General features: G+C 37.6%; 5 protein-coding genes and 1 non-coding gene across 8 annotated transcripts in view; 3 read left to right on the top strand and 3 right to left on the bottom strand.

Annotated features, from left to right (window-relative positions):
* The first annotated feature begins 994 nt into the window (after positions 1–994).
* Positions 995–4,211, top strand: sostdc1b (sclerostin domain containing 1b). The gene is made up of 2 exons (XM_037795432.1): positions 995–1,688; positions 3,231–4,211. The coding sequence occupies exons 1-2, from the start codon at positions 1,487–1,489 to the stop codon at positions 3,656–3,658; spliced, it is 630 nt and encodes a 209-aa protein (XP_037651360.1). The 5' UTR covers positions 995–1,486; the 3' UTR covers positions 3,659–4,211.
* A 10,040-nt stretch (positions 4,212–14,251) lies between these two features.
* Positions 14,252–22,328, bottom strand: LOC119503425 (ankyrin repeat and MYND domain-containing protein 2-like). Its single transcript, XM_037795224.1, has 10 exons — positions 21,809–22,328; positions 21,342–21,406; positions 18,995–19,133; positions 18,193–18,291; positions 17,952–18,112; positions 17,381–17,595; positions 16,182–16,317; positions 15,788–15,916; positions 15,141–15,264; positions 14,252–14,909 (listed from the first exon to the last, which is right to left on the bottom strand). The coding sequence occupies exons 1-10, from the start codon at positions 21,873–21,875 to the stop codon at positions 14,752–14,754; spliced, it is 1,293 nt and encodes a 430-aa protein (XP_037651152.1). The 5' UTR covers positions 21,876–22,328; the 3' UTR covers positions 14,252–14,751.
* A 261-nt stretch (positions 22,329–22,589) lies between these two features.
* On the top strand, positions 22,590–22,671 carry trnas-aga. Its single transcript has one exon. It is a non-coding gene; the product is annotated as a tRNA-Ser (tRNA).
* Positions 22,672–23,961: 1,290 nt separating this feature from the next.
* wdr73 (WD repeat domain 73) lies at positions 23,962–32,469 on the top strand. Its single transcript, XM_037794707.1, has 8 exons — positions 23,962–24,130; positions 24,898–24,965; positions 26,208–26,293; positions 26,533–26,621; positions 27,513–27,580; positions 28,799–28,954; positions 30,548–30,907; positions 31,391–32,469. The coding sequence occupies exons 1-8, from the start codon at positions 24,072–24,074 to the stop codon at positions 31,618–31,620; spliced, it is 1,116 nt and encodes a 371-aa protein (XP_037650635.1). The 5' UTR covers positions 23,962–24,071; the 3' UTR covers positions 31,621–32,469.
* Positions 32,470–34,391: 1,922 nt separating this feature from the next.
* On the bottom strand, positions 34,392–67,039 carry LOC119503118 (zinc finger protein 239-like). 3 transcript variants are annotated; one of them, XM_037794711.1, is made up of 4 exons: positions 66,603–67,039; positions 38,166–38,295; positions 35,718–35,898; positions 34,392–35,381 (listed from the first exon to the last, which is right to left on the bottom strand). In XM_037794711.1, exons 1-4 carry the CDS (start codon positions 66,905–66,907, stop codon positions 35,254–35,256), a joined length of 744 nt encoding a protein of 247 aa, XP_037650639.1. In that variant the 5' UTR covers positions 66,908–67,039; the 3' UTR covers positions 34,392–35,253. The 3 variants fall into 3 exon arrangements, with proteins under 3 accessions (XP_037650639.1, XP_037650637.1, XP_037650638.1); XM_037794710.1 differs by having other exon boundaries at positions 35,218–35,706; positions 35,791–35,898; XM_037794709.1 differs by having other exon boundaries at positions 34,395–35,898.
* Positions 67,040–71,373: 4,334 nt separating this feature from the next.
* LOC119503079 (protein NLRC3-like) overlaps positions 71,374–71,610 on the bottom strand; it is a 15,470-nt gene continuing 15,233 nt past the window's right edge. Inside the window, exon 7 of the mRNA XM_037794610.1 lies at positions 71,374–71,516. Within this exon, the coding sequence (XP_037650538.1) occupies positions 71,495–71,516 (22 nt within the window). The 3' untranslated portion in view covers positions 71,374–71,494. The remainder of the gene's footprint in view (positions 71,517–71,610) is intronic.

Here is a 71,610-nt window from a genome sequence, read left to right as displayed (position 1 = left end):
ATTATCGCGCAGTTCCACATTCACAAGTGTAAGTTTACTAAAAAAAAGACCCAATTTAAAAAAGCTAATTTCTTCCTCCAAAAGCAATGAAAACAAAGAATGCAATATCTTTAATGTTTTAAGTGGAATTATTGTCATACTCTCGCGTGGTCTTTTTTTATTATCATCTACTTATTTATTTATTTTATTGTGTTTTTTTTATTATTTTAAGTTTGTTTTGTTTCATTTCTGTTGTCCTTGTATGTTTGTCACAGCTCTTTGTTTATGTTTTCGCTACGCTTCTTTTGCATGTAAATGTTTTTGATGTTTTCTGCTGTTACTATGGATACTGACATTTTGAAATAAAAAAAATAAAAAATAAAAAATGTCTCCTCTTCCTCCTTTTTTTATTTTTATTTGTTTTTATTTAATGTCTAGTATCACCAACATTACTTCACACATCAATGATCTCTTCCTGAATATACCTATTTTTTAAGTGTACATATACAATAATCTACAGTAGCAGAGAAGGTAAGAAAAAAAATCAAAAAATCAAAAATCAGTCAAATCAGGATCGCATTTAGCTGCACACAATGTCTAAATAATGAGGTAAAAAATAAAATAAATAAATAAGTTATGAATTTACATACATACCTGCATATACACACAAATATATATATATATAAATATATATATATATATATATATATATACACATATACACATACATACTGTACATATCCATACAAACACATGTGTACATACATAATCATAACATATTCCCCTAAGAAGAACCCTATATATATATATATATATATATATATATATATTAGTGGTGCCATGTGGAGCACCATGTCAGATTGACAGCAAGCTAATATTGATAAATATTGAAATAGTGAGAGTAATTCTATTAGATAAACAAATACACATGTACATATAATTAAGACATTTATTGAATATTTTTCCCATAAAAATTCAAAAGAACTATGCAAAATCATATTCAGCTTTTTTTTAATGTATTTCTAAGAAACATGTTTTGATGAAACCCTGCTGTTCTGTGATGGGAGTGTGAAACTAGTGGAGACATGTCTGTGAACAGGCTGTATCTCATTATATTAAATACAAAATAAAAGATAGATATTTACATCGTAATCCTGTTATTGGAGAGGATCTGTTATATATATGGAGCTGTCTGCAGTGATGCAGCAGAGATGAAGCATCCTAAAGAACAGTTCTACTGAGATTCACTCAGAATGAAACACAATCACACTTATTGATCCTAAATGTGGAGCAGCAGATCTCTGAAGTCTCTGAAGCCCAGCAGCAGCAGCAGGTTCAGGTTCAGGTTCAGGTGGGTGTGCCTCTTCATCCTGCAGCGTCACCACGGTGGAGCATATATAAACCAGAGCTCAGGTGAGTCTCTCATCCATCAGGTGTAGCACCGTCACAGACAGCAGCTCTCAGGTGTAACCAGGTGTAACGGTCTCAGGTGTAACCAGGTGCAGTCATGCATCCTTCCAGCGGACTCCAGCTCCTCTTTGCTCTCCTGTTGCTGCTGAACCGGAGCAGCTCATCTGTTCATAACGACGCCACCGAGTCAGACCCCATCCAGCCGGTTCCGGTCCAAGAGACCCAGGAGGAGCCGGTCGAGGAGGACTCGAACCAGGCGAGGAGCGGCGGGAGGCGGCCGGCTGAGGCTGCGAGGAACGGTGAGTCCAGTTCCAGTTCCAGTTCCATGGTTCTAACGTTCCTGTTGGTCTGGTTCAGTCAGACTGAGTGAACAGATGATGATGAGGATTTATTTATCTGGTTGTTTTAATTAATAAAAGTTTACTAAATTTCAATTTTTTTAAATAACCACATGTCAGACAGATGATTAGTAAACATTCAGCATCTCTGCTCCTGTAAGGTGACCTACAGGTGACCTACAGGTGACCTACAGGTGACCTACAGCATCGCAGGTATCATCTGAGAGACAGAGAGAGGGAGAGAGCTGTGAGTAGTAATGTATGGCTTCCTAGGCTGCATATTGATGAAGAAGGAAAGAAAGAAAAGAGAGGATCTCTTGGGATGTGTTGGCTTTGAGAGACAGACAGGATAGTTAATAAACACTGAGACACAATCTTCCAACAGCTCATAGGAGCTACAGTATATTGTTCAGAATCACAGCGCTGCAGCAGAGGGATCATCAGGTGAACACACACAGGTGTAAAGCTCCATTGTCCATTCAGACAGTTCTGTGGCCTTCAGGATATATTGATCTTTGGCCAGCAAGCGAACAAAGAGTTCACAGCTCCTCCCAGGTGCATGCTGGTCCTACCTGCCTATATAACACCTGACATGACCGGGGCATCACAATAATCAAGTCATCAAGTCTGCAGCTAATAAAGGCGTGAGCTGCCTTCTCCGGATCCTGCTGACTGAGTAAAGAGCTTTACTTCAGTCAGAAGACGAAGCTGGAAAAAGCTTGTTTGAACAACGGAGTTAATCTGTTGTTCAATTGATCAAACAGCTGTCAGATGTCACCCCCCCTCCCCAGATGTTTTACAATTGGTTTGAAATAAGAAGCTTGAGACTGCAGCATTAGTCATGCACGAAGTACCAAACACAATGCACCTTGATAGTTTATATCATTAGACCCCCGGCTCCTCCGGTCAACAGGTCAACATGTCAACATGTCAACGTGTCCTTGATCAAGACACTGAACCCCAAACTGCTCCTGAAGGCTGAGCCGTCGCTGTGTGAACGAGTGAAGGTTGACATGTAGTGTGAAGAGCTCTGAGTGGTCAGAAGACTAGAAAGGTGCTACTGTATAGAAATGCAGGTCCATTTACCATTCTACCCAGTTTTAACATGCTTTTTACTAAAAATGTGAAATCTCCAGCCGGCGCTGAGACACAGGCGGAGCTGAGACACAGGTGAAGCTGAGACACAGGCGGAGCTGAGACACAGGCGGAGCTGAGACACAGGTGAAGCTGAGACACAGGCGGAGCTGAGACACAGGTGAAGCTGAGACACAGGTGAAGCTGAGACACAGGTGAAGCTGAGACACAGGTGAAGCTGAGACACAGGTGAAGCTGAGACACAGGCGGAGCAGTTTGATTTCATGTAAATTTAGATCAGAGTTAAAGAAAGGAGAGAAGTCAAGCTGTGACATTTCCTAGGAGGTAAACCTGAACAGTGACAGTGTGAGCAGATAGTGGAGCACACAGTCCTGTATATCTATCTCTAACTCAGTGTTCATGTCTCAGGCCCAGACCAGAGCCAGGTGGGCTGCAGGGAGCTGAGGTCCACCAAGTACATCTCCGACGGCCAATGCACCAGCGTCAACCCCATCAAGGAGCTGGTGTGTGCCGGAGAGTGTCTGCCCATCCACCTGCTGCCCAACTGGATCGGCGGCGGGAGTTACACCGGGAGGCACTGGAGCCGCCGCGACGCCCAGGAGTGGCGCTGCGTCATCGACCGGACCAGGACCCAGCGGATCCGGCTGCAGTGCCAGGACGGCAGCTCCAGGACCTACAAGATCACCGTGGTGACCTCCTGCAAGTGCAAGCGCTACTCCAGACAGCAGAACGACTCGGGACACAAGGACACGTCCGTCCACGGCGGGAAACAGAGGAAGACTCAGAAGAAGGCCGGAACGCCTGAGGACAGAGCCGAGATGCAGTCTGACAACTAACCAGCCACGCCTGTCTTCATCAGGAAGATATGGAGGAGTTAGACGTGTCAAATCATAGCCAAATGTCTCAGAGCCAGGTAGAGGTAGAAGGGTAGCGTAGATTGGTCTCAGAACGTAGATTAGAGTGAAACTGTTTATAGATTACACAGTTCAATAAGAGGAATAGTCTCATGTCTGTGTGTTAAGCACTGATCTGGAGTCAGGACATGGTTAGCCTAGCTTAGCACAAAGGCTGGAAGCAGGGGGAAACTGTTAGCCTCTAAAGCTCACTGATCAACACGGATCATGTTTGTTTCATATGTACACAAACACACATGTAAGAATGTCATAGAAGGAGTTACAGGCTGGAACTATTCCTTGATGAGTAACGCTTTATCCATCCGCCCAGCACACCTGCAGCATGATTGTTGCCAGATACAGTGACGATGCACAATCGCACCATTCATTGTCTATGTGAGCAGCCGTGCAATGCATTCTGGTAGCGTGGCGGCGCGATTCGAGAGACGGAGCGTCACGACGGCCGCTCCTCATTTGCATAAAGTTGAGGTCTAGTCTACTTTATGCAAATCACGGGCGTCCGACGCGACTCGCCGTCTCTCCAAACTCTCTAGAATCTTTTAAAATAAACGTTGTTGATCTAAAATAAAGACAGATTCAGCTGCAGGATTATTTCTCTCAGATGTTTTCAGAAACACATCTCAGTGAATTATTTTCATGAAATAAGAGAAGAAAGTTTCTAAACGAGTCTCCGTGTTGTTTCTGGTTTGAAAGCTGGGAGCAGCAGCCAACGGAGGGAAAGAGTTCGTCCAATCAGGAGCCCAGTGTGTTGTGTCCAGTGGCAGCCCACCAAGCGTCCAACGCTGAGAAGCGACGCGTCTCCTTGCGATAAAAAACGCCCCGGTGGACACGAACCATCAATCATCACTACGCCCCTCTAGCAGTGTGTGGAGGTGTCAGTATCTGCAGAGAACCTGCAGCGCTCCATAAAGTTCTGCCCAAATACAGTTCGTAACGTCAGCGGAGGTTCTGGTGGCGATAAAGGAGATGTAGGAATATGCAACAGTTTGGTTTGTGTCGGGTTTATTGTGTCACATGTGGCCGGTAGTTTTGCTGTAGAGCATCTTCATGTACAAAATAATAGAAAACAATAACCTATTATATAATTAAAGGCTCATCAGACTTTGGATGTAAAACATAATGTTCCATAAAAGTTTAAATGTGAAGTTAGATGTATAGGATAGAGTGATGCGTAGATGTGTAATATGTGGGTAAAGCTTTCTGGGTTTTTGAGTGAATAGGATGTAATTTATTTTTGTACCAGAACAGTTGAAGTTCTTTTTTTTAAATATATTTTTTTGTGTTATTGTCTGAACTAAATAATAATAATAATAACTGATTGTTTACGAGTCGTCATGTTTCTATCAGAGCGCTGCAGGCCTGCCAGACGGCTCACTGCAAACAGGAACTCCTGAACAACAGAGGCATTAGTCGCTGATGAAACTCTCTTTTCAACCTACTTTGTTTTATTGTGTAGGGCAGATCTTCCCCTGCAGGCTTGTGGGCTTCCAGCTGCCGCGGCGGCACGTTAAGACGCTTTATTGTTTCATGTATCCGTTGATGTTTTTCACTCTGAAAGCTGTGGGCTGTGAGGTGGGCTCTGAATAGAATCACCTGCACTGGAGGACAACAGGATGTTGAACTGGTCTAAAGAACTGATGTCAATAATATCCTGTTGGTACAGAACAAGGGAAAGAAGAGGAATGTTGATTAGCAGGTGGGGGGGGGGGTATAGTTCAACAGGATGTGTCGGGTTGTTAAAGGTGAAAATAAATACATTTACCCAAATACTCTGGACTCCATGCTTTCATTCTGCCAACATTAAAATGGAAATATTGCAAATAAAACCCACAACATGACATTTAACTACAGGCTAACAGAAGCTGACCCCTCTGACATCACTTTATAAAGTTCTTATTGTTTTCACACATTTACACAAACCAGCAACGTTAGCATTTATCTGAAGTGGTGTTTGTTGAAGTCCAGCTCCTGATCTGATCTGATCTGACGTGATCTGATCTGATCTGACCTGACCTGATGTGATGTGATCTGATCTGATCTGATCTGACCTAATCTGATCTGACCTGATCTGATCTGATCTGATCTGATCTGATCTGATCTGATCTGACCTAATCTGATCTGACCTGATCTGATCTGATCTGATCTGATCTGATCTGATCTGATGTGATCTGATCTGATGTGATGTGATCTGATCTGATCTGATCTGATGTGATGTGATCTGATCTGATCTGATCTGATCTGATCTGATCTGATCTGATCTGATGTGATGTGATCTGATCTGATCTGATCTGACCTGACCTGATGTGATGTGATCTGATCTGATCTGATCTGACCTAATCTGATCTGACCTGATCTGATCTGATCTGATCTGATCTGATCTGATCTGATGTGATGTGATCTGATCTGATCTGATCTGACCTAATCTGATCTGATCTGATCTGACCTAATCTGATCTGACCTGATCTGATCTGATCTGATCTGATGTGATGTGATCTGATCTGATCTGATGTGATCTGATCTGATCTGATCTGATCTGATCTGATCTGATGTGATGTGATCTGATCTGATCTGATCTGATGTGATGTGATGTGATCTGATCTGATCTGATCTGATGTGATCTGATCTGACCTAACGTGACCTGATCTGATCTGATCTGATCTGATCTGACCTGACGTGACCTGATCTGATCTGATCTGACCTGACCTGACCTGACCTGACCTGACCTGATCTGATGTGATCTGATCTGATCTGATCTGACGTGATGTGATCTGATCTGATGTGATCTGATCTGATGTGATCTGATCTGACCTGACCTGACCTGACCTGATCTGATGTGATCTGATCTGATCTGATCTGATCTGATGTGATCTGATGTGATGTGATCTGATCTGATCTGATGTGATCTGATGTGATCTGATCTGACGTGTGTCTGCTGTTTGGGGCTGGACGTAGTGAACGGTGGGATATAAAGAGATTACAGACACTAAAACTAAAACGCTCCATAAAGCTGAAGGAGAGTGGTTCTCTGTCACATTACAGTCATTTCATCAAATGATAATATAAAAACATTGATTTGTGCTGCTTAAATAAATCAAAGTGAAAGGAAACATTAAAGATTTATATCTGTATACTATATAGGATCTGAATACTGTTTCCACCTCCGTCTGTTGGAAATAAGAATCACTGTTCACCTGCAGACTTCAGGGATAGATCTCCCGTCATGTTCATTCATTCATTTTTATAATGGTTCATTTTTTAATACAAGTTTTTATACAACTGTGGCGAGCTAAGGTTTCCTCTCAGAACCAGTTGGAGTTCAACAGGAAGGTGTGTCACCAAACCAACTCACAGTCTGACCAGATCTACTCGGCGTCACTGATGTAACCGAACCTGAAAGCAGGCGGGTGCAGCATCGTCCTGTCGGGGATTCTTCACAACAATGAGCGGCTTGCTGTACATTATCTCTTACATATTAAGAATCAATAAGCAGAGACTGATGTCTATAAACCTGCTTGGAGGCTTTCCCCAAAGGAACATAAACACATCTTAGAAGAGAGGTCAGCTACAACTAAAGCTATCAGCTGCTCCACCGATCATTAAACCTGATCATGCAATCAGCTACTAAACGCAAAACCTGCCACTCTTTATGTGGACGTCCGATCAGATCAGTGTTGATGGTAAATGTTGTCGATTGAAGAAGTAACTTTCTCCTCAGTGCTGCTCTATCGACCCAGAGAGCCCAGTTCTCCTGCTGCACAATCTGTTGTTCTTCCAGCGTTCGGCGCCAACATTTGACCCGACAGTGACGTAGTTGGATGTGAGGAAGAACTACAGGATGTTTCAGCTTGGACTTCTAGTCTCCACCTCTGGGTCTACTTTTCCAACAGCTAAGACGGCATCCCAAACTCTGAGTGCAGAGGATGTCATGGACGAGGAGGATACATCTGACTGGGATATATAACGGAGCCAGAGTGAAGACAGCGGAGAGAGGCCGAGGCTGCATTGAGGATAAGGCCGCTGGGGACGCTCCAGGCACAATGCATCATGGTACATGTAGGCACTGCCGGCACGGCTCCGCAAGGAGAACTCAACTCTCTCTGTCAATATAGCACGTACAGAAGCTTTCAGATTCTGGGTCAGTTTGGGGTCAATTCTGCAACTACTGCACAGAGAGCAGTGTTTCCTATTTCCTTCACAAAGGATCACTACTGCTCTACATATATATATGTATATGTATACATATATATATATATTTATACAAAAGCCTTTCCTTAGTGAAAATGAAATGATGATTGGGCGACTACTTTTTCTTTTTGTCCTGCAACACTGACCCCACACCTGAACCTGGTCTCAGTCAGTCAGTCTGCTTCTCTGCTGATCGAGCGGATCGGTCAGCAGCACACTGAAACTAGTTCACTAGCTAGCCGGCTAGCAGGTATGCTACGGACTAAAGCTAGTGACTTAGTGTGCTATGATTCAACGAAGCGTGCTAACGCCAGATAGCTCAATGAATGAAGCCTGCACGCTCAGATACTGACGGTCGACTAGAAGTCACCATGACTCCCCGCTGGCGTTGCATCAGATATTACACCACACACCAGGCTGGTGCCACACCCAATTTGCAAATATGATTTCAAATGGCTCTTATAATATACTCAATATTTATGTTTAACTTCCGTTTAAACGTCAGTGAAATGAGTTGTTAGGAACATCCTACCATGTAGATCTAGACCGATCTAGACCGATCTAGACCGGAACAAGCGGCCATAAGTAGATAATATTGTGTGACTGCTGGTTACAGCCACTCTATATCTCATAAAGCTCCTCTGCCTTAAGTATTAATCTTCCTCTTCCCTATAGTATGAATGCATTTCTGTATTGTATACATCAAAGCGAGGGCGGGAGCCACATCAAAAGCTGCAGAAATTCATCTTCTGCAAACAAACTAAAGTAAAAAGACCCAAATAGAGTCATACAAAGGTCCATTTAGTTGAGTGTCCTAAGGCCTGCCGCTGTGAAAGGTGCTGTTTCTGTCTATATGTGTGTTCTGCAGTCAATAGCCACCAACAATCAAAGAGAGGTTAATCTCTGTGCTGCAGACACACCTGTTTCTCATTCAGGCAGGACGTTAGTGAAGGATGCCCTCAGCCACAACGCTCAGGAAACCCTCAGCAGACAAAGACACGCTGTAGTTCACCACCACACGGGGATCACACGCCTTCCCTCGCCACCAGAGCCAGTTCTAGAGCTGTTAAAGCAGCACAAACAGGGAGGACAAAGGAGGAGGAAACTAGAAGAAAGAGCTTCATTATGGTCCAGTGCTTTTGGATTGTTTATAATTTACAGATATTGTTTTTCAGGGCAGATTCCTTTCCTCCTTTCTTTGATTTGGAATGAGTTATAATAAAAGTCTTTAATGGACGCTGTGTAGTGCAGAATGTTTCTGTAGACATATGAGCAGGATATGAGCTAAACTAACCCAGATTGGACCTAAAGCTATTCCTCTACTCAGCCTACTCCTGGCTGATGTCTGGCTGCAGGGAAATCAAATGGACGAAATAAGACCCAGGGTAACTCTGCAACGGGAAAATCAGAGACTGAGCCGACATCTTTACCGAGACCTGGCTCCAACATAACATCCATCATCATCAAGCTGTTTCAATCAGGAGAGACTTCATTAAGGCCCTGTTCACACCTGGTATTAACATGCGTCCTCAGTGATCCCTAGTGGACAGTTCTAAAGACAGGTGTGAACACACTCAGGACGCATTGAGGATGCATTGAGATGGGACCTTTCAGACCACATTCAGAGTTCATATGACCTCGTTCTTTTAGCAGTGTGTAGTGAATGTGTCCTGACGTACTTAAAGCTGTCCACTAGTGATCGGATCACTGAGGACGCATGTTAATACCAGGTCTGAACCGGGCCATAGAGTGAACAATAATTTATTTCATAGTTCACTCCACTGAACCAAAAACAATACACAACTTGTACAATGAATTGGCAACCACTTGTTGTGAAGTGAATGCAATGGAATGGCGGAGGGAGAGTGCGACCTCTAGTGGCTGAATGTTATCAATGTTAATGATAGCACCTTTAAGATAATGAATCATTAATGTGTGTCTTTGGGTCAGACATTGAACCCCAGATTGCTCCCCATCTACTGTATGACCTCTAGTTATTATATCACAGATGTTCCACACTTCATCCAGCAAAGGGCGAGGTGCTGCAAGCCAATCAATGTTCCTGGTTACTAGAAATGCCCCAAAACAGCATAAACATGTCTGGGAATACTTAATACTTAATATTAGATTAACTGGTTATACAGTTATTTAAAGGTTAGATGTTCTGAACATGTTGTGGACAGTAGGAGTTTATTCATAAGCTTGTAATCTTTGTGCTAATCACATGTACAGTAGGGGAGATATATGTTTTTTTCTACCATTACATCAGTGCTCATTACGGTGAAGCTCCGCAGTAATAGCTGGTGATGATGGTCCACTACAGGACACATTAAGGATACAGGGTTTCCTGTCCTATTGTTCCATCCCCTGCAGACAGGAGGACACAGAGAGCTGTTTGCTCCTCATCACCAGGTATCAGGTGATAACACAGAATGCTGGAGGAGCATCTGATAGCCTTGTTGCTTCCTTGATGATCTCATCCTTCTGGAAACCTGCATTAGCACCAACACGCTCTTAAATTACAGTTCATATCACTGATAACGCACACAGAGCCTGTTTGTTATGGATCTCTGTTTCTATCTGAAGAGGTGATGAAGAGATCACCTATTCTAAGAGACCCACAGATGGTTAAAGGTAATAACAGGCATAATACGTCTGCTGCGCCTGTGCCCGTCTTCAGCGATGTTACTACGTCTGCTCCACCTGTGTCCGTCTCCAGCGATGTTACTACGTCTGCTTCGTCTGTGTCCGTCTCCAGCGGTGTTACTTCGTCTGCTTCGTCTGTGTCCGTCTCCAGCGGTGTTACTACGTCTGCTCCGCCTGTGTCCGTCTCCAGCGATGTTACTACGTCTGCTTCGTCTGTGTCCGTCTCCAGCGGTGTTACTACGTCTTCACTGCCTGTGCCCGTCTCCACCGGTGTTACTACGTCTGCTCCGCCTGTGTCCGTCTCCAGCGGTGTTACTACGTCTGCTCTGCCTGTGTCCATCTCAAGCGGTGTTACTACGTCTGCTCCGCCTGTGTCCGTCTCCAGCGGTGTTACTACGTCTACTCTGCCTGTGTCCGTCTCCAGCGGTGTTACTACGTCTGCTCCGCCTGTGTCCGTCTCCAGCGGTGTTACTACGTCTGCTCCGCCTGTGTCCGTCTCCAGCGGTGTTACTACGTCTGCTCCGCCTGTGTCCGTCTCCAGCGGTGTTACTTCGTCTGCTTCGTCTGTGTCCGTCTCCAGCGGTGTTACTACGTCTGCTCCGCCTGTGTCCGTCTCCAGCGATGTTACTACGTCTGCTTCGTCTGTGTCCGTCTCCAGCGGTGTTACTACGTCTTCACTGCCTGTGCCCGTCTCCACCGGTGTTACTACGTCTGCTCCGCCTGTGTCCGTCTCCAGCGGTGTTACTACGTCTGCTCTGCCTGTGTCCATCTCAAGCGGTGTTACTACGTCTGCTCCGCCTGTGTCCGTCTCCAGCGGTGTTACTACGTCTTCTCTGCCTGTGTCCGTCTCCAGCGGTGTTACTACGTCTGCTCCGCCTGTGTCCGTCTCCAGCGGTGTTACTACGTCTGCTCCGCCTGTGTCCGTCTCCAGCGGTGTTACTACGTCTACTCCGCCTGTGTCCGTCTCCAGCGGTGTTACTACGTCTACTCCGCCTGTGTCCGTCTCCAGCGGTGTTACTACGTCTGCCCCGCCTGTGTCCGTCTCCAGCGGTGTTACTACGTCTGCTCCGGTGTGTTCGTCTCCAGCGGTGTTACTACGTCTGCTCTGCCTGTGTCCGTCTCCAGCGGTGTTACTACGTCTGCTCCGGTGTGTCCGTCTCCAGCGGTGTTACTACGTCTGCTCTGCCTGTGTCCGTCTCCAGCGGTGTTACTACGTCTGCTCCGCCTTTTTCCGTCTCCAGCGGTGTTACTACGTCTGCTCCGCCTGTGTCCGTCTCCAGCAGCTGGTTTAACTACAGAGATGCAAGTGACAGCGAGTGACACACCGTACCGCGGGTCTCCACAACGCTTGAAACAGAACTTCTGAGGGCGTTATCAGTCAACTCCCAGCATGCACTGCACTAGTGCTTTATAATGTGTCATGATTATTGTTATAATGCATTATGAATATTATAGAAGTATAATTATACGGTGCTATACGCAGGTTACAAGTATGTTTCTAAGACATTATAGGCGTCATAGAAAGTGTTCCCTGAAGTTCTCCACCGAGCCTCATCGGGCCAAAGCTGAGTGGATGAGCTCACCATCATGATGTATGTGAATGTCCATTATCCAAATCATACAGTAGCCAGACAAAGCGTCCTCTCCACCTTCATCCTGCCGAAGCTTTGCCCCTAAGACCCGAGGTGTCCTCTTACGAGCCTTTCCCAGGACTCCCTGACAATGACTTTCCTCCTCGTCTCCTCGTCTCCTCTTTGATGCCGCTGAAAATAAATCCACTCCAAAAGTGTCCAGCTCACGTCCTTATTGTTACACAGAGGAACTCAAAGTGATCTCCAATTACCCCAAAAAGCTGTGTTTGTCACATCACATCCTGGAGCTGGAGGTATGGATGAGGAGCAGCGGAGAAAAGAGGAACCTGGGGGGGGGGTTCAAAAGAAGTCATTTGATCTGACGGAGCGTTTGCTAATTTTTACATCTCAGAAACCGGAAATTTGAGATCAAGCCTTTATGTTTGGTCGCTTCCAGAGTGAGTGTGACACGGAGAAGAGGGGAGAGGGATAATAGTGTGAACGGGGCATGAGTTGTGACTCCATTGACGATCAGCGTGACAGTAGTCATGCTTGCTGCTTGTGCCGATGAACAAAGTGACAGAGGTCAGTGTTCTCCTGCAGGAGCAGAACAATGCCGACAGGAAGACACAGCTCTATAGAAATCTAATGCAGCCGTCGCCGAAGGATGTTCTTCATGTGTGAGAACGCGAGGCCGAGGAGAAGCCTCTTATTCGTCCTGTAATCCTTCTGGCATCACTTTGAAGATCTGTCTTCAAGCTGTCGTACAGTTAATGTGAAGACTGTCGTAGTTTAGTCGCTGCTCTAAAGTTAAACTAATCTCTAATCAGAGGTCATAACCTCGTCCACATATTAGTAGTAATTAATAAGACTTGAATGGAACAGAAGATAATATTTTTCATCCTATAAAAAAGCTTTTTAGCATCAATGTTGATGCTGCTAATAAAGTAAACCTCAAACTAAGATTCAGTCTCAACAGAAGAGAAGGAAGAAGCTGCCATCTAGTATTGTGATTGGGGTAATGTTAGAATACGGAAGATTAAGGAGGAACACTTTAAATATGTAATGCTTCATAACTCCATGGAGTTTGTGTCGGTTTGTTATTTGTTGTCTGCCGCCGCGGCTCAGTTTGCCGTGAGCTGGAATGAGCTAGAAACATGAAACTTGGCACAATAACTGGAAATGATGTGCATGCGCTTCTCAGTAAATATGACCCAAATCGACCACATGGTGGCGCTGTAATTAACGGCCAAACACACGATTTTGGAAAGGCCACGCCCCTCACACCGTAAGTCTGATTGACTTGAAATTTGACCCACATGTCCAGCTCCATGTGATCTACAATAAAGCCTCTGGGACCACTAAAGTCCGCCTAACTAGATTTTCAACCATTTTTGACATCTCCTAAACCGTACGTCCGATTTCTACCATATTTTCTGTGGATCATTATTGGACTAAGTTCATCTATATATGTTATAAGCTTGTTGATATCTCATTGCATTTTGAAGATATTGATCAACGAACTTTTCAACAGGCGGGGCTTAGCAGGAAATTGACCATAATTCGTGAACCATTAATCCAATCATCATAAATCTTGGTAGATATCTTCAGTACGTGTTTGGGAATAGGCGTACCAAAGCATTTTCCACTCAACCCATAGGGGGCGCCACAAATATCAAAAACTTGTACCTCAACATCCGGTGGACAGAATTTTATCAAATTTGGTGCACATACTCTGGGGGCAAGTCTTAACCAAGATCTGAAGTGTCGTATTGATCGGTGCATGTGGGCGTGGCCTATTTAGCATTATATGCTAAATTATGCCTTTGCTCAATTTGCTGTGAGCTGGAAGGAGCTAGAGACATGAAACTTGGTACCATAACTGTACTTTATGGGTTGTAATGGTCCTTTAAATGAATTTCAGCAGGTAAAAAGGACTGAGTGGGCTATAATCTGTCAGATATAATCCTCGTGAATGATATCAAACCATTCTGAGGTAGAAAAAAACTTCCAGTCACCAGGTAGGAGCTGCAATCAGTTTTTGTTTATGACAATGTCAAGGTAAATGAAATCCTTTGATAACTGCATTGAAAGAGAACAAAAAACATGCAGATTTCTAGCAGGTATTTAAATTCTGTAGCATTATAGTATTATTACAGATGCAACAAAGATCCCCGGCCCAACTCAAACCGAGCCGTTCCCATTACAGTTCCAGGTTGGCTAGCACACACCAGCACCACACAGCCAGCTCTGCAACACCGTCACTGTTTCTCTTCTTGTGTCTGTTGATATGCAAACAAACTTAAGTTATATGAATCACTTGTTTTGACCTTTGACTAACCTTTCCCCAGGTTTACACGCTAATTCATTCACAACGTTTGGAGGTATCCTGCTAAGAAACTGTCACATAAATACCAACGTTAGACCTTCTGTCTCTCTTATTCACTAATCAGACTAAAGGGGTTCTAGCTGGTGTGAAATATATACAAACAGGATGCACCCTGCTGACATGCTTTCTGTTAAGCCTCGCCGCTCCATTTATAACCTTTGTGTAAATCCCCCAGAAGAGATGACTCAGCATGATTCAGGACCCTTTTGGTCGTCTGTCTCGCCTCAGTCTTGAGGGCAGGACGGTCCCTCAGCGGAGGACGTGGACGGACAGACCAGGAGCTCTGCAGGACAGCCTCCAGCAGCAGCCACCTGCTCCTCCGCACGCAGACACAGCTCCTGCAGGAAGTTGGCCGTCTCCATCACCAGGTTGCTCTCGTCATCTAACCGGAGGCAGAGATGCACGGAGTGATTACGTCTGTTGTGTATATTTAACACACTAAACTGTTAAAGCTAGGGTTGTTAATGTGGACAAACTAGATCTTAACAGTCAGAGAGACTTTATGACTGGTGTGAACTCCGTCTCTGCTGCGCAGTGAAACGCTCATAACCATCTGTGTTCTTCTGAAGTTTAAGTAACTCAGTAACCTGAGTGAAGTGTTCTCCTACAGCACCTTTCAGCTCTTTCAGCCTCGGCGTATCCTTCTCCAGGTCGGCGTCCTGCTCCTGCAGAGAACGGCACATCTTCTTATGGGTGAACCAGTGGAGCTTCTGGCACGTCAAGCTGCAGTAAGTCACCTTCAAGACAAATCAAAGGAAACGTGACCTGCTGATACAGATACAGATACAGAGAGCTTTATTTATCCCCGAAGGGCAATTCAGTTTCTACAGTCCACCGAGACGTCTACACATTCATACTGAACAGTCATCAACGACAGAGGGAACACAGTAGAGGGCATATGAGGAGGTGCAAGATCAATAAAAGTACGAGAATGAAAATATTTGAAATAGAAACAATAAATACAAGAATAAAAACAATACGAGATAAAAGAATAAATAGAATAAAGTGCCAAGAGTATTGCACATAACAAATTACATTCGGTGTATGTACCTAATTGCAAACACGGACAACCATCATATGGTTTGTGCAAAATAACTTTACATTCAAATAAATAAGAAAATGTCTTTCATTGAAGATAGCTGCCCTCCTCAGAAGGGCAGCTTATTAGTAATATCTTTGGTGTTAGTTCAACATGTATATATCTTTGATGATATTTTTGATTATTTTACAGATGGGGGCGTTCACCAGACTTTGACTTACTGCTTTACAAAGAGAGCACCTCTTGTCGGCTCCCCTCTCCCCACACGTAGCACAGTAGTCAGCATCTACGAACGTCATCTGACCTGCGATGGCCTGGGTCAACACTGAGTACGCCGTTGGATCATTGCCCTGGAAATCAGATATAATGGTGTATTAAAGTTACATCAACAACAGTGATTCAAAAGAAACTGATAACTCTGTAACCTATAACGCCTCTATCATAAAGTCCATGATCGATTTTGCATTTTTTTTTACATTATTACATCATATATATTAAACCTTTAACCAGTTCTAACACTCTAACACTATTCTTCCTCATTGATCCTGTAAAAACATTTTACTATATATATCTGTATGTACAACACTTCAATTCTCTGATATGTTCTTCACTTACAATCTCTACCGGTGCAATGCTCCTCACCAGCTGCTGAAGGAGTGTGGCCTCACAGTAAGGAAACTTCCTGATACAGTCCCGGATGAACATCTCCTGGTACTGTGGGAAGCCGTCGCTGTCTCTCCCCCTCAACAGGCTGGGACCCGGCAGCATCACAGCGTCACAGCATCACAGCAGGAGAACAAGAGAGGACATCTATTAGAGCTAACATCCCAGTTTCACACAGTATATACAGTATATACAGTACATACAGTACATACAGTATATACAGTACATACAGTATATACAGTATATACAGTATATACAGTACATACAGTACATACAGTACATACAGTATATACAGTATATACAGTACATACAGTACATACAGTACATACAGTATATACAGTACATACAGTATATACAGTACATACAGTACATACAGTATATACAGTATATACAGTACATACAGTACATACAGTACATACAGTATATACAGTACATACAGTACATACAGTACATACAGTACATACAGTATATACAGTACATACAGTACATACAGTATATACAGTATATACAGTACATACAGTACATACAGTACATACAGTATATACAGTACATACAGTACATACAGTATATATGTACCTACAGTATATAGAGTATATATGTTCCTACAGTAGGGGCTGGATTCCTCTCATATCTGTTGTAGATCTTTAGGATCCCAAGAGGATGAACCTGACTGATCGTGGTGGCTCCACTGGAGACGAGGCTCCGCTCTGTACTCAGCAGGACACAACCTCTCAGCTGAGCCGACACGTTCTCATCCCAACTCGTCACATACTGACGCTTCATCAGAACCCTCTTCAACATTAATAACTGTAACGTTGTGGTTTTCACGGAGACTCGGCTCGACTCCTCCATCTCAGACTCGGCCTTTGTTCCAGACGGGCTCTCCGTTCACTACCAGGACCGGTGGTTAGTTTACATCGGTGGTTCTCACAGCGGTGTACATCTGGTGTACCACCACCCGAGCACCGGAAGAGCTGTATGGAGTTATCGTCAGGGCCGAGACCTCACGGCCGGAGGCTGCTTTTATTGTGGCGGGGGATTTTAACAACGACAAACAGGAAAGTCCTGCTGAGATACCATCAACCCACGATGTGTGCTGCTGGCTGTAGTATATATTCAGGGAACAGACTCGTTCCACTCAGAAGCCTTACCTCTTGACGAGTGCATCCAGCTTGTCATCTCGTTTGTGTAGGAAGGCCAGGCATTTCTTCAGCACGCAGCTGATGTAGTGCATCTTCATGGCCAGGACCTCGTTCATGTCCTGCTGCTTCACACACTGCTCACACAGCAGGTCCATCACCTGGTAACACTGCTCCAGAGCCTCCACGTCCACCAGCGCAGGGTTCTCCTTCACCAGCAGGACTATCTGACAGATTGGAGACTCGGTTTGACAAACATTTCTGGGCAGAGCTGTTCAGAGAGCAGACATGATGTCCCTGATTGAGACATGGAGGACAGAGGAAGTACAGTACATCAGCAGATCACCGGAGTCATAAGGATTCATCCTCTGGGCAACAAGAACATGTGGACCAAATGTTACGGCAATCCATCCAATAGTTGGAAAGATATTTCACAAAGGTCAGAGGCTGAATCCTGATGACTTTAAAGATCTCTTCACTTTTCATCTGGCTTCTCCAGCAGGTCAAAGTTTTCACATAAGCAATCCCATGCCAGTGAGGCTGTGAGTAAGCGGGCAGGTTCCAGCTCCTCAGGAGGCCTCACCTTGACCGGGTTGAGGTTGGTGGTCATGATGATCTTGTGTAAGGGTCCTGCCAGCCGGGGGGGCAGCCGGGGCTCCCTCTCCAGCCCCTGTGGTCTCGTATAGTACTCCAGCGTCGCCCGCGAGAAGAAGTTGTTGATCACTGTTACGCAGTCGTGCTGGCCTGGAAGGAGAATGTACAGGTTGACATGTAAACCTCCTCACAGGTACTGGTTCAGCGGCTGCACAGTCTCACAGTCTCACCTACAAACGCTGCCATCTGAGCAGCGGAGCGACCCACTGAGTTCACCACGTCTTTCTCTGCTCCGGCCTCCAGCAGCATGGAGGTGATGTCTGTCTTCCCTGGAGGACGTGGAGCAGTGATTGGATATTCAGAAACACAACATTACATTGCATAAGCAATTATTCCTCTAAACCAAGATGACAATAGTTAGTCTAGATCAGGGGTCAGCAACCTGCGTCTCTTCAGCTCCTCTCCAGTGGCTCCCTGTGGAGTTTTAAAATGGAAATGAATAACTGTTCTTTGTTTACATTTTCATTTTTATGTATCATTGTTGTAGGTCTATGGTACGACGGTACGACGGAGTATTAGGACCACATTGAGGAAAACAATACATCTGAGATTTAGAGTATAAAGTCATAATATTATAAAGTAGCAATTTCACGTGTTATTTTCTTTTTTTCTCATAAAGTTATGACTTTATTCTCGTTATATTACAACTTCTTTTCTGGTAAAGTTATGATTTTATTTTAATAATATTCTGACTTTATTGTGTAAATCTCAGATGTGTTATCCCTCAGTGTGGCCCTAATACTCCGTAGTACATTGTCTCTTTGGCCCTCACTGCATTAGACTTATATACTATATACTGAGACTCTAAACTGTGTTACCTTCATCACAATGATCACATGTTTTGCGGCTCCAGACAGATTATTTGTTGTTGTAGTTTTTGCCTAAAATGTCTCTTTTGATAGTGAAGGTTGCTGAGCCCTGGTCTAGTTCAACCAGACGTTAAGAGAGCCTAATGCAGTGACACAGTTATACCTGACAGGCCAGCGAACATGAGAGCCGTGTATCCGTATTCATGCTGGTTGCAGTTGACGTCGGCTCCGTGCTGCAGCAGCAGGCGACACATGTCGGCCTTGCCCTTATAGGCTGCGTGCATCAGAGGAGTCATGCCATACTAAAGAAACAGAGGAGATGCACGAGGAGTTAGTTTATATGTGTGCTGATGAAGGTTTACAGCAGCCCGCTGCTCCTCATGCTGAAGATGGGTTAAATGCAGAGGTCACAGTTCATGTATGTACCTGAACAGTATGTAGTATATGATGATTCTAGTAAAGTATAACTTAAAGCCCTCCCTGCCCAAACGTGTTGGAGAGTTCCCAGCCTTCAGTCTCTCTAGAGCCGGTGTTACGTTTGTCCTCTCTGGGCTACAGTAGAAACACGGAGGACTCTGTAGATAAGAAGGGCTCATTCTAACGGAAACACGATTAGTTGATTATACACTAATGAAACCGTTATGAATACTATATTCCATCTCTGCTAATAGATCCCTCTAAATCCTATAGACACATTATTAATGTGTTTTCCAACACAACGCTCTATCACTCTATTCAGACTGTCTTTTAACTTCTACATCATTTATCTTAAGTCTGCTGAACATGGTGATCGTAAGTTGATAGTGAAGGAAAGATAGTTTAGTCAGTGTTCGTGGTCCTTGGTCTCTCTTTGCAATTAATGATGAACAAAATAAAATAACGTTAAAGTTAAAGGTCCTATATTATTCTCTTTTTCTCTGGTTCAGGAAACAAACAGAGTTTCTGTGATTGTTTAAGACATTTGGTTAAAAGTTGTCCGTAATTATTTGATTTGACTATATTTGAAGAATGCTGGAAACTGATTGGGCAAAAGCAGCAAGTCCTCTATGAGGTAATCCTGCAGGCAAATGTGCAAACTTCCTACATCACACACACACACACACACACACACACACACAGACAGACTTGTGTAACGCGTGTGTGTGTTGTGTGTGAAGGCGACGGTGTGAAGCTCCGTCACCATCACCTGATTCTGACAAACAGCCACTCTGGAGGAGTCTGTGAGCTACATGTAGTGGCGTGATGCTATTATCAAATAGCTTCGAGGGCGACGTCGGCCTCTCAGGAGTCGACTCCATATGTCTCCATCACAATGGATAACATATGTTACCGTGACACAACTGTTGCATTGTGGGTAGGTCATCTTCATTACCATCATTCTGTAACATGAACGTCCACTGAGCGCCGCCGTATCAGAAAATTACATTAAAACAAATATTTAAATTTAAAAAAGTGGCAGAGTTTCTCAACCTTGGGTTTGGGGCCCCACACGGGGTCACTTGATAAGAAGATAGGGTCCTGGAATATCTCTAAGATTTACAGTATGTATGTATGTTTGTTCCTTTTCATTAGTTCGATATAGGAGATCACGCTAAAAACAGATCATACACAAATGTAAATTTACAGGACCGCAACGGAGTATTAGGGCCACGATGAGGGAAATAAATCTGAGATTTCGACAATATATTTATAATATTACAAGAAAAAAAATCGTAATATTAGGAGAAAAAAAACACAAGTTTAAGAGAAAAAAGTCGCATTATGAGAATAAAGTCATAATATTATAATATTATATAGTAGTAATTTGAAAGGGTAAATAGAGTGAAAATGAGGAACGTGGAGCATCTTGTGAAGTTCTACTTTAGTTTAGGTTTCACTAATAACCAAATACTTCATCTTCTGGCTCACCAGCAGCACATCATCATCAGGATCAGGACCTGGAACAGATTGTTATTAAAGAAACTGAGTTTATTCTGAAGAGAGAACCACACGGACCCGATGGAGGAACGGACTCTTTAGAGGAGGAGGAGATTATGACTTTTATTCTCGTAATATTATGACTTTATTCTCGTAAAGTTATGACTTTATTTTCTCGAGATCACAGATTTTGTTTCTGCTCGATATGGCCCTGATACTCCGTCATAGTCCTGTAAATTTACAGGAGTGAAGATGATTTTTGGGATGTAAAATAAGACGTCCCAATAAGGATGTAAATAAGTTAGGCTGGTTAAGGAAAGGTTGAGAAAGCCTGTAGTGTTAGGTTTGGAAATAATCTCTATTGATTGGTCCTTTCAATATGGAGATCAATCTAAATATATACATAAATATTATATATATATAAATTTAAATTCATTTTTTTACATTGGACAGAGTAGTTTGACAAAAACAATCTTAACTGAAGGTCCACTTACTTGCTTATTTGTATTTTGAAAGCCCCAGAAGCATCAGTTATTATTTATAAAATACTACAACTGCTAATATTAAAGCTAATGTTCCTTCTGTTGTCGTACCTCGTCCAAACAGTTGACCTGAACTTCTTTGCTGGCGAGCAGCTGGGCGGCTTCCTGAACATCACCTGCAGACCAAACGTATCTGTAAAAACAAACCTGACGGAAACTAACATCATATTCATACAGCATATACATATATATACATATATATATACAAGAACTATATAATCTGGTACTAATTATAGGGAAACCAAAATCTTACCATGAAAGAAAATGTAATTAAATATGAATTCATAATTTATTTATTATTTATTATTGGAAAGTCTTCATATATGTTGAATTGTACGCTGCATGCAGACACATTTCATGTTTTTGCATGTTCAGCTGACCTGCTGTAAAATGACCTAAAGACTATATATATATTTATATATATATATAGGTTATATTGAAATGAATTAGGGGGTAAATTAAACAGAGAATACATGTAAAAGTGTAATCTTATAGCAGACCAGCAGCCTGCGACTCACCAGCAGCAATAACCTGCAGGATCTTCCTCTCCGATGGAGACAGAGGTCCTCTCTGAGGTGCAGCCATCCTCTCAGATATTCTGATCAGAATGAATGATCCGTCTCTTCTCTCCGGCTGACGGTTACAGTCTGCTGAAGGACGAGAAACTGCACCGGACACAACTAAGAGTTGAGCCCTCCCTGGAACGTACCACTATAGACCAGAGGTCAGGGGTCAGCAACCTAATACTCCGTAGTACATTGTCTCTTTGTCCCTCAAATAGACTTATATAATATATACTTAGACTATAAACTGTGTTACCTTCATCACAATGATCACGTTTTGCGGCTCCAGGCAGATTTTTTTTTTTTGTTGTTGTTGCCTTTTAATTTAATTTTAATTTTAATTTAATTTTTTTCTTTTTTTATCAACTGTTGAAAACTTAATAAACATAATGTTGAGGAAAAAAAACACATTTATATAATGGGAGTTCATTTAATTTGTTTTAAATGTATTTTTTAATATTGTTTGTTCATTAATATGTGTGTATCTATGTATATATCATGTATATGTTTTTATTATTAAAATACTGGATATTTGTAATGTTTATTTATTTATTTATCTATAAAATGTTGAAAAGTCAATAAACATATGGTTGAGAAAAAAAACACATTTATGTAATGGGAGTTCATTTAGTGTGTTTTAAATTTAAAGTTGTAATATTTTATACATTAATATGTATGTATATATGTTTTCTGTAAGACTTTAAATCTGTCTTTAATGACACATATTGCGTAATCAGTTGTCGTGGCCGAGTGGTTAAGGCGATGGACTAGAAATCCATTGGGGTCTCCCCGCGCAGGTTCGAATCCTGCCGACAACGAGACTTTAGTTTCCTGTTCTGATATCAACAGTACTTTAGTTCACTTTCACCTTTCTATCTCTCTACCTTTCTATCTCTCTACCTTTCTATCTCTCTACCTGAAGCACATCCATCATGCTCACATTTGGGCGTTGTGGTTAACCCGAATCACAACGACATTAACAAATAACAGCACTTAAGATACAATTATGATACAAAGATCATAGAAGCCAGCATTAATGGTCATTATTAATTACATTTAATAGTAATATTTGCGCACTTCACTTCATAAAATGAGTAAGTTATTGTAATATACCAGTTTCTTTCCTCAGGCCATCACTGTTTACGGCCTTTACGGCTATAGACTGATGTTTACGGCCTTTACGGCTATAGACTGATGTTTACGGCCTTTACGGCTATAGACTGATGTTTACGGCCTTTACGGCTATAGACTGATGTTTACGGCCTTTACGGCTATAGACTGATGTTTACGGCCTTTACGGCTATAGACTGATGTTTACGGCTATAGACTTTGGTGATGGGGATTCCGTCTCTTTTTAGTGATCCAGATCATTTGGCTGGACTCACCAAGAAGAGCCGGTTCTTTCGGCTCCTAAACGGCTCTTCATTTTACTTCACTTCTGCCTTTTATAATTCCGCCAAATTTAGCTTTAGCTGTTCTGACCTATGATTAGTATGTGTGCACATATATCACTTAAATTATTCAATATAATTATACTAAACCTTATAATTTCCAGTATACCGTCAGTTTACATGCTGCTTCGTTTCCGACTGTCACTCATCTTGTCTGCTATTCGCACACCGCAGCGCACTCCTCTTTCTCTCTTCATCTCCCTCCTGCTCTGTACCTGTAGACCGTCAGCACGCCGCGCACCCCCGTCCCTCCCAGCTTCAGAATCAGAATGGTGTTTATTGCCAGGTGTAAGAGGTATACTAGGAATTTGATTTGGTTTTGTTGGTGCAAGTCAAACAGTATAATAACAAAAGAATAGATAAAAACGTTAGAATAAAAAAATTGAATTTCTACCAATAAACAATTGATGGTATGATCCTTGTCTGTCATCACCTGATTGGTCGCACGGACGTCATTAACACAACATTCAGTCACAGTCAGTGCTTGGAGTGCCTGTGGTGCGGAGAAGATCATCATATCATTCTGCCTTCAGTTAATTAAAGAAAGAAAAAAAAATGGCTCTCTGATGGGAGCCGGCTCTTATCGTTCACTTAAAAGAACCGGCTCAATTAACCGGATCGTTCGTAACCGACACGTCACTAGGAGACTGGTGTTTACGGCCTTTACGGCAGTAGACTGGTGTTTCCGGCAGCAGTGCAGCATGGAGGGATGTGTTATTGATTATTGGATGTGCTATTGATTATTGGATGTGCTATTGACGGCTGAGATGGAAGAAACGGACTTTAATGATCTTCTAGATGATTGGTTCATCGACTCCCTGAAGACGTGAGAGCTCTTTACTCTCTGGTTAAACTGTTAGCTGCTTCATTCATCCAAACTGAACTACGTTTAAAAACCTTAAAGTTTATTTTCCTCTAACTAACCAGCATGTGATCATTCATTATAGAAAACATCAGAACACGTTTCCTGCTTCTATTTAACACATTTTTCAATTCGGCTCGCTTTAATTAGACTTAGCTGCTCCTTATCTCACTGAAAGATGAAGCTGAAGAAGTGATTATGGACATGATCTCAGAGGACTATCTGTCCTTTAAATATAATTATCTTATAAAGGTTCATCTGATCTGATCTATATCTGTGCCGAATAGACGAGTGGGTTCTATTGATTAAGAACATGAAGTTGTATTTTATATCTCAGGTTTGGTGTTTGACCCTGAGAGAGGAAAACATAAATATGGCATTTATTTAAAGGAGTCTGGTGTCAAGATAAAAACCCTGCAGGTCTGAAGAACTAAACACCATTAAAACAAACACTCACTAATGAGTCACATAACACTGACACACATATATATACTGGACTGTTTTAATATGATTTCACATTATGGATAAGTGAAGCTGGAGAGAAATCCACATTTAATTAACATTTAATTTAATTCAGGTTAGCTGTCAGGATTCCTTTCTTAATATTTTCATTAAACTCTCTGCAGCTCCTACAACACTTAATAATCCTGCTGATGGTGTATAATTTGGTTGATTTTGGTTCTGGACTTGTTGAAGTCTTTAATACCTGTTTTAATGTCTGGTTTGTTCAGGTACAAAGATCTTCATGTGTATCAGCTGGAACATCCCACACAGGTCATCGAGTGGACGTCAGGGAGGAGTGAGTTCATGTTATTATAACAATCATTACATCTTTACATTATCTGACATTATTATATTTCAAATGAGTCTGACTGAGAATCCAAAAGTAGGACGGATTTCTATTACGGCCACATGGAGGGGGAAAAGAGAGTAAAGTCATAAGTTTAAGAGAAAAGAGAGTTTGCACAGAATGAAGATAAACTTAGCAGATAAGCTCATGAGCTAAACATTATGTCTAATGAAGGAATGTGAAAAACGGCTTCCACACCTTTAAAATATTGTTTTATGAATTACGTTTGCTAAATCTGTTCCCTCTTAGCAACAGAAAGCATTTCGTTGAGCCTCCTCCTGAAACACGGTGACGATGGAGACTTCCACTTTAATAACATTATGTTTTTTTAGCAGTAATCATGTCTGCCTCGAGAGCCTGACTTTACCAACTTACAGTCTGGCTGAATGTTTATTTCATATGAATATGTCACCCCAGATATTACCCAGTACTGGACTGAATGAGAGTGATCCTTCTGCAATACTACGTCTGACACACACACACACACAACACACACACACACACACACACACACACACACACACACACACACACACACACACACACACACACACACACACGGGAGAAACTGTTTCAAATATCCTACTAAGTTTAGTCTTAGCTCAGGGGTCAGCAACCTTTACTATCAACAAAGCCACTTCAGGCAAACAAAAAAACAACATATAAGAATCTGTCTGGAGCTGCAAAACATGTGATCATTGTGATGAAGGCAACTCTAGGTCAAAAATGACTTTAAAAAACAAGTCTGAAAAAATGTCTGAAAAAAAAAGTTTGAAAAATGCTGTAAAATAAAGTCTAAACAAAATCTGAAAAAAAAGCAACAACAATAATACATTACAACGTCATACACAAACTCTCGCGAGAGTTGGAAGTGACAACAGTGAGGTTTCCAGAAGTGAAAATCTCATTCATATTCAATCAATTCAAACTTTATTGCAGACTCAAGGTCCAGATAAGAAAAAAGAAAAAAAAGTCTGAAAAATGTTGGAAAAAAAAATCAGAAAAAAAGCCAGAGACTCCTGATCTAGAGTAATGCAGTCCGTCTAAGACTTTAAACTGAATGAATCTAGAGCTGAAGGAACAGTTCTGTATACTGGAGATAGCGTTTGTGTTTGTGTGTGATCAAAACAATAATGTCTGACAAACAGTGCATATAAACTCAAATGAACCCTTTTATCGTTCTGTTTACAGCCGTGTGTGTGGCGGGAAACAGTCCGTCTAAAAATGAAATTCTGGAGCTGCATTTGCCTCTGAAACTGTTGGCTGATGAAAATAAGGTAACACATCTGTCCAAACTTTGTTTACAAACATCCAAATGTCACTCTATATATATATATATATAAGCCTCTATATCTATATCTATATATATATATGTGTGTGTGTATGTATGTATGTGTGTATGTGTGTGTGTGTGTGTGTATGTATGTATGTGTGTGTGCGTGTGTGTATGTATGTATATGTGTATATGTGTGTGTGTGTGTGTGTGTGTGCGTGTGCGTGTGTGTGTTGTGTTCAGGGTCTCTGTGCAGAACGGGACTTTAAAGTTGTCCACGGTGGGTTCACAGACGGTCCCGTTCGCTGCCTCAGACACGTCCCAGGAACGAGGTGAGATGAACTCTCCATCCATTAAAAGTCTTAAACCAGTGATGTGTGTTAGAAGCTCTTTAGTTTAGCCTCAAAGCCTCATTCAGGAGCTTTGCTTTAGTGAAGGGAAAATAAACTGATTTTAAACCTCTCTGAAAGAACAACACATGAACATATACTGTACATACATATAGTAAACACATACATAGTTTATGTGAGTAAATATATAAATAAAATAAACACTTAGAAAGTTGATCGCAATTTATGAAATATGCCAGTTTATTAATGTTTGTATACTGAATTAATTAACCTTATTTATATAGAGCAGAATGAGCTTTACAATTCAGCAACAAAAACACCAAAAACACAACTTTAAATACCACACATACACGGAGGACGTGTTTCTATTATCTACAAAAATAGAGTTGTAAAATAAAAGATAAAAAAACAGACAGCTGCTAGTTGTATGTATACTGCAAATACATATTTACTGGCTTCAATTTAACTCCTATAGATTATTAGAGCTAAAATAACTAGTCAATAAATCTGTTAGTTGATTGACAGAAAATTAATCAGCAACAATTCTGATAACCGATAAATCACTTCAAGCATTTTTCAAGCATTTTTCACTTCTATGTGATTTATTACAGCACAAACGATTAATCAATGTAATCAAGAAAATTATCAGCAAATGCAGCTCAAACAAATCTGCAATAAATAGAGATGTGATGCAGCCGGACCGGCTGATAGACGACGTTCATGCTGTGATGTTCAGTGTATGGAGGCTCAGTGTAGGCGGGGGTTCTGTACACAGGTCGTGCATCTTTTATATCAGATCTTATTTACACTCTGTAGCAGAGAGAATGAATATGATTTGAATATTAAACGAACGTCCCGTTGTTGTTTCTGCAGGTGTGTTGTTACCAACGACGGGTGGAGCTCCGACCTGCAGGTGTGGACCGTCGGAGGAGACAACAGCGGTGAGTTCACATCTGGTTGAAGTCACATCAGGTTAAACATCAATTCATTCACTGTTTGTGATGTAGTTTAGTAGTTAAGTACTAATATCTTCAGTAAATGTACTGTTTACTGTAGTAAAATGAAATGATTAGGTTAGTTAGTGGCTTCTATAATAACGGTAGTATAACACCATGTAAACCTTTATATTGTTAATGAACTAACACAACTTGTAATATTTTTTAGTTTCATCAATCGATGTGTAATACTTTACGATAGATACATGTTGTATTTTAATACAAAGTACTTTGTGCTCTACTGTCTTCTCTTTTGACTGACGTTCAGCTCGACGTCTTTTAAGGAGAAACTTATATGGGAATAACAATATAGGTTAAATTATAATTATTATTCATTATTAATAATATTGATAATAATAATAATATAGGGCACTCAGATGAGTGTATTAACATTTCTATCAACTCTGATCTTCTCTTTTATATAATGAGAGCACAATGTTCAGAGACTTTAGTAAGAAAATCAACCTGAAACAATAAAAATGAGGACAAATTAGGGAGATTTTTGCCTCCAACCGAATACAAAAAAGGTTAAATGGAATTTAATTTGGATTAAAAAATAACATTAAAAGCTTTTTCTTTCCACAAACAACCTCCTGGTTATTCTGAATAATTCACAGAAATCACTGTCAGTTCTTTAAAAGTCTTTTTGTTCTGAAGAAGTAGTTTCTATGAGAACTCTCGACATTAAACAACTGTTTCTCTCCCAACAAAACCCAACGTGTCAGGACAGCAGAGGAACGCACACATTATCAAATAAATCTACACATCTCTGGCACTGCTGCAGCAGCATGTACACACAGACAGAACAAACAGAAATCATTAATGCTGGACAGTCACAACCAACATCCGTGCTGAAGGGCGACCGTTTATTCACACACAAAATACACAAAAGGCCAGCTGATAAAAAACATTTGACTTATTTAGTGAAAGTGTGAAACAATATAAAAAAATTGAAAATGCAATAACAAAAAAATGTTTCAGGCACTATAAATAAATTAATGTTTTATCATTCTGATTGTTTTATGGACTAAAGCTTGAACATTATCGTTCGATCAATCAAGTAAAAACTAACTCTTCTTTTTCTTCAACCTTTGTGTTATAATTGAATTAAGTTGATTCTGAAACTGTGTGGTGTTTTCTCATAATGTGATCGGTTAATGACAGACGTGATCAGAAGAACAGGCCGTGTTGAGGGGAGGTCGGTTTCAGAGGGCGGCAGCAGGATCGCAGCTGGACTCTCGTCACAAGTTCTTCACGGAGCTCAGAGCAGCGACGTCCAGCTGACTCAACTGACCTCAGGACAGATTCTCTATACACTAGGTAACACTCTGACATCTGCCACGTCAAAAATGTCATAGATGTCTTAAAAAGTTATTGTATTTATGTCATAAAATTGTCATTAAAAAAAGTCATAGTATAGTATACTATAAATATTTCATGAAAAAATCCTAGAGTGGTAGGATAGTATGCTATAAAAAAATCATAAAAAAGTCAGTGTCATTTGTCATGAAAAGTAAACCATAAAGAAGTCAAAGTATATTATAAAAATGTCATTAAAGTCATAAAAAGTCATAGTATAATATGTCAAGAAATGTCATGAAAAAAAGTCATAGTAAAGTATGTCGAAAAATTTATAAAAAAAGTCATAGTATTGTGGCGGTACTGATTTTCCCAGACTTTAGTTGTTCAGGCAGAAGACTGAAAAACAGTTCCCATCCACATAATAATATAAAATAAAATGCCTTCTTAATAATAATAATAATAATAATAATGAACAAATGCCTCTACAATAACAAACAATTAAGGAAACTGAAATATTGGTTTTATTTTTCCTTTTACCCTCCTTTAAAGTTTCCCCAAATAAAATACACTAAAAGAAATGGGTATAAAGGGTTTCATTGAAAATCAACAAATGACTAGAATAACAAAATACAGCCTGCAGGCGTTAGGCTATTGTAAGGCTATCGTGAGGCTATCGTGAGGCTATCGTTAGGCTATCGCTAGGCTATCGTGAGGCAAGCCAGATTCTTGCACAAATAGCCCCTAACCGTCCTGGTAGTGTCAGTGCAGGTAACCCAATTGGTTGGTATTTATTTTGTTTCCCCAACTAGGAGAGTCAACACTCTCAATAAACAAAACACAAAGAGCACAGAATCTCAGACGGGCCTGAAACAGAGCAGAGTTTCTGGTTTGGCTGATAACACATGTTGCATTGAGTGAAGGAGAGATCAGAATGACACTGGGTGTGCAGTTTCCCTCCTCTTTTAAGCCCTACAGAAAGGGCGTCGTTACACCCTGATTGGCCAAGAGGGGAATGCACCAAGCTGCTCTCAACTATCATTTAAGAGCCAGTCCCCACACCCTGCGCAACAGGTGAACTGAATAACCCTCTAATCACTCAGCAACTCAACCAAAAAAACACCAGGGAAAAGGGAAATGACAGCAAGCACCAGAGAATTGGCAGCTGCCACAGTATGTCGAAGTTTTTTATAAAAAAAAAAGTCATAGTATATTATGTCGAAAAATTCACATGCAGTGACTTAAGATGCTCTTATAGACAAAATAAACAGAAAAGGGATAAACTTTATAAAAGCGTTTATTATATTGATGTTGATGATGACGACATCCATCATCATAGTTAACTGAAGCTCAGTGACTCGTAATTAAATTTGAAGGGACCATCATACCAAACTGCAGAAATGAAAAGACCACTTGATCAAAATACAAGACGAATGTTTCGATGTATTAATAAATATGTAATATAAGATATCTATGTTATATGTTAATAAAGTCAAACAGTCGTATTATTCCATAGCTCTCCGTCAGTGGAATTACAGGCCTGATGCTTTGGCTGGTTTGAACATTTATAACACAATGTCTTACGAGTTCTTTTGTGTCCTTTCGTCCCAACAGAGACGGACACAGCAGATCGTCTGAGTTCTTTACACTTTGTGAGCGACGCCGTCTTCCTCGCCGGCTGCTGTAACGGGAACGTTTACATCGCCGACACTCGGACGTCTGCTGCTCCTCAGTTGTCCCCTCCACCGGCGTCTTCATGTGAATCCGTCCTCTGGTGGACGGACGCTTCGGGAGGTCCGTCCACCTGCAGCGTTGTCAGACTGTCTTCGTCTGGACAGGCGGTGATTTCAGACCTGAGGAACCCAGGAGGAGCTGTGAGTCGGGCTCAGCTGGACGTCCAATCACGTCGCTGCAGCCTGGATGACGTCAGAGTGTTGTGGGCTCCGGCGCTGGACGACTGTATCTCAGTGTCAGGTGAGTTTAGAGGCTCGCGGTAATCCAGCTGTTGATTTAAAGAAATAGAGTTAGATGAGAAGGTTGATACCACTCTGTCTGTTACATATGACATTACAGCTTACAGCCAGTTAGCTTAATAAACCAATGAATACATAAATAGCCTGTGATGCCATCATATCAAATAATAGACCTGTCTGTGTTGAGATGGTCCGTCGGTCTCCTCCGCTGCGTTTCAGTGCTCCGAAGAAGAACACTGTTTCGATATACTATGACTTTCTTATTATGACCTTTTCAACGTACTATACCATGACTTTTTTGGACATAATATAGCTATGTATTTTGTCATCACGTTGAGCTTTTCAACATGCTATACTATTTATTTTACACATACTATACCATAAGCAGCACAGTCCTGCACGGAGCTAACGAGGTTACGAATTATCAGTTCTTATGACATCCCTATTCATTGCATGTTTTACAACTCCTCACCTCTTTCTGCAGGTTTCAGTGGAGCGGTTCAGATCTACAACACATCAGTCTGGAGGACGGAGCTGCAGGAAGTTCAGCCGCTGTTTGAGCATCGTGGTCACGCAGTTTCATCGCAGTCTGATGACGACGTCTTCGTCACCTCCCACATCTGGCATCCCGAGCGGCCGCGGACGCTGCTGTCTGCAGCCTCGGACGGCTCCGTCCACGTGTGGGACTGGGTCGACCAATCGGCTGCCAGCTGACGGGTCAAAGCAAAGATGTAGTTCACCTGGGAAGAGGAGGATTATGTTATCTCTGAGGGACTGCTCGATGCACTTGCATGGGTCAAGAACATTTCACTGAAACCACTGCTGAAAACACAACAGTCTGATTTAGCAGCTGCTTTCAATACCTTCCTCTGTGGATTCCAGTACTGCCTCCACTTTATGCCTCTGCGCCAGAGAGATTATGATTTTGAGATGTCCGTACGTACGTCCGACTCATTCTCGTGAACGCGAGGACACCTCAAAGGAATTTCTTCAAAATTTGGCACAAACATCCACCTGGACTCGAGGATGAACTCATTAGAGTTTTTGTGGTCAAAGGTCACTGTGACCTCACAAAACACGTTTTTGGCTATAATTCAAGAATTCATATGCTAATCATGACAATTTCACACACGTCTAACCGACAACATGGTGAAGTGATGACATTTTAGACAGACATGGATGTAAACGGTAACTCGACTGGTTGGTGGAGGCGGACAGCTGTGAGGCTAGTGATGGGATGGAGAAATTAATTAATTACAGAAACAATTCAGGAAAACTACTGTAACAAACAAAGTTTAGATCATAGAGAGAACATCATCTGTCTTCAGTAAACATCAACAGAACTTTGCTGTTGGATTAAACTGCTGTAAATTAAATACAAATGAAATCAGATGGCTTCTGGTTTTTGTATTACAGCACATATTTGTATTGGAAATTGCATTCGCTAACTAAATATTTAGTCTGCAGAGAGCTGGGGAGAACAGTTGGGTCAGAAGAGGCTGAAATGGTTTTAGGATATTTTGTCTTTCACATATTTTAGTTTACAGAAATAAAAAACATGATTCTCTGGCTGTCTTTATCTCTTCTTTTTTTTGTTTGTACCTGAGAACAAAACACTGTCCACTGATTCAACCAGAGAGACAACTGAAGGAGACGTTGATCCCTCTCAGCAACAGTTGAATCAGAAAAGAAACTGGAAGCTGTAATACATAAAGTAATGTCATGAAACACTGAAAGGAATGTCATGGTATAGTATGCCATATAAAAAAGTAATAGTATGGTATGTTGTAAAACTTTAATGAAAGAAAGTCATGGTATAATGTGTCATAAAAACGTGTGTATTATATCATAAAAAATAAAGTATATCATTAAATTTCACGAAAAAGTCATAATATAGTACGTCATAAAACCTTAATGAAAAAAGTCAGTATGTCATAAAGAATGTCAAAAAGGTCAAATAATACGGTATCAGAGGTAAAATCATTGCTTTCCCGTCGGGTCAGTGTTACAGGAACTCTTAGCCTGACAGTTAGCCTGCGCTGGGCCGGGTTAGTTTCCCAGCATCAGTTGCCATAGTAACTGAGCTTGAACTATGTTGAATGTGCTTCATGGAACCGAATCAACTGAAGCAGATAAAAACAATAATGAGAACACATCTGTAATAAATCATTCTAAACTCAAGGCTCACATACTCTCTTTTTGGTGCTTTTGACCATATCTATGGCTGCGGAGAGTAGCCTTATTGCATCGAGCAGATTAATAATCAATCAACAATTAATACCAAAATATGTATCTAATTAACAAATCAAAACTATGAATCATAAACTCCTGAATTGTTTCAAAAGGTGAAGGAGAGTGACGGCAATCAGCTTCAGCTGTCATACACAATTAGTTTTAAATTCAGAATGAAACCTTATATGCAATTAAAATATTCAATTTAGGACGCCACTCGATTTTGGGAAAACCTCACAATGTGATATTAATCAGTTGAATCTCATAATCTTAGGAATGCTATGGAGTTCTTGGGCATAGTGTACAGTGATTGGAGTTGTTTTATATACACACACATCAAATAACCAAGTTCTTTATAAATTAAATGTTTATTTAACTAACTACGTGACGAAACTACTAAGAGAGAAAACAAATGAATAAATGATAAAACAACAGGAAAAAGGAATAGAGTGATAAAGGATGCATGAAGAAATACAATGAATACAACAATGAACATTACTCATTACATATTACTCTTCACATGTAATAAACTATATTAATACTTTCAGTTAAACTTATTTTGCAGGACTGATACTAATTAATTCGCTTCACATAATTACTTATTCCGTATTTGACATCTGGGCTTTATCTGCTGCAGAATGGTACCAAACAACTATATAATATAAACCACTGAATAAAACCTGATCTACTGAATTCAAATGGATTAACCTATAATATATATATATATATATATGTATATATATATATATGTTCAAGAGTGATGGCCTGGGGGAAAAACTGTTTCTCTGTCTGCTGGTGTGAGTCCTCCTGGGATATGCTGCTTCTCAAAACACTTGCTGGCTATGGGGGTGAGGGCTATGGGGGTGAGGGCTATGGGGGTGAGGGCTATGGGGGTGAGGGTTATGGGGGTGAGGGCTATCGGGGTGAGGGTTATGGGGGTGAGGGCTATGGGGGTGAGGGCTATGGGGGTGAGGGTTATGGGGGTGAGGGCTATCGGGGTGAGGGTTATGGGGGTGAGGGTTATGGGGGTGAGGGCTATGGGGGTGAGGGTTATGGGGGTGAGGGCTATCGGGGTGAGGGTTATGGGGGTGAGGGCTATGGGGTGAGGGCTATGGGGGTGAGGGCTATGGGGGTGAGGGTTATGGGGGTGAGGGCTATGGGGTGAGGGCTATGGGGGTGAGGGCTATGGGGGTGAGGGTTATGGGGGTGAGGGCTATGGGGTGAGGGCTATGGGGGTGAGGGCTATGGGGGTGAGGGCTATGGGGGTGAGGGCTATGGGGGTGAGGGTTATGGGGGTGAGGGCTATGGGGCGCCAGTCATTGAAGCTGGTCACTTTCTGTTGTTTGGGGATGGGGATGATGGTGGTGGATTTGAAGCAGGTGGGGACAGTCCAGAGAGAGCAAGGGGGGCACTGGTGGTAAGGGGGGGTTCTGATTGTCTGCAGGGGTGAGGCAGGACATGACACAGGGTCTGACAGAGGAGTCCAACCTGGAGTAAAAATGATAAAGTTCGTCCGGGAGGGTGGGTGCTGTGTTTGTGATTTGTTGTCTAGGTCCTTTAAAGTCTGTCATGGTTTGGAATCCTTGCCACAAGTGCCTTGGGCTGTTGGAAGTGAGCTTGGACTCCACCTGTTGTCTGTAGTCCCTCTTTGCTTGTTTGATTACTGTCCTTAATGAATAACGTGAGTGTTTGTATTCCTCTGGTGAGCCTGAGGTGAAGGCTGTGTCCCGAGCATTGAGGGCTGCCCGGACATCACTGTTTATCCTGGAATTTAGATTTGGCTTGGTTTTTATTGTTTTTCTGGGGACTACGTCCTCTGTGCATTTCTTTATGAAGCTGGTGACTGTGTCTGTGAAGTCACTGATGCTGTCGTTGGCAGTCCTGAACATCTCTCAATCCACGTGATTCAAACAATTCTGACGGATGGCTTCTGATCGGTCTGACAAGCAGTGAACGGTCCTATAGGCGGGGGCTTCACGTTTCAGTCTCTGCCTATAGGCGGGAAGAAGGAGGCTGGAGGAGTGATCCGATTTGCTAAACTGCGGGCAGGGGAGGGCTTTGTAGCCGTTGCGGAAGGGGATGAAGCAATGGTCCAGTGTCTTTTCCCCATGTGTGTTAAACTGACTGTGTGTGATTGCATTTATGTGTTTTTAGGGCACCTGATGTAGTGAAAGCTGCCCCACATTCATCACAGCTGTAGGGTTTCTCTCCAGTGTGAATGCGTTGATGCTTTTTCAGGTCACCTGATTGAGTGAAAGCTGTGCCACATTTATCACAGCTGTAGGGTTTCTCTCCAGTGTGAATGCGCTGATGTATATTTAGGGCATCCGATTGGGTGAAAGCTGCCCCACATTCATCACAGCTGTAGGGTTTCTCTCCAGTGTGAATGCGTTGATGTCTTTTTAGGACACCTGATTGAGTGAACGCTGCCCCACATTCATCACAGCTGTAGGGTTTCTCTCCAGTGTGAATGCGTTGATGTCTTTTTAGATTACCTGATGTAGTGAAAGCTGCTCCACATTCATCACAGCTGTAGGGTTTCTCTCCAGTGTGAATGCGTTGATGTATTTTCAGATCACCTGATATAGTGAAAGCTGCCCCACATCCATCACAGCTGTAGGTTTTCTCTCCAGTGTGAATGCGTTGGTGGACTTTGAGGGTACTCTGAAAAGAGAAAGTTTTCTCACATTGGTCACAGCTGTGTAGTTTCTCTCCAGTGTGAACTCTCTGATGAATCAGTCTCTTTCTTCTTCTCCGTTTCTATAGCAACAGACATACAGAGAGAGAGAGAGTCAGTGAGATGCCATGGTGGAGCGACCTATCTAGAACCATAAAGAACATTTAGAGCATGTCTGTGGAACATAACCCACAATGTTCCAGTTTGACTAATGCACTACCACCTGTGACAACCAACTGCAGGGCCGTGTCCCTCTGCAGACATTTGATTGATCCCCACAGCTGCCCCCTTGACATTTCATAATTCCCTAGTTTCCATTGCTATAGTAATTACACCATCTCATGTTGAATGAGGGCGCTTGAATTTCTGTAATTCTGTTTGTCGGTAGTGCATGGTGTACCTAAGCAGGTAGTGTACGGCGTACCTCAGCAGGTAGTGCATGGTGTACCTGAGCAGGTAGTGTACGGCGTACCTCAGCAGGTAGTGCATGGTGTACCTGAGCAGGTAGTGTACGGCGTACCTCAGCAGGTAGTGCATGGTGTACCTGAGCAGGTAGTGCACGGTGTACCTAAGTAGGCAGTGTACGGCGCACCTGAGCAGGTAATGTACAGAGTATCTGAGCAGGTAGTGCACGGTGTACCTGAGCAGCTGGTTGTGATATTCAGTGCTCAGATTAACTTCTTCACCATTTACCTCAAAGTAGTCTTTAAATACTGATATTTTGAATGAACAACCCTTTTTTAGACTTTATCAACAGTTCAGTTATTGGTCCTTGATCCCAGGGTGGTGCCCTGTTAATATTTATGCTTATTAATAATGTTATTAATATCAATAATCTTTAATATTTGCTAATAACCAAACCTGCTTCTACTCAATCCCAACATGTTGGTGCCCCGTGTGAGGCTATCTAATACCAGCTTTATTGCAATATTTATGCAAAACAATCCAGAATTATCAAATTTGAGATATTAATTTTTCAGACATTTTGATTTTTGAAAATTCATTTGCACACTATTTGCCAAGCATATAGTCATTTGTGGTTTGTGGATTGCTTCAGTGTGTACTGGTGGTTAGTACTTTTCCTTTCTTGTTCAAATAGCAATTTGGCTTACTATTTGATTTAGAAATCTCTAACACACTCTTAAATAGCTATTACTCACCAGAGATGCTGAAGTCACCTCATTAACAGCCTAATAGGAGAAGAGTAAAAATAGCCTCCAATACTTCAGTTTGTAAGCCACATGCAAAAGCCTCTCACCTGTACATTTACAGCAGCACAACAGTCTTCCACTACAACAAAGACCACAGGGGTTGCCTTTTACTATCTAAGTAAAATGAATAGCAATTTTGAGATTATGCCCGGTTGCGCAAGAAGACTGACGTTCTGTATGAACAGCTTCAGGTTGCCGAGCAAAAAGCAGAGTCCAGGCAAGAAATACCTCAGCACGGCCAGGTAAGTACCATCGCCGACCTGTTTGCCCAAGAGTCACCTAACACTAACACTAACACTGAGACGGGTTCTGTTTCTGGCCCATACAGCCAAACCTTAGCAGCTCCTAGCCGGACCTCTTCCAACCTCATCACATTTGAGATGGAGAGGGTCTTTATGCGAGCGCCCGAGGACATTCCTTGGCAGTTTTAACACTAATACAGCAACCCCAGCTGCCACTTCAGTTTATATTTATAGAGGGTTGTGGCTGATCGGAAATTCATAAGAGCGAAACTCTGACGTCTGGATGCAAGTGAATGCAGCTGCAGCTCCGTTTTCTACCGGCCCCGGCAGTTTACTGTGCAGCCGCTTCCGGTCCGGGCCGCACGCAACGACTATGATGGTTAAACTGTGTAATTAATCTGCGGTTCACATGTGTGCCGAACCAAACTGACATCAGGTAATTGCAAAGATGTTTGTTTTTTGTTTACATATGCTTTACTCACAGGTGTGTGAATTGACCTGGATATGAAGCGTCTGTAGCGCAAAATAATATAACGTTAGTTTCTAAAGAGATCAGACGGAGTCCTCTCCTCTCATAAAAACATTCAGCAGCAGCGGTCGCATTTTATCAGCGGTGCTGCTGCTGGCATACAGAGGAAACACTGGTGAGGCTGCAGGTCATATCCCCGCAGACCCTCCACCGCTTTCTGCTTTTTACCTTCGGCTTTGTTTTGGTTTTAAACGGATATGACGTCACATTACTCAGACTGCACAATAAATGCTGTTTTTCCAACACAGTTTTCAGTTTTGTGGGTAAAATCATCAGTTCTGTGTCGTTTAAACAGTCATTTATTCAGTTATTGACTCTTCTTCGTGTCTTTAGTGTCGTTATGAAGCCATGAAGTCATGAACACTGACCTGAACATCGGTGGTATCAGAGGACGGGCCTGCTGCTGGTCTTCTGGGGACCTTGTGGCTCTGCTGGTCCGGGTTCTGCTGCTCCTCCATTCTGCTCTCCTGGTCCTGGTCCTGGTCCTGGTCCTGGTCTCTGTTTCAGAAGGCGTGATTAGTGTTTTATTTCCTCATTCATTCAGTCCGTATCGAAGGTGTACTGTGTGTCAGATATTAGTTTGTTACTCGGGACTAGGGGTGGGCGATACATCGAATATAGTCGATGTTTAACAGCATTTCACTGACTGGGTTTAAATTAACTCCATTTGTTGAAGTAGCTGAAATAAAGTCACTGAATGCTGTTGAGCCGAGATCCAAATAGATGTCTACTATTTAAAATCGACTCTATTGAACCTTTAAATCAACAAACACATTATTACTGGATCAGACTGTGAGCTTACAGTCACGTCTCTGTCTCTGATGGAGAGATTTGATATCTTTCATCTTCAGTTGCTGCTCTTGTGTTTTGTCCCGTCACATTAAAGCTGAATAACTCTATTTAATGTACTGTAGACTACAGTCTAATACAGTCACATTAAAGCTGAATAACTCTATTTAATGTAATGTAGACTACAGTCTAATACAGTCACATTAAAGCTGAATAACTCTATTTAATGTACTGTAGACTACAGTCTAATACAGTCACATTAAAGCTGAATAAACCTATTTAATGTAATGTAGACTACAGTCTAATACAGTCACATTAAAGCTGAATAACTCTATTTAATGTACTGTAGACTACAGTCTAATACAGTCACATTAGAGCTGAATAACTCTATTTAATGTACTGTAGACTACAGTCTAATACAGTCACATTAGAGCTGAATAACTCTATTTAATGTACTGTAGACTACAGTCTAATACAGTCACATTAAAGCTGAATAACTCTATTTAATGTACTGTAGACTACAGTCTAATACAGTCACATTAAAGCTGAATAACTCTATTTAATGTAATGTAGACTACAGTCTAATACAGTCACTTTAAAGCTGAATAACTCTATTTAATGTACTGTAGACTACAGTCTAATACAGTCACTTTAAAGCTGAATAACTCTATTTAATGTAATGTAGACTACAGTCTAATACAGTCACATTAAAGCTGAATAACTCTATTTAATGTACTGTAGACTACAGTCTAATACAGTCACATTAAAGCTGAATAACTCTATTTAATGTAATGTAGACTACAGTCTAATACAGTCACACTAAAGCTGAATAAACCTATTTAATGTAATGTAGACTACAGTCTAATACAGTCACATTAAAGCTGAATAACTCTATTTAATGTACTGTAGACTACAGTCTAATACAGTCACTTTAAAGCTGAATAACTCTATTTAATGTACTGTAGACTACAGTCTAATACAGTCACACTAAAGCTGAATAACTCTATTTAATGTAATGTAGACTACAGTCTAATACAGTCACACTAAAGCTGAATAAACCTATTTAATGTAATGTAGACTACAGTCTAATACAGTCACACTAAAGCTGAATAAACCTATTTAATGTAATGTAGACTACAGTCTAATACAGTCACACTAAAGCTGAATAAACCTATTTAATGTAATGTAGACTACAGTCTAATACAGTCACATTAGAGCTGAATAACTCTATTTAATGTACTGTAGACTACAGTCTAATACAGTCACACTAAAGCTGAATAACTCTATTTAATGTACTGTAGACTACAGTCTAATACAGTCACATTAGAGCTGAATAACTCTATTTAATGTAATGTAGACTACAGTCTAATACAGTCACATTAAAGCTGAATAACTCTATTTAATGTACTGTAGACTACAGTCTAATACAGTCACACTAAAGCTGAATAACTCTATTTAATGTAATGTAGACTACAGTCTAATACAGTCACATTAGAGCTGAATAACTCTATTTAATGTAATGTAGACTACAGTCTAATACAGTCACACTAAAGCTGAATAACTCTATTTAATGTAATGTAGACTACAGTCTAATACAGTCACATTAGAGCTGAATAACTCTATTTAATGTAATGTAGACTACAGTCTAATACAGTCACATTAGAGCTGAATAACTCTATTTAATGTAATGTAGACTACAGTCTAATACAGTCACTTTAAAGCTGAATAACTCTATTTAATGTACTGTAGACTACAGTCTAATACAGTCACTTTAAAGCTGAATAACTCTATTTAATGTAATGTAGACTACAGTCTAATACAGTCACATTAAAGCTGAATAACTCTATTTAATGTACTGTAGACTACAGTCTAATACAGTCACATTAAAGCTGAATAACTCTATTTAATGTAATGTAGACTACAGTCTAATACAGTCACATTAAAGCTGAATAACTCTATTTAATGTACTGTAGACTACAGTCTAATACAGTCACATTAAAGCTGAATAACTCTATTTAATGTACTGTAGACTACAGTCTAACACAGTCACACTAAAGCTGAATAACTCTATTTAATGTAATGTAGACTACAGTCTAATACAGTCACATTAAAGCTGAATAACTCTATTTAATGTACTGTAGACTACAGTCTAATACAGTCACACTAAAGCTGAATAACTCTATTTAATGTACTGTAGACTACAGTCTAATACAGTCACATTAAAGCTGAATAAACCTATTTAATGTACTGTAGACTACAGTCTAATACAGTCACTTTAAAGCTGAATAACTCTATTTAATGTAATGTAGACTACAGTCTAATACAGTCACATTAAAGCTGAATAACTCTATTTAATGTAATGTAGACTACAGTCTAATACAGTCACACTAAAGCTGAATAAACCTATTTAATGTAATGTAGACTACAGTCTAATACAGTCACATTAGAGCTGAATAACTCTATTTAATGTAATGTAGACTACAGTCTAATACAGTCACTTTAAAGCTGAATAAACCTATTTAATGTAATGTAGACTACAGTCTAATACAGTCACATTAAAGCTGAATAACTCTATTTAATGTAATGTAGACTACAGTCTAATACAGTCACTTTAAAGCTGAATAACTCTATTTAATGTACTGTAGACTACAGTCTAATACAGTCACATTAGAGCTGAATAACTCTATTTAATGTAATGTAGACTACAGTCTAATACAGTCACATTAGAGCTGAATAACTCTATTTAATGTAATGTAGACTACAGTCTAATACAGTCACACTAAAGCTGAATAACTCTATTTAATGTAATGTAGACTACAGTCTAATACAGTCACATTAGAGCTGAATAACTCTATTTAATGTAATGTAGACTACAGTCTAATACAGTCACTTTAAAGCTGAATAAACCTATTTAATGTAATGTAGACTACAGTCTAATACAGTCACATTAAAGCTGAATAACTCTATTTAATGTAATGTAGACTACAGTCTAATACAGTCACTTTAAAGCTGAATAACTCTATTTAATGTACTGTAGACTACAGTCTAATACAGTCACACTAAAGCTGAATAAACCTATTTAATGTAATGTAGACTACAGTCTAATACAGTCACACTAAAGCTGAATAACTCTATTTAATGTACTGTAGACTACAGTCTAACACAGTCACACTAAAGCTGAATAACTCTATTTAATGTAATGTAGACTACAGTCTAATACAGTCACATTAAAGCTGAATAAACCTATTTAATGTACTGTAGACTACAGTCTAATACAGTCACTTTAAAGCTGAATAACTCTATTTAATGTAATGTAGACTACAGTCTAATACAGTCACTTTAAAGCTGAATAACTCTATTTAATGTACTGTAGACTACAGTCTAATACAGTCACATTAGAGCTGAATAACTCTATTTAATGTACTGTAGACTACAGTCTAATACAGTCACATTAAAGCTGAATAACTCTATTTAATGTACTGTAGACTACAGTCTAATACAGTCACACTAAAGCTGAATAACTCTATTTAATGTAATGTAGACTACAGTCTAATACAGTCACATTAAAGCTGAATAACTCTATTTAATGTAATGTAGACTACAGTCTAATACAGTCACTTTAAAGCTGAATAACTCTATTTAATGTAATGTAGACTACAGTCTAATACAGTCACTTTAAAGCTGAATAACTCTATTTAATGTAATGTAGACTACAGTCTAATACAGTCACTTTAAAGCTGAATAACTCTATTAATGTAATGTAGACTACAGTCTAATACAGTCACTTTAAAGCTGAATAACTCTATTTAATGTAATGTAGACTACAGTCTAATACAGTCACTTTAAAGCTGAATAACTCTATTTAATGTACTGTAGACTACAGTCTAATACAGTCACATTAAAGCTGAATAACTCTATTTAATGTACTGTAGACTACAGTCTAATACAGTCACATTAAAGCTGAATAACTCTATTTAATGTACTGTAGACTACAGTCTAATACAGTCACACTAAAGCTGAATAACTCTATTTAATGTAATGTAGACTACAGTCTAATACAGTCACATTAGAGCTGAATAACTCTATTTAATGTACTGTAGACTACAGTCTAATACAGTCACACTAAAGCTGAATAACTCTATTTAATGTAATGTAGACTACAGTCTAATACAGTCACTTTAAAGCTGAATAACTCTATTTAATGTAATGTAGACTACAGTCTAATACAGTCACTTTAAAGCTGAATAACTCTATTTAATGTAATGTAGACTACAGTCTAATACAGTCACTTTAAAGCTGAATAACTCTATTTAATGTACTGTAGACTACAGTCTAATACAGTCACGACTAAAGCTGAATAACTTCTATTTAATGTACTGTAGACTACAGTCTAATACAGTCACATTAGAGCTGAATAACTCTATTTAATGTACTGTAGACTACAGTCTAATACAGTCACATTAAAGCTGAATAACCTATTATTTAATGTAACTACCAGTCTAATACAGTCACACTAAAGCTGAATAACTCTATTTAATGTAATGTAGACTACAGTCTAATACAGTCACTTTAAAGCTGAATAACTCTATTTAATGTACTGTAGACTACAGTCTAATACAGTCACACTAAGCTGAATAACTCTATTTAATGTACTGTAGACTACAGCTCTAATACCGTCACATTAAAGCTGAATAACCTCTATTTAATGTTACTGTAGACTACAGTCTAATACAGTCAACATTAAAGCTGAATAACTCTATTAATGTACTGTAGACTACAGTCTAATACAGTCACATTAAAGCGGAATAACTCTATTTAATGTACTGTAGACTACAGTCTAATACAGTCACATTAAGCTGAATAACTCTATTTAATGTACTGTAGACTACAGGTCTAATACAGTCACACTTAAAGCTGAATAACTCTATTTAATGTGACTGTAGGACTACCGTCTAATACAGTCACACTAAAGCTGAATAACTCTATTTAATGTAATGTAGACTACAGTCTAATACAGTCACATTAAAGCTGAATAACTCTATTTAATGTACTGTAGACTACAGTCTAATACAGTCACATTAAAGCTGAATAACTCTATTTAATGTACTGTAGACTACAGTCTAATACAGTCACATTAGAGCTGAATAACTCTATTTAATGTACTGTAGACTACAGTCTAATACAGTCACACTAAAGCTGAATAACTCTATTTAATGTAATGTAGACTACAGTCTAATACAGTCACATTAAAGCTGAATAACTCTATTTAATGTACTGTAGACTACAGTCTAATACAGTCACATTAGAGCTGAATAACTCTATTTAATGTACTGTAGACTACAGTCTAATACAGTCACATTAGAGCTGAATAACTCTATTTAATGTAATGTAGACTACAGTCTAATACAGTCACATTAAAGCTGAATAAACCTATTTAATGTAATGTAGACTACAGTCTAATACAGTCACACTAAAGCTGAATAACTCTATTTAATGTAATGTAGACTACAGTCTAATACAGTCACATTTAAGCTGAATAACTCTATTTAATGTAATGTAGACTACAGTCTAATACAGTCACACTAAAGCTGAATAACTCTATTTAATGTACTGTAGACTACAGTCTAATACAGTCACACTAAAGCTGAATAACTCTATTTAATGTAATGTAGACTACAGTCTAATACAGTCACATTAAAGCTGAATAACTCTATTTAATGTACTGTAGACTACAGTCTAATACAGTCACATTAGAGCTGATATAACTCTATTTAATGTACTGTAGACTACAGTCTAATACAGTCACATTAGAGCTGAATAACTCTATTTAATGTACTGTAGACTACAGTCTAATACAGTCACATTAGAGCTGAATAACTCTATTTAATGTAATGTAGACTACAGTCTAATACAGTCACATTAAAGCTGAATAACTCTATTTAATGTACTGTAGACTACAGTCTAATACAGTCACATTAGAGCTGAATAACTCTATTTAATGTAATGTAGACTACAGTCTAATACAGTCACATTAGAGCTGAATAACTCTATTTAATGTAATGTAGACTACAGTCCTAATACAGTCACATTAAAGCTGAATAACTCTATTTAATGTACTGTAGACTACAGTCTAATACAGTCACACTAAAGCTGAATAACTCTATTTAATGTAATGTAGACTACAGTCCTAATACAGTCACATTAAAGCTGACTAACTCTATTTAATGTAATTGTAGACTACAGTCTAATACAGTCACATTAAAGCTGAATAACTCTATTTAATGTAATGTAGACTACAGTCTAATACAGTCACATTAAAGCTGAATAACTCTATTTAATGTAATGTAGACTACAGTCTAATACAGTCACACTAAAGCTGAATAACTCTATTTAATGTAATGTAGACTACAGTCTAATACAGTCACATTAAAGCTGAATAACTCTATTTAATTGTAATGTAGACTACAGTCTAATACAGTCACATTAGAGCTGAATAACTCTATTTAATGTAACTGTAGACTACAGTCTACACAGTCCACTTTAAAGCTGAATAACTCTATTTAATGTAATGTAGACTACAGTCTAATACAGTCACTTAAAGCTGAATAACTCTATTTAATGTACTGTAGACTACAGTCTAATACAGTCACACTAAAGCTGAATAACTCTATTTAATGTACTGTAGACTACAGTCTAATACAGTCACATTAGAGCTGAATAACTCTATTTAATGTAATGTAGACTACAGTCTATACAGTCACATTAAAGCTGAATAACTCTATTTAATGTACTGTAGACTACAGTCTAATACAGTCACATTAGAAGCTGAAACTCTATTTAATGTACTGTAGACTACAGTCTAATACAGTCACATTAAAGCTGAATAACTCTATTTAATGTACTGTAGACTACAGTCTAATACAGTCACATTAGAGCTGAATAACTCTATTTAATGTAATGTAGACTACAGTCTAATACAGTCACATTAAAGCTGAATAACTCTATTTAATGTACTGTAGACTACAGTCTAATACAGTCACACTAAAGCTGAATAACTCTATTTAATGTAATGTAGACTACAGTCTAATACAGTCACATTAAAGCTGAATAACTCTATTTAATGTAATGTAGACTACAGTCTAATACAGTCACATTAAAGCTGAATAACTCTATTTAATGTAATGTAGACTACAGTCTAATACAGTCACATTAAAGCTGAATAACTCTATTTAATGTAATGTAGACTACAGTCTAATACAGTCACACTAAAGCTGAATAACTCTATTTAATGTAATGTAGACTACAGTCTAATACAGTCACATTAAAGCTGAATAACTCTATTTAATGTACTGTAGACTACAGTCTAATACAGTCACACTAAAGCTGAATAACTCTATTTAATGTAATGTAGACTACAGTCTAATACAGTCACATTAAAGCTGAATAACTCTATTTAATGTACTGTAGACTAGCAGTCTAATACAGTCACATTAGAGCTGAATAACTCTATTTAATGTACTGTAAGACTACAGTCTAACATACAGTCACTTAACGCTGAATACTCTATTTAATGTACTGTAGACTACAGTCTAATACAGTCACACTAAAGCTGAATAACTCTATTTAATGTACTGTAGACTACAGTCTAATACAGTCACATTAAGAGCTGAAATAACTCTATTTAAGTAGTAATGGTAGACTACAGTCTAATACAGTCACATTAGAGCTGAATAACTCTATTTAATGTACTGTAGACTACAGTCTATACAGTCCACAGTATGAAGCTGAATAACTCTATTTCATGTAATGTAGACTACAGTCTAATACAGTCACACTTAAGAGCTGAATAACTCTATTTAATAGTAATGTAGACTACAAGTCTAATACAGTCACATTAAAGCTGAATAACTCTATTTTAATGGTACTGTAGACTTACAGTCTAATACAGGGTCACTATTAGAGCTGAATAGCTCTATTTAATGTAATGTAGACTACAGTCTAATACAGTCACATTAAAGCTGAATAACTCTATTTAATGTAATGTAGACTACAGTCTAATACAGTCACATTAAAGCTGAATAACTCTATTTAATGTAATGTAGACTACAGTCTAATACAGTCACACTAAAGCTGAATAACTCTATTTAATGTAATGTAGACTACAGTCTAATACAGTCACATTAAAGCTGAATAACTCTATTTAATGTACTGTAGACTACAGTCTAATACAGTCACATTAAAGCTGAATAACTCTATTTAATGTAATGTAGACTACAGTCTAATACAGTCACATTAAAGCTGAATAACTCTATTTAATGTAATGTAGACTACAGTCTAATACAGTCACTTTAAAGCTGAATAACTCTATTTAATGTACTGTAGACTACAGTCTAATACAGTCACATTAAAGCTGAATAACTCTATTTAATGTAATGTAGACTACAGTCTAATACAGTCACATTAAAGCTGAATAACTCTATTTAATGTAATGTAGACTACAGTCTAATACAGTCACATTAAAGCTGAATAACTCTATTTAATGTACTGTAGACTACAGTCTAATACAGTCACATTAGAGCTGAATAACTCTATTTAATGTACTGTAGACTACAGTCTAATACAGTCACATTAGAGCTGAATAACTCTATTTAATGTACTGTAGACTACAGTCTAATACAGTCACACTAAAGCTGAATAACTCTATTTAATGTACTGTAGACTACAGTCTAATACAGTCACATTAAAGCTGAATAACTCTATTTAATGTAATGTAGACTACAGTCTAATACAGTCACATTAAAGCTGAATAACTCTATTTAATGTAATGTAGACTACAGTCTAATACAGTCACATTAAAGCTGAATAACTCTATTTAATGTAATGTAGACTACAGTCTAATACAGTCACACTAAAGCTGAATAACTCTATTTAATGTAATGTAGACTACAGTCTAATACAGTCACATTAAAGCTGAATAACTCTATTTAATGTACTGTAGACTACAGTCTAATACAGTCACATTAAAGCTGAATAACTCTATTTAATGTACTGTAGACTACAGTCTAACACAGTCACTTTAAAGCTGAATAACTCTATTTAATGTAATGTAGACTACAGTCTAATACAGTCACTTTAAAGCTGAATAACTCTATTTAATGTACTGTAGACTACAGTCTAATACAGTCACACTAAAGCTGAATAACTCTATTTAATGTACTGTAGACTACAGTCTAATACAGTCACATTAGAGCTGAATAACTCTATTTAATGTAATGTAGACTACAGTCTAATACAGTCACATTAAAGCTGAATAACTCTATTTAATGTACTGTAGACTACAGTCTAATACAGTCACATTAGAGCTGAATAACTCTATTTAATGTACTGTAGACTACAGTCTAATACAGTCACATTAAAGCTGAATAACTCTATTTAATGTACTGTAGACTACAGTCTAATACAGTCACATTAGAGCTGAATAACTCTATTTAATGTAATGTAGACTACAGTCTAATACAGTCACATTAAAGCTGAATAACTCTATTTAATGTACTGTAGACTACAGTCTAATACAGTCACACTAAAGCTGAATAACTCTATTTAATGTAATGTAGACTACAGTCTAATACAGTCACATTAAAGCTGAATAACTCTATTTAATGTACTGTAGACTACAGTCTAATACAGTCACATTAGAGCTGAATAAATCTATTTAATGTACTGTAGACTACAGTCTAATACAGTCACATTAAAGCTGAATAAACCTATTTAATGTAATGTAGACTACAGTCTAATACAGTCACATTAAAGCTGAATAACTCTATTTAATGTACTGTAGACTACAGTCTAATACAGTCACATTAGAGCTGAATAACTCTATTTAATGTAATGTAGACTACAGTCTAATACAGTCACATTAGAGCTGAATAACTCTATTTAATGTAATGTAGACTACAGTCTAATACAGTCACATTAAAGCTGAATAACTCTATTTAATGTACTGTAGACTACAGTCTAATACAGTCACTTTAAAGCTGAATAACTCTATTTAATGTAATGTAGACTACAGTCTAATACAGTCACACTAAAGCTGAATAACTCTATTTAATGTAATGTAGACTACAGTCTAATACAGTCACATTAAAGCTGAATAACTCTATTTAATGTAATGTAGACTACAGTCTAATACAGTCACATTAAAGCTGAATAACTCTATTTAATGTAATGTAGACTACAGTCTAATACAGTCACATTAAAGCTGAATAACTCTATTTAATGTAATGTAGACTACAGTCTAATACAGTCACACTAAAGCTGAATAACTCTATTTAATGTAATGTAGACTACAGTCTAATACAGTCACATTAAAGCTGAATAACTCTATTTAATGTACTGTAGACTACAGTCTAATACAGTCACACTAAAGCTGAATAACTCTATTTAATGTAATGTAGACTACAGTCTAATACAGTCACATTAAAGCTGAAATAACTCTATTTAATGTATGTAGACTACAGTCTAATTACAGTCACATTAGAAGCTGAATAACTCTATTTAATGTACATGTAGACCTACAGTCTAACACAGTCCACTTTAAAGCTGAATAACTCTATTTAATGTACTGTAGACCTACAGTCTAATACAGTCACACTAAAGCTGATAACTCTATTTAATGTACTGTAGACTACAGTCTAATACAGTCACATTAGAGCTGAATAACTCTATTTAATGTAATGTAGACTACAGTCTAATACAGTCACATTAAAAGCTGAATAACTCTATTTAATGTATGTAGACTACAGTCCTAATACAGTCACATTAGAGCTGAATAACTCTATTTAATGTACTGTAGACTACAGTCTAATACAGTCACATTAGAGCTGAATAACTCCTATTTAATGTACTGTAGACTACAGTCTAATACAGTCCACATTAGAGCTGAATACTCGATTAAAATGTAATGTAGACTGACAGTCTAAGACAGTCACATTAAAGCTGAATAACTCTATTTAATGTACTGTAGACTACAGTCTAATACAGTCACATTAGAGCTGAATAACTCTATTTAATGTAATGTAGACTACAGTCTAATACAGTCACACTAAAGCTGAATAACTCTATTTAATGTACTGTAGACTACAGTCTAATACAGTCACATTAAAGCTGAATAACTCTATTTAATGTAATGTAGACTACAGTCTAATACAGTCACATTAAAGCTGAATAACTCTATTTAATGTAATGTAGACTACAGTCTAATACAGTCACACTAAAGCTGAATAACTCTATTTAATGTAATGTAGACTACAGTCTAATACAGTCACATTAAAGCTGAATAACTCTATTTAATGTACTGTAGACTACAGTCTAATACAGTCACATTAAAGCTGAATAACTCTATTTAATGTAATGTAGACTACAGTCTAATACAGTCACATTAAAGCTGAATAACTCTATTTAATGTAATGTAGACTACAGTCTAATACAGTCACATTAAAGCTGAATAACTCTATTTAATGTAATGTAGACTACAGTCTAATACAGTCACATTAAAGCTGAATAACTCTATTTAATGTACTGTAGACTACAGTCTAATACAGTCACATTAGAGCTGAATAACTCTATTTAATGTAATGTAGACTACAGTCTAATACAGTCACATTAAAGCTGAATAACTCTATTTAATGTAATGTAGACTACAGTCTAACACAGTCACTTTAAAGCTGAATAACTCTATTTAATGTAATGTAGACTACAGTCTAACACAGTCACTTTAAAGCTGAATAACTCTATTTAATGTAATGTAGACTACAGTCTAATACAGTCACATTAAAGCTGAATAACTCTATTTAATGTACTGTAGACTACAGTCTAATACAGTCACACTAAAGCTGAATAACTCTATTTAATGTACTGTAGACTACAGTCTAATACAGTCACATTAGAGCTGAATAACTCTATTTAATGTAATGTAGACTACAGTCTAATACAGTCACATTAAAGCTGAATAACTCTATTTAATGTACTGTAGACTACAGTCTAATACAGTCACATTAGAGCTGAATAACTCTATTTAATGTACTGTAGACTACAGTCTAATACAGTCACATTAGAGCTGAATAACTCTATTTAATGTACTGTAGACTACAGTCTAATACAGTCACATTAGAGCTGAATAACTCTATTTAATGTACTGTAGACTACAGTCTAATACAGTCACATTAGAGCTGAATAACTCTATTTAATGTAATGTAGACTACAGTCTAATACAGTCACATTAAAGCTGAATAACTCTATTTAATGTACTGTAGACTACAGTCTAATACAGTCACACTAAAGCTGAATAACTCTATTTAATGTAATGTAGACTACAGTCTAATACAGTCACATTAAAGCTGAATAACTCTATTTAATGTACTGTAGACTACAGTCTAATACAGTCACATTAGAGCTGAATAACTCTATTTAATGTACTGTAGACTACAGTCTAATACAGTCACATTAAAGCTGAATAAACCTATTTAATGTAATGTAGACTACAGTCTAATACAGTCACATTAAAGCTGAATAACTCTATTTAATGTACTGTAGACTACAGTCTAATACAGTCACATTAGAGCTGAATAACTCTATTTAATGTAATGTAGACTACAGTCTAATACAGTCACATTAGAGCTGAATAACTCTATTTAATGTAATGTAGACTACAGTCTAATACAGTCACATTAAAGCTGAATAACTCTATTTAATGTACTGTAGACTACAGTCTAATACAGTCACTTTAAAGCTGAATAACTCTATTTAATGTAATGTAGACTACAGTCTAATACAGTCACATTAAAGCTGAATAACTCTATTTAATGTAATGTAGACTACAGTCTAATACAGTCACATTAAAGCTGAATAACTCTATTTAATGTAATGTAGACTACAGTCTAATACAGTCACACTAAAGCTGAATAACTCTATTTAATGTAATGTAGACTACAGTCTAATACAGTCACATTAAAGCTGAATAACTCTATTTAATGTACTGTAGACTACAGTCTAATACAGTCACACTAAAGCTGAATAACTCTATTTAATGTAATGTAGACTACAGTCTAATACAGTCACATTAAAGCTGAATAACTCTATTTAATGTACTGTAGACTACAGTCTAATACAGTCACATTAGAGCTGAATAACTCTATTTAATGTACTGTAGACTACAGTCTAACACAGTCACTTTAAAGCTGAATAACTCTATTTAATGTACTGTAGACTACAGTCTAATACAGTCACACTAAAGCTGAATAACTCTATTTAATGTACTGTAGACTACAGTCTAATACAGTCACATTAGAGCTGAATAACTCTATTTAATGTAATGTAGACTACAGTCTAATACAGTCACATTAAAGCTGAATAACTCTATTTAATGTAATGTAGACTACAGTCTAATACAGTCACATTAGAGCTGAATAACTCTATTTAATGTACTGTAGACTACAGTCTAATACAGTCACATTAGAGCTGAATAACTCTATTTAATGTACTGTAGACTACAGTCTAATACAGTCACATTAGAGCTGAATAACTCTATTTAATGTAATGTAGACTACAGTCTAATACAGTCACATTAAAGCTGAATAACTCTATTTAATGTACTGTAGACTACAGTCTAATACAGTCACATTAGAGCTGAATAACTCTATTTAATGTAATGTAGACTACAGTCTAATACAGTCACACTAAAGCTGAATAACTCTATTTAATGTACTGTAGACTACAGTCTAATACAGTCACATTAAAGCTGAATAACTCTATTTAATGTACTGTAGACTACAGTCTAATACAGTCACATTAAAGCTGAATAACTCTATTTAATGTAATGTAGACTACAGTCTAATACAGTCACACTAAAGCTGAATAACTCTATTTAATGTAATGTAGACTACAGTCTAATACAGTCACATTAAAGCTGAATAACTCTATTTAATGTAATGTAGACTACAGTCTAATACAGTCACATTAAAGCTGAATAACTCTATTTAATGTAATGTAGACTACAGTCTAATACAGTCACACTAAAGCTGAATAACTCTATTTAATGTAATGTAGACTACAGTCTAATACAGTCACATTAAAGCTGAATAACTCTATTTAATGTACTGTAGACTACAGTCTAATACAGTCACATTAAAGCTGAATAACTCTATTTAATGTAATGTAGACTACAGTCTAATACAGTCACATTAAAGCTGAATAACTCTATTTAATGTAATGTAGACTACAGTCTAATACAGTCACATTAAAGCTGAATAACTCTATTTAATGTAATGTAGACTACAGTCTAATACAGTCACATTAAAGCTGAATAACTCTATTTAATGTACTGTAGACTACAGTCTAATACAGTCACATTAGAGCTGAATAACTCTATTTAATGTAATGTAGACTACAGTCTAATACAGTCACATTAAAGCTGAATAACTCTATTTAATGTACTGTAGACTACAGTCTAATACAGTCACATTAGAGCTAGAATAACTCTAGTTAATGTAACTGTAGACTACAGTCTAATACAGTCACATTAGAGCTGAATAACTCTATTTAATGTAATGTAGACTACCGTCCTAATACAGTCACATTAAAGCATGAATAACTCTATTTAATGTACTGTAGACTACAGTCTAATACAGTCACTTAAAGCGGAATAACTCTATTTAATGTAATGTAGACTACAGTCTAATACAGTCACATTAAGCTGATAAACTCTATTTAATGTAATGTAGACTACAGTCTAATACAGTCACACATTAAAGCTGAATAACTCTATTTAATGTAATGTAGACTACAGGTCTAATACAGTCCCACACTAAAGCTGAATAACTCTATTTTAATGTAATGTAGACTACAGTCTAATACAAGTCACATTAAAGCTGAATAACTCTATTTAATGTACTGTAGACTAAAGTCTAATACAGTCCACTAAGAGCTGAATAACTCTATTAAATGTAATGTCGGACTACAGTCATAATAAAGTCACACTAAAGCTGAATTAACTCTATTAATGTAATGATAGACTACAGTCTAATACAGTCCCACATTAGAGAGCTGAATACTCTGATTTAAATGTACTGTAGACTACTAGTCTATACAGTCACACTTAAAGCTGAATAACTCTATTTAATGTACTGTAGACTACAGTCTAATACAGTCACATTTAGAGCTGAATAACTCCCTATTTAAAGTACGGTAGACTACAGGCAGTCTAAATACAGTCACATAGAGCTGAATAACATCTAATTATAATGTACTGTGAATACAGTCTAATACAGTCACCTTAGAGCTGAATAACTCTATTTAAATGTAATGTAGACTACAGTCTAATACAGTCACATTAAAGCTGAATAACTCTATTTAATGTACTGTAGACTACAGTCTAATACAGTCACATTAGAGCTGAATAACTCTATTTAATGTAATGTAGACTACAGTCTAATACAGTCACATTAGAGCTGAATAACTCTATTTAATGTAATGTAGACTACAGTCTAATACAGTCACATTAAAGCTGAATAACTCTATTTAATGTACTGTAGACTACAGTCTAATACAGTCACTTTAAAGCTGAATAACTCTATTTAATGTAATGTAGACTACAGTCTAATACAGTCACATTAAAGCTGAATAACTCTATTTAATGTAATGTAGACTACAGTCTAATACAGTCACATTAAAGCTGAATAACTCTATTTAATGTAATGTAGACTACAGTCTAATACAGTCACACTAAAGCTGAATAACTCTATTTAATGTAATGTAGACTACAGTCTAATACAGTCACATTAAAGCTGAATAACTCTATTTAATGTACTGTAGACTACAGTCTAATACAGTCACACTAAAGCTGAATAACTCTATTTAATGTAATGTAGACTACAGTCTAATACAGTCACATTAAAGCTGAATAACTCTATTTAATGTACTGTAGACTACAGTCTAATACAGTCACATTAGAGCTGAATAACTCTATTTAATGTACTGTAGACTACAGTCTAACACAGTCACTTTAAAGCTGAATAACTCTATTTAATGTACTGTAGACTACAGTCTAATACAGTCACACTAAAGCTGAATAACTCTATTTAATGTACTGTAGACTACAGTCTAATACAGTCACATTAGAGCTGAATAACTCTATTTAATGTAATGTAGACTACAGTCTAATACAGTCACATTAAAGCTGAATAACTCTATTTAATGTAATGTAGACTACAGTCTAATACAGTCACATTAGAGCTGAATAACTCTATTTAATGTACTGTAGACTACAGTCTAATACAGTCACATTAGAGCTGAATAACTCTATTTAATGTACTGTAGACTACAGTCTAATACAGTCACATTAGAGCTGAATAACTCTATTTAATGTAATGTAGACTACAGTCTAATACAGTCACATTAAAGCTGAATAACTCTATTTAATGTACTGTAGACTACAGTCTAATACAGTCACATTAGAGCTGAATAACTCTATTTAATGTAATGTAGACTACAGTCTAATACAGTCACACTAAAGCTGAATAACTCTATTTAATGTACTGTAGACTACAGTCTAATACAGTCACATTAAAGCTGAATAACTCTATTTAATGTAATGTAGACTACAGTCTAATACAGTCACATTAAAGCTGAATAACTCTATTTAATGTAATGTAGACTACAGTCTAATACAGTCACACTAAAGCTGAATAACTCTATTTAATGTAATGTAGACTACAGTCTAATACAGTCACATTAAAGCTGAATAACTCTATTTAATGTACTGTAGACTACAGTCTAATACAGTCACATTAAAGCTGAATAACTCTATTTAATGTAATGTAGACTACAGTCTAATACAGTCACATTAAAGCTGAATAACTCTATTTAATGTAATGTAGACTACAGTCTAATACAGTCACATTAAAGCTGAATAACTCTATTTAATGTAATGTAGACTACAGTCTAATACAGTCACATTAAAGCTGAATAACTCTATTTAATGTAATGTAGACTACAGTCTAATACAGTCACACTAAAGCTGAATAACTCTATTTAATGTAATGTAGACTACAGTCTAATACAGTCACATTAAAGCTGAATAACTCTATTTAATGTACTGTAGACTACAGTCTAATACAGTCACATTAGAGCTGAATAACTCTATTTAATGTACTGTAGACTACAGTCTAACACAGTCACTTTAAAGCTGAATAACTCTATTTAATGTAATGTAGACTACAGTCTAATACAGTCACTTTAAAGCTGAATAACTCTATTTAATGTACTGTAGACTACAGTCTAATACAGTCACACTAAAGCTGAATAACTCTATTTAATGTACTGTAGACTACAGTCTAATACAGTCACATTAGAGCTGAATAACTCTATTTAATGTAATGTAGACTACAGTCTAATACAGTCACATTAAAGCTGAATAACTCTATTTAATGTACTGTAGACTACAGTCTAATACAGTCACATTAGAGCTGAATAACTCTATTTAATGTACTGTAGACTACAGTCTAATACAGTCACATTAGAGCTGAATAACTCTATTTAATGTACTGTAGACTACAGTCTAATACAGTCACATTAGAGCTGAATAACTCTATTTAATGTAATGTAGACTACAGTCTAATACAGTCACATTAAAGCTGAATAACTCTATTTAATGTACTGTAGACTACAGTCTAATACAGTCACACTAAAGCTGAATAACTCTATTTAATGTAATGTAGACTACAGTCTAATACAGTCACATTAAAGCTGAATAACTCTATTTAATGTAATGTAGACTACAGTCTAATACAGTCACATTAAAGCTGAATAACTCTATTTAATGTAATGTAGACTACAGTCTAATACAGTCACATTAAAGCTGAATAACTCTATTTAATGTAATGTAGACTACAGTCTAATACAGTCACACTAAAGCTGAATAACTCTATTTAATGTAATGTAGACTACAGTCTAATACAGTCACATTAAAGCTGAATAACTCTATTTAATGTACTGTAGACTACAGTCTAATACAGTCACACTAAAGCTGAATAACTCTATTTAATGTACTGTAGACTACAGTCTAATACAGTCACATTAAAGCTGAATAACTCTATTTAATGTACTGTAGACTACAGTCTAATACAGTCACATTAGAGCTGAATAACTCTATTTAATGTACTGTAGACTACAGTCTAACACAGTCACTTTAAAGCTGAATAACTCTATTTAATGTACTGTAGACTACAGTCTAATACAGTCACACTAAAGCTGAATAACTCTATTTAATGTACTGTAGACTACAGTCTAATACAGTCACATTAGAGCTGAATAACTCTATTTAATGTAATGTAGACTACAGTCTAATACAGTCACATTAAAGCTGAATAACTCTATTTAATGTACTGTAGACTACAGTCTAATACAGTCACATTAGAGCTGAATAACTCTATTTAATGTACTGTAGACTACAGTCTAATACAGTCACATTAGAGCTGAATAACTCTATTTAATGTAATGTAGACTACAGTCTAATACAGTCACATTAAAGCTGAATAACTCTATTTAATGTACTGTAGACTACAGTCTAATACAGTCACATTAGAGCTGAATAACTCTATTTAATGTAATGTAGACTACAGTCTAATACAGTCACATTAAAGCTGAATAACTCTATTTAATGTAATGTAGACTACAGTCTAATACAGTCACATTAAAGCTGAATAACTCTATTTAATGTAATGTAGACTACAGTCTAATACAGTCACACTAAAGCTGAATAACTCTATTTAATGTAATGTAGACTACAGTCTAATACAGTCACATTAAAGCTGAATAACTCTATTTAATGTACTGTAGACTACAGTCTAATACAGTCACATTAAAGCTGAATAACTCTATTTAATGTAATGTAGACTACAGTCTAATACAGTCACATTAAAGCTGAATAACTCTATTTAATGTAATGTAGACTACAGTCTAATACAGTCACTTTAAAGCTGAATAACTCTATTTAATGTACTGTAGACTACAGTCTAATACAGTCACATTAAAGCTGAATAACTCTATTTAATGTAATGTAGACTACAGTCTAATACAGTCACATTAAAGCTGAATAACTCTATTTAATGTAATGTAGACTACAGTCTAATACAGTCACATTAAAGCTGAATAACTCTATTTAATGTACTGTAGACTACAGTCTAATACAGTCACATTAGAGCTGAATAACTCTATTTAATGTACTGTAGACTACAGTCTAATACAGTCACATTAGAGCTGAATAACTCTATTTAATGTACTGTAGACTACAGTCTAATACAGTCACACTAAAGCTGAATAACTCTATTTAATGTACTGTAGACTACAGTCTAATACAGTCACATTAAAGCTGAATAACTCTATTTAATGTAATGTAGACTACAGTCTAATACAGTCACATTAAAGCTGAATAACTCTATTTAATGTAATGTAGACTACAGTCTAATACAGTCACATTAAAGCTGAATAACTCTATTTAATGTAATGTAGACTACAGTCTAATACAGTCACACTAAAGCTGAATAACTCTATTTAATGTAATGTAGACTACAGTCTAATACAGTCACATTAAAGCTGAATAACTCTATTTAATGTACTGTAGACTACAGTCTAATACAGTCACATTAGAGCTGAATAACTCTATTTAATGTACTGTAGACTACAGTCTAACACAGTCACTTTAAAGCTGAATAACTCTATTTAATGTAATGTAGACTACAGTCTAATACAGTCACTTTAAAGCTGAATAACTCTATTTAATGTACTGTAGACTACAGTCTAATACAGTCACACTAAAGCTGAATAACTCTATTTAATGTACTGTAGACTACAGTCTAATACAGTCACATTAGAGCTGAATAACTCTATTTAATGTAATGTAGACTACAGTCTAATACAGTCACATTAAAGCTGAATAACTCTATTTAATGTACTGTAGACTACAGTCTAATACAGTCACATTAGAGCTGAATAACTCTATTTAATGTACTGTAGACTACAGTCTAATACAGTCACATTAGAGCTGAATAACTCTATTTAATGTACTGTAGACTACAGTCTAATACAGTCACATTAGAGCTGAATAACTCTATTTAATGTAATGTAGACTACAGTCTAATACAGTCACATTAAAGCTGAATAACTCTATTTAATGTACTGTAGACTACAGTCTAATACAGTCACACTAAAGCTGAATAACTCTATTTAATGTAATGTAGACTACAGTCTAATACAGTCACATTAAAGCTGAATAACTCTATTTAATGTACTGTAGACTACAGTCTAATACAGTCACATTAGAGCTGAATAACTCTATTTAATGTACTGTAGACTACAGTCTAATACAGTCACATTAAAGCTGAATAAACCTATTTAATGTAATGTAGACTACAGTCTAATACAGTCACATTAGAGCTGAATAACTCTATTTAATGTACTGTAGACTACAGTCTAATACAGTCACATTAGAGCTGAATAACTCTATTTAATGTAATGTAGACTACAGTCTAATACAGTCACATTAGAGCTGAATAACTCTATTTAATGTAATGTAGACTACAGTCTAATACAGTCACATTAAAGCTGAATAACTCTATTTAATGTACTGTAGACTACAGTCTAATACAGTCACTTTAAAGCTGAATAACTCTATTTAATGTAATGTAGACTACAGTCTAATACAGTCACACTAAAGCTGAATAACTCTATTTAATGTAATGTAGACTACAGTCTAATACAGTCACATTAAAGCTGAATAACTCTATTTAATGTAATGTAGACTACAGTCTAATACAGTCACATTAAAGCTGAATAACTCTATTTAATGTAATGTAGACTACAGTCTAATACAGTCACATTAAAGCTGAATAACTCTATTTAATGTAATGTAGACTACAGTCTAATACAGTCACACTAAAGCTGAATAACTCTATTTAATGTAATGTAGACTACAGTCTAATACAGTCACACTAAAGCTGAATAACTCTATTTAATGTACTGTAGACTACAGTCTAATACAGTCACACTAAAGCTGAATAACTCTATTTAATGTAATGTAGACTACAGTCTAATACAGTCACATTAAAGCTGAATAACTCTATTTAATGTACTGTAGACTACAGTCTAATACAGTCACATTAGAGCTGAATAACTCTATTTAATGTACTGTAGACTACAGTCTAACACAGTCACTTTAAAGCTGAATAACTCTATTTAATGTACTGTAGACTACAGTCTAATACAGTCACACTAAAGCTGAATAACTCTATTTAATGTACTGTAGACTACAGTCTAATACAGTCACATTAGAGCTGAATAACTCTATTTAATGTAATGTAGACTACAGTCTAATACAGTCACATTAAAGCTGAATAACTCTATTTAATGTAATGTAGACTACAGTCTAATACAGTCACATTAGAGCTGAATAACTCTATTTAATGTACTGTAGACTACAGTCTAATACAGTCACATTAGAGCTGAATAACTCTATTTAATGTACTGTAGACTACAGTCTAATACAGTCACATTAGAGCTGAATAACTCTATTTAATGTAATGTAGACTACAGTCTAATACAGTCACATTAAAGCTGAATAACTCTATTTAATGTACTGTAGACTACAGTCTAATACAGTCACATTAGAGCTGAATAACTCTATTTAATGTAATGTAGACTACAGTCTAATACAGTCACACTAAAGCTGAATAACTCTATTTAATGTACTGTAGACTACAGTCTAATACAGTCACATTAAAGCTGAATAACTCTATTTAATGTAATGTAGACTACAGTCTAATACAGTCACATTAAAGCTGAATAACTCTATTTAATGTAATGTAGACTACAGTCTAATACAGTCACACTAAAGCTGAATAACTCTATTTAATGTAATGTAGACTACAGTCTAATACAGTCACATTAAAGCTGAATAACTCTATTTAATGTACTGTAGACTACAGTCTAATACAGTCACATTAAAGCTGAATAACTCTATTTAATGTAATGTAGACTACAGTCTAATACAGTCACATTAAAGCTGAATAACTCTATTTAATGTAATGTAGACTACAGTCTAATACAGTCACATTAAAGCTGAATAACTCTATTTAATGTAATGTAGACTACAGTCTAATACAGTCACATTAAAGCTGAATAACTCTATTTAATGTACTGTAGACTACAGTCTAATACAGTCACATTAGAGCTGAATAACTCTATTTAATGTAATGTAGACTACAGTCTAATACAGTCACATTAAAGCTGAATAACTCTATTTAATGTAATGTAGACTACAGTCTAACACAGTCACTTTAAAGCTGAATAACTCTATTTAATGTAATGTAGACTACAGTCTAACACAGTCACTTTAAAGCTGAATAACTCTATTTAATGTAATGTAGACTACAGTCTAATACAGTCACATTAAAGCTGAATAACTCTATTTAATGTAATGTAGACTACAGTCTAATACAGTCACATTAGAGCTGAATAACTCTATTTAATGTACTGTAGACTACAGTCTAATACAGTCACACTAAAGCTGAATAACTCTATTTAATGTACTGTAGACTACAGTCTAATACAGTCACACTAAAGCTGAATAACTCTATTTAATGTACTGTAGACTACAGTCTAATACAGTCACATTAGAGCTGAATAACTCTATTTAATGTAATGTAGACTACAGTCTAATACAGTCACATTAAAGCTGAATAACTCTATTTAATGTACTGTAGACTACAGTCTAATACAGTCACATTAGAGCTGAATAACTCTATTTAATGTACTGTAGACTACAGTCTAATACAGTCACATTAGAGCTGAATAACTCTATTTAATGTACTGTAGACTACAGTCTAATACAGTCACATTAGAGCTGAATAACTCTATTTAATGTACTGTAGACTACAGTCTAATACAGTCACATTAGAGCTGAATAACTCTATTTAATGTAATGTAGACTACAGTCTAATACAGTCACATTAAAGCTGAATAACTCTATTTAATGTACTGTAGACTACAGTCTAATACAGTCACACTAAAGCTGAATAACTCTATTTAATGTAATGTAGACTACAGTCTAATACAGTCACATTAAAGCTGAATAACTCTATTTAATGTACTGTAGACTACAGTCTAATACAGTCACATTAGAGCTGAATAACTCTATTTAATGTACTGTAGACTACAGTCTAATACAGTCACATTAAAGCTGAATAAACCTATTTAATGTAATGTAGACTACAGTCTAATACAGTCACATTAAAGCTGAATAACTCTATTTAATGTACTGTAGACTACAGTCTAATACAGTCACATTAGAGCTGAATAACTCTATTTAATGTAATGTAGACTACAGTCTAATACAGTCACATTAGAGCTGAATAACTCTATTTAATGTAATGTAGACTACAGTCTAATACAGTCACATTAAAGCTGAATAACTCTATTTAATGTACTGTAGACTACAGTCTAATACAGTCACTTTAAAGCTGAATAACTCTATTTAATGTAATGTAGACTACAGTCTAATACAGTCACATTAAAGCTGAATAACTCTATTTAATGTAATGTAGACTACAGTCTAATACAGTCACATTAAAGCTGAATAACTCTATTTAATGTAATGTAGACTACAGTCTAATACAGTCACACTAAAGCTGAATAACTCTATTTAATGTAATGTAGACTACAGTCTAATACAGTCACATTAAAGCTGAATAACTCTATTTAATGTACTGTAGACTACAGTCTAATACAGTCACACTAAAGCTGAATAACTCTATTTAATGTAATGTAGACTACAGTCTAATACAGTCACATTAAAGCTGAATAACTCTATTTAATGTACTGTAGACTACAGTCTAATACAGTCACATTAGAGCTGAATAACTCTATTTAATGTACTGTAGACTACAGTCTAACACAGTCACTTTAAAGCTGAATAACTCTATTTAATGTACTGTAGACTACAGTCTAATACAGTCACACTAAAGCTGAATAACTCTATTTAATGTACTGTAGACTACAGTCTAATACAGTCACATTAAAGCTGAATAACTCTATTTAATGTAATGTAGACTACAGTCTAATACAGTCACATTAAAGCTGAATAACTCTATTTAATGTAATGTAGACTACAGTCTAATACAGTCACATTAGAGCTGAATAACTCTATTTAATGTACTGTAGACTACAGTCTAATACAGTCACATTAGAGCTGAATAACTCTATTTAATGTACTGTAGACTACAGTCTAATACAGTCACATTAGAGCTGAATAACTCTATTTAATGTAATGTAGACTACAGTCTAATACAGTCACATTAAAGCTGAATAACTCTATTTAATGTACTGTAGACTACAGTCTAATACAGTCACATTAGAGCTGAATAACTCTATTTAATGTAATGTAGACTACAGTCTAATACAGTCACACTAAAGCTGAATAACTCTATTTAATGTACTGTAGACTACAGTCTAATACAGTCACATTAAAGCTGAATAACTCTATTTAATGTAATGTAGACTACAGTCTAATACAGTCACATTAAAGCTGAATAACTCTATTTAATGTAATGTAGACTACAGTCTAATACAGTCACACTAAAGCTGAATAACTCTATTTAATGTAATGTAGACTACAGTCTAATACAGTCACATTAAAGCTGAATAACTCTATTTAATGTAATGTAGACTACAGTCTAATACAGTCACATTAAAGCTGAATAACTCTATTTAATGTAATGTAGACTACAGTCTAATACAGTCACACTAAAGCTGAATAACTCTATTTAATGTAATGTAGACTACAGTCTAATACAGTCACATTAAAGCTGAATAACTCTATTTAATGTACTGTAGACTACAGTCTAATACAGTCACATTAAAGCTGAATAACTCTATTTAATGTAATGTAGACTACAGTCTAATACAGTCACATTAGAGGGCGGAATAGACTTCTTATTTAGATGTAAGTGTAGACACAGTCTAATACAGGATCACATTACAAGCTGAATAACTCTATTTAATGTAATGTTAGACGTACAGTTCTACTATCCAGTCACACTTAAGCAGCTGAAATAACTCTATTAATTGTACTGTAGACTACAAGTCTAAATACAGTCACATTAGAGCTGGAATAACTCTTATTTAATGTAATGTAAGACTTACAGTCTAATACAGTCACATTAAGCGGAATAACTCTATTTAATGTTATGTAGACTACAGTCTAATACAGTCACATTAAGCGGAATAACTCTATTTAATGTAATGTAGACTACAGTCTAATACAGTCACATTAGAAGCTGACTAACTCTATTTAATGTATGTAGACTACAGTCTAATACAGTCACATTAGAGCTGATAACTCTATTTAATGTACTGTAGACTACAGTCTAATACAGTCACATTAAAGCGAATACTCTATTTAATGTACTGTAGACTACAGTCTAATACAGTCACATTAGAGCTGAATAACTCTATTTAATGTAATGTAGACTACAGTCTAATACAGTCCACATTAAAGCTGAATAACTCTATTTAATGTACTTGTAGACTACAGTCTAATACAGTCACATTAGAGCTGAATAACTCTATTTAATGTATGTAGACTACAGTCTAATACAGTCACATTAAAGCTGAATAACTCTATTTAATGTACTGTAGACTACAGTCTAATACAGTCACATTAGAGCTGAATAACTCTATTTAATGTACTGTAGACTACAGTCTAATACAGTCACATTAGAAGCTGAATAACTCTAATTTAATGTAATGTAGACTACAGTCTAATACAGTCACATTAAAGCTGAATAACTCTATTTAATGTAATGTAGACTACAGTCTAATACAGTCACATTAAAGCTGAATAACTCTATTTAATGTAATGTAGACTACAGTCTAATACAGTCACATTAAAGCTGAATAACTCTATTTAATGTACTGTAGACTACAGTCTAATACAGTCACATTAAAGCTGAATAACTCTATTTAATGTACTGTAGACTACAGTCTAATACAGTCACATTAAAGCTGAATAAACCTATTTAATGTAATGTAGACTACAGTCTAATACAGTCACATTAAAGCTGAATAACTCTATTTAATGTACTGTAGACTACAGTCTAATACAGTCACATTAGAGCTGAATAACTCTATTTAATGTAATGTAGACTACAGTCTAATACAGTCACATTAGAGCTGAATAACTCTATTTAATGTAATGTAGACTACAGTCTAATACAGTCACATTAAAGCTGAATAACTCTATTTAATGTACTGTAGACTACAGTCTAATACAGTCACTTTAAAGCTGAATAACTCTATTTAATGTAATGTAGACTACAGTCTAATACAGTCACACTAAAGCTGAATAACTCTATTTAATGTAATGTAGACTACAGTCTAATACAGTCACATTAAAGCTGAATAACTCTATTTAATGTAATGTAGACTACAGTCTAATACAGTCACACTAAAGCTGATAACTCTATTTAATGTAATGTAGACTACAGTCTAATACAGTCACATTAAAGCTGAATAACTCTATTTAATGTACTGTAGACTACAGTCTAATACAGTCACAGCTAAAGCTGAATAAACTCTATTTAATGTAATGTAGACTACAGTCTAATACAGTCCACATTAAAGCTGAATAACTCTATTTAATGTACTGTAGACTACAGTCTAATACAGTCACATTAGAGCTGAATAACTCTATTTAATGTACTGTAGACTACAGTCTAATACAGTCACACTAAAGCTGAATAACTCTATTTAATGTACTGTAGACTACAGTCTAATACAGTCACATTAGAGCTGAATAACTCTATTTAATGTACTGTAGACTACAGTCTAATACAGTCACAGTTAGAGCTGAATAACTCTATTTAATGTACTGTAGACTACAGTCTAATACAGTCACATTAGAGCTGAATAACTCTATTTAATGTAATGTAGACTACAGTCTAATACAGTCACATTAAAGCTGAATAACTCTATTTAATGTTACTGATATTACTACAGTCTAATACAGTCACATTAGAGCTGAATAACTCTATTTAATGTAATGTAGACTACAGTCTAATACAGTCCACACTAAAGCTGAATAACTCTATTTAATGTACTGTAGACTACCAGTCTATACAGTCACATTAAAGCTGAATAACTCTATTTAATGTAATGTAGACTACAGTCTAATACAGTCACATTAAAGCTGAATAACTCTATTTAATGTACTGTAGACTACAGTCTAATACAGTCACATTAAAGCTGAATAACTCTATTTAATGTAATGTAGACTACAGTCTAATACAGTCACATTAAAGCTGAATAACTCTATTTAATGTAATGTAGACTACAGTCTAACACAGTCACTTAAAGCTGAATAACTCTATTTAATGTAATGTAGACTACAGTCTAACACAGTACACTTTAAAGCTGAATAACTCTATTTAATGTAATGTAGACTACAGTCTAACACAGTCACATTAAAGCTGAATAACTCTATTTAATGTAATGTAGACTACAGTCTAATACAGTCACATTAAAGCTGAATAACTCTATTTAATGTACTGTAGACTACAGTCTAATACAGTCACATTAAAGCTGAATAACTCTATTTAATGTAATGTAGACTACAGTCTAATACAGTCACATTAAAGCTGAATAACTCTATTTAATGTACTGTAGACTACAGTCTAATACAGTCACATTAAAGCTGAATAACTCTATTTAATGTAATGTAGACTACAGTCTAACACAGTCACTTTAAAGCTGAATAACTCTATTTAATGTAATGTAGACTACAGTCTAACACAGTCACATTAAAGCTGAATAACTCTATTTAATGTACTGTAGACTACAGTCTAACACAGTCAGCGTATCCGTGCATTACCATCTCTGCGTGGATCCAGATGGAGGCTGTGTCTCTTAGTTACCTGTTGCCATGGTGAATCGTAGTATCGGAGCTCCATTGATGATGAAGGCTGTTTTCATCCTCACATTTGATGGAACAAACTCTGATCAGCTGTTCTGGAGCTGAAACCTTTTCCATCTCAGAGTTTGTTAAAGCTGCTTTCTGAACCGGGCTCCTGCTCCTGGTCCTGGTCCTGCTCCTGGTCCTGGTCCTGGTCTCTGAGATCCAGCAGGTCTCCGCTCTGACTGCTGGACTCTGTTGTCCTGGACTCACACGGAGATGTTCAGGTCCTGCTGTCTCTGCTGATAACATGGTCCATGTTACCATGGAAACAGCTGCAGCTCTCCTCTGAGGGATGCTCTGGTTTCCATGGAAACGATCAGAGGTCACACAGCTGTGATCTGGTTAAAGAGACAGATCACAGATGCTCAGCTAACTATCCCGCCAACAGCCCGACGTCACAACCACACAACCACACTTCCGCTTCAGAGTACTTCCGGTCTGGTTTTTCAGTTTAAAGTGACAGAAAGTCTCCACCTGGAGGTCAGGAGGGAAACTACAGCTACACACAGGATTTAATTAATCAACCTGATTATATTCAGTGGTGGAATGTAACTAAGTACATTTAGTACTTTAGTACTGAACTTAACTCAAGATACTTTACTGGAGTATTTACATTTCCTGCTACTTCCTACTTCTCCTCCACTACATCTCAGAGGGACATACTGTACTGTTTACTCCACTACATTTATCCGACAGCTTTAGTTACTCTACAGAGGACAGTTCACCAATGATATATATGACCAATTTATACATATATATTTATATTATATTATGACCAATTATATGTATGTATATATACATACATATATATATATAATTATATATATATATCGGGAGTTTTTTCTTTCACCAGCTGTTCTTCCTGCATGTGGCAGCTTCAACTGTGTTACTGTTAGTCTGGATTATGTATTTAATTTCTTCGTATTTGTCTAATATAGTTTCTTCCTTTGTAAAATGTGTCTCTCTGCCTGTTCGTCAGTAGTCTGTGGACTTGTCCATGTCTGTAATTGGTCAGATGCTGCAAACACCTCCTCGTTCATGTGAACGCGCTCATAGCCAGACTGAGAAACCCTGGGTTGACTTAACGAGTTGATAACCAACTTTGTAGTACAGTTTAGCGGGATCTCGTTTGTTAGGTTAAGTGAAGCCAGATAACGAGGAGATACCCTAGGTATGTTGAACTGGCTTCATAGTACAGGCCTCCGATCTAGTAACACAGCTGAAGCCAACCAAACAAGAACATGGTGATGTAGGAATGGAGAGATCTCAGTTTTATCTTTAAATCATGCTAATACACTAAAACTGTGCAACTCCTTTTAGTACAATGTGAAGCACAATTTTAAAATGTATTATATTATCATATGAGTTACATTTCTTTATATTGATGTTTCTTCCAATATCATACTAAAGGTGTGAACGTTTCGCTTGTGTTTAACAAAAAAAGAGCAAGGACGTGCTGGATTTAGAAATACAATCACAACTTGGTAAAGTGATTAAAATGTGTTTTTATTTAGCAGCAGATGTTCAGAAGAGTCTTTGTGGAGTCTTTAAAACAGCTCTAAGTGTTGCTGATGAAGGACTTTATCAGAGAATAGTCTGCTTAGCTCTGTGACTGGAGTTTAAAGGTCAGACATGAGAGGCACAAACTGGAGCTACTGGGACTGTAACGTCTACTAGAATATACTCCTGCACTTATTAGAACATGTGAACATGCAGTTTTCTCTCCCTGCTGAGGAACACTATCAACTTTGATTTACTGTGTGAGATGTTAAAGAGGTTCTGTCAAACACAGCTGTTGAATACTAATATGACAGAATAGCTGCAGTCTCATCTTTACTACGATGATGAGTTCACTGTCCAGAGCAGTAACAGATATTAGTTCATCTTAAAATGTGGACAGAAAACCACAGAAACATGTTGAAGTTTTAAAAAGTGAAAGTGTCCGTTAACACTAACGTTAGCTATGTTTCTTTGTTAATATCACAAAGTTAGATAACTTATTTTAAAATGAGTTAACTCAAAATGCTTAAACATTGAAAAGAAAGAAACTAGAATTCCCGCCTCACGGTTGTCTGCCTCTCCCAACCAGTCAAGTTACAGTTTACATCCACGTCTGTCCAAAATGTCATCACTTCATCATTTTATCATAATTAACATCTGTGTGAAAGTGTCATAATTAGCAGATGAATTCTTGAGTTATGGCCAAAAATGTGTTTTGTGAGGTAACAGTGACCTTTGACCTCTAAACTCTAATCAGGTCATACTTGAGTCCAAGTGGATGTTTGTGAAACTTGTGTGCCGAGTTTAATTTCAAATCCAGTTTCCATCATTTTAAATCCAGTTTAACTACATCATGATGACACTTAACCTTTACAACACCAAGTCAGTCAGGAAGAAAGCATTCACAGCATCAGTTCAGTGTTCACTGCATCCATTCTGATAAACCTCCTTTGTGCTAAAACAGAGGGAACGGTGACATCTGCTGGCAGAAAGCAGCTCCAGCAGGAACAACAGAACATGAACGGTGGTGAGAACGACCGCTTCAACACGGATTTCTGAGGGAAGAAGCTCCACGGGCGACTTTATGTGTCTGTGTTCAGTCATGTAACTTGAAAACTGGCAGAGTCACACATGAAACTGGAATCCTCCTGTACGTACATGATTAGTGAATATAAAGTCCAGAGTACGCATGTTAATCAGTTCTGTTTTTTTATTTTACATCAAACATTATATTAAATATGAAGGTGCTGACTTTACACCTAAATCCAGACGTAATCTGTTTGTAGTCAGTTGAGAAACTGAAGTGAAGCCTCGACTGAATTCAGAGTTTATCTCATTCTTTCTGTTTGTTACAAGCAAATATTTATCTTCTATAATATGAGAAATGGCTGGTATTGGTTTGAATCATGGATGTATTAAAGCTTCAGTAGGCAGTATATTTTTGGCATCATTCGGCAAAAATTCCATAATAACTCACTCACTCATCTTCAGCCTCTTATCTGGGGTCGGGTTGCGGGGGCAACAGCTCCAGCAGGGGACCCCAAACTTCCCTTTCCCGGGCCACATTAACCAGCTCTGACTGGGGGATCCCGAGGCGTTCCCAGGCCAGTGTGGAGATATAATCTCTCCACCTAGTCCTGGGTCTTCCCCGTGGCCTCCTCCCAGCTGGTCGTGCCTGGAACACCTCCCTAGGGAGGCGCCCGGGGGGCATCCTTACTAGACGCCCGAACCACCTCAGTTGGCTCCTTTCGACGCAAAGGAGCAGCAGCTCTACACCAAGTCCCTCACGGATGACTGAGCTTCTCACCCTATCTCTAAGGGAGACGCCAGCCACCCTCCTGAGGAAACCCATTTCAGCCGCTCGTACCCACGATCTAGTTCTTTGGGTCCTGACCCAGCCCTCATGACCATAGGTGAGAGTAGGAACGAAGACTGACCGGTAGATCGAGAGCTTTGCCTTCCGGCTCAGCTATCTTTTCGTCACAACGGTGCGGTAAAGTGAATGCAATACCGCCCCCCCCGCTGCTCCGATTCTCCGTCTCCAATCTCACGTTCCATCGTCCCCTCAAGACCCCGAGGTACTTGAACTCCTTCACTTGGGGTAAGAACTCATTCCCTACCCGGAGTAGGCAATCCAGCAGTTTCCTGCTGAGAACCACGGCCTCAGATTTAGAGGTACGGATCTTCATCCCGGCCGCTTCACACTCGGCTGCGAACCGATCTAGTGAGTGCTGGAGGTCACAGGCCGATGATGCCAACAGGACCACATCATCTGCAAAAGGCAGCGATGAGATCCTCAGCACACCAAACTGCAAACCCCCCTCCTCTCCTCGACTACGCCTCCATATCCTGTCCATGAATATCACAAACAGGATTGGTGACAAAGCGCAGCCCTGGCGGAGGCCAACCCCCACCGGAAACGAGTCTGACTTACTGCCGAAAACCCGAACACAACTCTCACTTTAATTCCATAATAACCTTTCAGCATATTGTAATTCAAGTGTTCTGAGAGAAAACTAGACTTCTGCTCCTCCTCATGGCTCTGTTTTCAGGCTTTAGATCGTGACGGGAGACTTTGACCAATCACAGGTGATTTCATTGAGAGAGCGTTCCTATTGGCTGTGCTCTGGTCATGTGACCAGAACTTGGCGTTCCTTCACCAGATTCCACAATGGCAGTTGCGTCACAAACTTTCTCAGGTTACAGCTAAACCGTGCACTACAAGATGATTCTGAGAAAATCTGAGGAGAGAAATAGGCATTAACGTAACAGAATATTGATTCATATTTGATCAATGCTGCCTAGTTTGACCGTTTGGTCGGAGTTCAGAGTGATTGACAGCTGGCTCTCAGAGACGGCAGCTGGACAGCATACCTCAGATCAGCTCTTACTGCTTTCTTTCCTCCGGTCTGTGAAATCTTGCAGATACCGTTAGGAGCACCGGAGGACACAGAGGAACATGATTTTTTTCAGATTACCTGTTTCATGCACTACTGTCACGGTATAGTGACCGTTTTATAAAAATAACTTTTTTTAATCATATTTTCTCAAATCTCGCCTACTGATGCTTTAACTTCCACTGTTATTTAGAATATATGTGGAAATAAAGAGCAAAACTCCATCATTCCACAGGGTGGAGCTGCGACACAAAGCAAAGCAGAAAGATCTATTTAAATGTGTTAATCTACAGATATGTTGTCATAAACTGAACTAATCTGCAGAGGCATTTTGGGTTCAGAATATATGAATGAATAACAAAAAAAGACATATAAGATGCAGGTCCAGGTGGTGAACCTCTGTTGATCATCAGGACACGGCTGATCCTCTCAACACGTCCACTTTTCTGATCACTCACTCTGACAGAGACCACCAGCTGATGAGAGAAGAAGAGAACAGAAGTGATGAATCAGTGTTTACAGAGACTCCCTTCATCAGCTGTCAGTCACTGATGCAGCACACAGTTCATT

Source organism: Sebastes umbrosus, chromosome 15, assembly GCF_015220745.1.
Source record: "Sebastes umbrosus isolate fSebUmb1 chromosome 15, fSebUmb1.pri, whole genome shotgun sequence".
Taxonomy (NCBI): Eukaryota; Metazoa; Chordata; class Actinopteri; order Perciformes; family Sebastidae; genus Sebastes; species Sebastes umbrosus.
This window is presented reverse-complemented; position numbering and strand designations above follow the sequence as displayed.

Excerpts from the sequence above, each read along its gene's own strand:
- wdr73 (XM_037794707.1), top strand. The coding sequence starts at position 24,072 with ATGGAAGAAACGGACTTTAATGATCTTCTAGATGATTGGTTCATCGAC. Across the intron at positions 24,131-24,897 it reads TTCATCGACTCCCTGAAGAC|GTACAAAGATCTTCATGTGT; the intron begins GTGAGAGCTCTT and ends TGGTTTGTTCAG. Across the intron at positions 24,966-26,207 it reads CGAGTGGACGTCAGGGAGGA|CCGTGTGTGTGGCGGGAAAC; the intron begins GTGAGTTCATGT and ends TTCTGTTTACAG.
- LOC119503118 (XM_037794709.1), bottom strand. The coding sequence starts at position 66,907 with ATGGTAACATGGACCATGTTATCAGCAGAGACAGCAGGACCTGAACAT. Across the intron at positions 38,296-66,602 it reads ACGATTCACCATGGCAACAG|AGACCAGGACCAGGACCAGG; the intron begins GTAACTAAGAGA and ends CTTCTGAAACAG. Across the intron at positions 35,899-38,165 it reads CTGATACCACCGATGTTCAG|AAACGGAGAAGAAGAAAGAG; the intron begins GTCAGTGTTCAT and ends CTGTTGCTATAG.
- sostdc1b (XM_037795432.1), top strand. The coding sequence starts at position 1,487 with ATGCATCCTTCCAGCGGACTCCAGCTCCTCTTTGCTCTCCTGTTGCTG. Across the intron at positions 1,689-3,230 it reads GGCTGAGGCTGCGAGGAACG|GCCCAGACCAGAGCCAGGTG; the intron begins GTGAGTCCAGTT and ends TTCATGTCTCAG.
- LOC119503425 (XM_037795224.1), bottom strand. The coding sequence starts at position 21,875 with ATGGCTGCACCTCAGAGAGGACCTCTGTCTCCATCGGAGAGGAAGATC. Across the intron at positions 21,407-21,808 it reads CCTGCAGGTTATTGCTGCTG|GTGATGTTCAGGAAGCCGCC; the intron begins GTGAGTCGCAGG and ends TTTGGTCTGCAG. Across the intron at positions 19,134-21,341 it reads AGGTCAACTGTTTGGACGAG|TATGGCATGACTCCTCTGAT; the intron begins GTACGACAACAG and ends CTGTTTCTTTAG.